A 72,089-nucleotide genomic window follows, 5' to 3' on the forward strand; every position below is an offset into this window, starting at 1 on the left:
ACACTATCAGAGGTTGAGAAATCAAGTCCATTTTCCACACAAAAATACAAGTTTTTTTGTTCATAATTAGTTATTTTTATGCACCTTAAGAGTCAATAAAAACAGAACAATAAGCTTTTAAATAAATTTGAATCAAGTTATGCTAGGAAATGTGAAATTTACTTTTATATTATTATAAAACTAGTCCCCACCGTGAATGCAATAATTAAAAGAATAATAATGGCTAAAAAAAACTTGAATAAAAATATATTTGTATTAAAGCGTTCTAGCGTAAAATGTCACGAAAACATGGAGGAAGAAAAATAAGAAGGAAAATGATGAATAAATTGCTGTTATTAATTCTTTAATGCTGTCTTAATCTTTACTTTTTCGTTTTCCTGATACATCATTAATTACATCACAATTTATTTTGGTTTATATTTATTTTTTCTAAGAAGAAATTAACTTAACTTCAGAGGTAGAACAAGAGTTTTTGGCTAAATCAGATTGATAAGGAAATAGTTTTTATTTTAAAGAGGTAAACGAACTATACAGATATTCATCATACACACCATAAGTGACCGTTGAGTAATTTTTCTTTATTACGATGACAGATTTTCTTATGAATTAATCGACCTATAGCTCTTTAATTTTAACTGAAACTTAAAAATAAATGAAATTCTTCCCCGTATTTTGCATTAAGAAATTCTATATAGATTAATCAAACATAGAAATTCAAATAAATTATTCAAATAGATTGTTCAAACAGGGTAAATGTTACAAAAATTTGGCAGGACCAGAAACTAAAATATATTATTAATCCACATAAACTTTCATTGGTTTGTTTACTTGTATCTCTATAAGTATTTTAAAAAAAGTTATGTGAACTTAAATAAAAAAATTACAATACAAACAATGAGCAATGTCATAATCATGAGGATTTATACTATTTTATAAAAAAAAAACTTCAAAAAAAAAACGTACCAGTCCTTTAAATCGATTGCTTGTCCTGTCGCGATTTTCCAATGCAGCGGCATGATGCGACTCGCTCTCCTGTTTGGCATTTTCTGATAAATTAATAAAGGTCTGTTTTTTTTTTAAAAAAATAATTAAAAAAAATGAATAAATATCAGGTTTTCTCAGGAATTAATAATCCATTTAAGCTGTTCAAAGTTATTTAAGTTTAATGTTTGTGTTTGTAAAATAAAGTTTTTTTAAAACGTTAAAGCTATCAAAATTGCCTGCTTAGAAAAAAATTATTTCTTAGGAAAACAATTCTTAAAAGCCTCTAAAAAAACCTTAAAATGACACTATTGAAATACTAATTTGCTTAACCATTTAAAACTGGTGTTCTTTATCCCTTTTGCTCTAATTACAAGTAAAAATATATTTCTGGTATTTTTTTAATTATAAAAAACAGTCTAATAGTAACTAAAACAATTTGTAAGATTATTGGAATCATATTTGTACTAAAATATAAAATTTAAAAAAAGGAAAATAGTTCGAAAAAAAAAATTTTTTTTTTCATATTCAAAACCTTTTTAAAAATTTATTTTTAAAATTAAATAAATTTCAATGATGAATAGTTGCTATTTTTAAATCTAAATTACTGCGATTATGTATAAACTTGTAAAATTATTATTTGGTAGCGAGTCGTGTTTGAAAGATTTAACCTTTAACGCAGAAAAAGACACCGGTGTTTCAAGTTGTATTTCATAACCATCAATTATTAAAATGCAAAATATAATATTTTCCACATATTTTGACCTAAATTATTACAAAATAATAATAAAAAAAATAAATTAATAACAAAAAAAATAATAATAGAAATTAAAAAAAGTATTAAAAATATGTCGAATAAAAATTCAAAGGGTTAAGTATTGGTCGTGAAGTCCCACAATATGCGCAATAAATTCAGATGATATTAATAAGATAAAGAAAACAAACATTAGTGTTAGAGCGCCATCTATAGGGGTTTTGAGAATGGGTTTTTGGAAGCGTTCTGTGAGGTCCTCCCTGTGAGTGTTGGTAAACGCTACTGGAAGAGCTCAAATAAAATGAGAGTTTTATAGCATCTATCGTGTAAATTATTTGAGTGAAGAATTTTATAGTGTGATATTACATCGAAAGGGCCAAACCATTGGTCCGTCGAGCCAGAGTCACACTATAAAATTCTTCACTCAAATAATATACATGCTAGAGGACTCTCAATTAGAAAGCGTTAAATAAATAAATTAAAGTTTGTTGAATTGAGAAGTTTTCTTATCTTTGTCTCCGGTTTCAAGAACACTAGTTAATGAGATGAAGTTGATGAGCAATCTGCTTTTTTCACAACCTAATCTCCGAGTATAATATCCTCCATAGCACTTCCAAAGTAAAATTGTAAAATAATGAAAATAAATGCTCTGTAATTGACAAACAATTTTTTTTTCTGGGATTGCCACAGAATTCTTTCTTTGAACTTCAGCTTTTAATGACTCTTAATTGTTTTTCTTAATATGCCTTTAAGGTCAAAGAATGAAAGGTTATTTCCCATGTTAGAGGCTGCAGTTTTTTAGTATCGAAGTTTTGATTGGTGTACAGTTTCTAGTGTTTTTATCTATCGTAAACTGATCGACAAATCTGTCTCTTTGGAATTTAATAATTCCTTCAGTATTTTCTAACCTGCCTGATATTACAATCCTTATTATAATCAGCCCATATATATTTAGGTTAATTAAAAAATTACTCAATTAGCCTCATTTGTTGCAATTATTGCAACGCTCTTTGTAAATTTATTATTCATAATTCATCCAATACAAAATAAATTATACGTATTGGCTCAGGGGTTAGAGCGCATGCCTCCCATTTATGTACCAAGGTTCGAATCCCAGCGGTGGTTGATTGATTAAAATTTTGCTCCCGGTTCGCATCGACCACGCTGCTGATGTAAAATATCCTCAGTGATAGACGGATCATGGGTTAGTGTCCCCTTGCTGTCGGGCTAATCGTGGGAAGTTTTCTTCTCCATGTAACGCAAATACGGGTTTGTGCCATCAAAAAAATCTCAAAATAAGTGGATACATTGTAATAAATCGAAAAATAGCCAGGCTGATTGAAGTCTTAGTTTAGGTTGTTTTTCATAATAAAATAAATGTTGTCAATGGCTTCATAATGTTTTTATGTATAGTGAAACGGGTGGCAAGGATAGCCAGGCTGGTAGGGTGTTGGATCCATGTCCGAGAGGTCGTGATATTGATTCCTTCATTTCGAGACCTCCCCGTGTACAAAATGGTGACTGGCGCAAGCTAAATCACAAGTACAAAGTACTCCAAGCGATCACAAAGTACTCCAAGTTCCCATAAGAAATCAAGACCTCTGGAGGTACTGGATCAGAGTTTGATCTCGCTCTGGTTCAGGTCAAAATTACAATCTGCGAATAGATGGATAGTGTGTGAATGTGTCCTCCCTGTAATACGAGATGTGGTTGTTGTCTGCAGATCATATTCAGGGATATTTCCCTGACCGTCGCCAATAGCCCATTGTGCGGCTGTAGTGGGACATAAATAAAATTACCGCACTGTACCGTATAGTGAAACGGATTTTTTATTTACTTATATATTTATTTTACTTTATTTATTTATTTATTTTTTGAAGTTACTAAGCAAGTCCCTTTAACATTTTTCTATTAAGTTCTTAATGATAGTCCAATGTAAATAGTCGTCTTGTGGTATATTTAGCCGTTCAAGGTAATATTTACGAACTATCGTCTCACGCATGCGCAATCGAATGAGGTCTTTCTCCCTTGCAGATCGGGGCAGGAACGCTGGGATGGAAAGTCACGGGAGGGCACTGTGACCTCCCAAAGATTTTGATTATTATAAATGATGATTTTTTGGAAGCCACGTCTTACGATTGTAAATAAGTATTTCGTCTCTCAATTTGCTTAAATTTCGAATTAGTTTTGAACTAATTAAATAATTTAGATGAACGATTTTACGGATTTTTCGAAAATTTAATCGTAGTGAAATAATAAATTTTTTTAGACATGATACGCTTATGAATAAAGATTTAGAAAAAAAAACACTTTTGATAATCTTATTTTAAATTTTCAATAAGTTTCGAAGATTAAATTTTTGAAATTAATTCTAAAATTCTGAAATTAATTTTGAAACTAGTAATTTTAAAATTTCTAGTATAATTCAAAAGATAGACAGACGTAGGTACTTTTTTCCGTCTTTTGTACGGAACAGAAACAAAATATTCTCCTTTTCTTTTTTTTAAAAAAAGGAAATATTTTAATTAAGGGACGCGATAATATTTATCTAAAGTAATATCGAGAATTCTGCCGACTGGCCTGTGTAGGGGTCAGGAAACTGCCCTTGCATCAGAAAATTTCTACGTTCGAATACCGGGCGAGGCATGGATGTTCTTTCCTTCTCTGTACAGTCTGTCCTTAGTGTGGGAGCAAAGTTGGCCCATCTAATATGGTGCCCCTGAAAGAGTGGCCAACAAATCTGCCCTTCAGGTGCCTGCATGACCTAGGTCAATATCCAGGTGGGCATTGAAAAAAAAATATCGAGAATTCTTTCATTCATTATTTGCCTTGCCTTACTTTGCCTTCATCGACGCGTCATGTTTGACGTCAGTCTACCTTTTACCTTCCTATTTTCGAAGTTTTTATTCGTTTTAAAAGAATTATCTTCCAATTTAAATCCTTATGAACATAATTTTTAAGCATATATGTTTCACTTAAAGTTTAATTTTCTTTCAGGTGGAATTTGATTATACAAGCTTATGATTATACAAGCTTGATTATACCACCGTGAATAAAATAAAAGAGTTTTTAAACGAGTCAATTTTCATTCTTTTGGCTTACAGGTGGCACAACAAGTGAACCAATTTCAGGGTATTTTGATTACTATTCAGTATTCGATTGCCTAATTATTTATTATTCGATTCATGGGATAGTGAAAAGTTTTTTTTTCTTGCTGCGAATAAATTTTTTTAATATTTATCAAATTATTCACTGTTTAATTCACTTTGAATAAAAGTAAAACATTCCCCCCAACAGCTCATCGTGAGCCAGGGAGCTCATTGAGGTTAAAATTTCATAATTTCATGACCTTAAATCAGAAATATATTTGGGGCAAAATTGAATATATTGTGAAAATATTAGCAACAAACTAATTAATTTTTTCATTCAAACAAATGAAATTCCCACTTATTTAAGATTCTGCCAAATTAGGAATTTCATTCGGCTAAAGGGGAATTTCTCCCTCCCAAAAATAAATTCGCGGATCCCCTGCCATGAGGGACGTACCTCTTTAAGATTCCTCATCAGCTACTGCTGAGTTAAGACATAACTTCTGTATTCTAAATTGAACTAAATGTTGTAAAATTATATATTGTGCATGTTAAAAATAAGAATGTCTGTTTGTAAAACAGCACGCAAGGGAACAGAACCACAAGTCACAAATTCATATTTACTTCATGAATGCAATACATTATGTGCAAACATGACAATGTCAACCATTTAGAATTAATATATTAAGTTAATAATAAATATAAATTTATTGTTTCTAATCAATAATTCGAGTTCAATAGATCGGGAAGAGGAAAAAAAAATGACTATTTTATAGAAAAACATTAATTATCTTTCTTTCTTTTATCTTTTAGTTACTTTTCTTTCTCTTATCTTTGAGTTACTTTTCTTATCTTTTATCTCATTTGTTAATCAATAATTTAATTAATTTGCCTTCTTTATTTGCTCCAAACTAATTTTGTTTATTTTCTAAAGCACTGGACGCGATAGTATTTTAAAGTTAATAAACTAAAAGAAACTTTGGAAAAGAAAAAAAAATATTATTTTTAAAGCACTAGACGTGATAGCAATTTTAAGCTAATAAACAAAAAAACTTACAAAAATATAATAAACAAAAATATAATTTTGAATCTAAGCGAAATGCATCAATGTTATTTGTAAAATAACTCTCGCTGCATTCCTATAGTATAATTAACGTTCTATGAGATCATCAATTATCATAAACATTAACAAAAGTTACAATAATTTTCTCTCTTTTTTTTCTTACGTGGACGTGATATGGATGCCAAATAAAATCGCCTACGCTCGATTCTTTGCATGATTTTTCCAGTTTTCCTCGCCTCGGGTTTCATTCGCGTTCGAACTTGTTCTTCCACAGGTGTGGTTGACTGATCATCATCTTAAATTCGCATCGTTTGGACTTCTCCATTATGTGGACCATGCCGTGTACAGTCTTTGACCGCTTGCCCAGTTCAACTCAGTCACTTATGGTTTTCCAAATATGTAGTTGCTAACTTCCAAGAAGAATTTTTTTTTTAAATTTAAGAAATAAATTAAGAAACTTAGGTAAAAATCCTTAGTTCTTGTAAGCCAGAAATATTGTTGTTATCTAACTAAAGATTAGCAATTGGTGGTAGTAGAACTTTTTTCTGACGCATGCGCTGTAGGTTTTGATTCCGGCAATAGCTGTTGTTAAATATCCAGTAGAGTCTAAGGATTTCGATAAAAATGTATGATAAAAGAATGATTGATTAGATTCGTGATAAACGAATTCCTCTTATATCGGAGTATAGAGAAAAATAATATTTTAATTTTATTTTATAACTGTTGATGAACTGTTTTTGAGTTTACGACTACCAATGTTCAACTCTATAGTCTTGTAATTTTGAACCCCATTCATAAGACAAGGTAACTCCTGGATCAAGTACTCAGAGAAATTTTCCTTCGTGGCTGACTTTTTGAAGGAACTAACCAGCAATTACAATGCATGAAGAAAAAAACCTCCCACAATTAGCTCAGCCGCAAAAGATTCAAATTCATGATCAATCTACCACTGACTTTAAGATATTTCATGCCAGATTGTCGTCAGTCCGGGAGCAGAATTCGTATCAATCAGCCACCACTGGGAATCGAACCTGGATAACCTCAATGGGAGGCGAACGTAGCCACCGCAGCCAAAAAATGATACTGAAAAAGCATTTACTAATATTGCCGGAAGTGACTGAGGAAAAAGTGAATGTGACACGCGATGACGAAACCCACCAGCGACAGCCAAAATTGCTCAAAGAAAGTCATTAGCCTCAATCAGTACTGAGAAATTGGGAACCACGTGGTTCCCAATTTTTTCCTTTTTTGGAGCCCTAAATTATCAACCTTTTTTCAACGGAACCCTGGCTTAACAAATAAAGTTTATCTAAAGCTACTGTAAAAGTATTAACCTTTAAAAGACTACTTTATTTAGGAAATATGTGGCTCAGGATATGAATAGACAGATCTTGGTTTAGAATCTCCTTGCTCTCTGTCTAACCGTAAGAGGTTTTCGTGTTTTTCCTCTCCATGTTGCGCCAATGCGAATTAATTCCTTAAAAAAGTCCTCCACGAAGGCTAGTTTGTCCCACTGTTTTATCCAGAAGTTTTCTTGTCTTCTAGATTGGGTTCACAAAATTAAGAGGCTACGGAGTTGAGCATTGATAAGTCGCAAACACAAAACTGGGTTGGCTTGTGCACACCCAAATATAAAATGAAATTAGAGGAATATAGATTTTTCAATAATAATTTCGGATTTGGTTTTATGTCTGACAATTAAATTTGCAATTCGGTAGCAGTATAGTTCAGTTATGAGTTTTTAGTTGCTATATACGTTAAAAATGGTAATTAGGAAGCCATGTTTCTTTATTAAAAAATTTAGTCATTTAATTTTGATTTAAATTTAGTTATTATAAGAATTTAGTTAGTTTATTTTGATTTTTTATTTAAAGATCGCGAATGGTAATACAATTAGGTGAAAGTGACTTATGCATTTTTTGTTTATCATATTTTGTTCAATATAGTGTTATTGCAATATTATATCTCTTTTAAAAAAAAGTACCATTTTTTTTTTCGCTGACATTCTGCTTTAAATAATTTCATAGCGACAACCGATAGATTAAATAAATTTTTGGTTGGATCTAAATATAATAAAGAGGTTTATAAAATCATCACTGGTTAAAGTCCTAACTCGCGGAACCCCTTAAACTCTTCCGCGGAATACTAATGGAAACTGGAATAAGGAATATTGGCAGCGGAATACCAATGGAAACTGAAATAAGGAATATTGGCATTTCGGTACTGGCACTGATTTGTATTCTACTATACTAGTGGATTCCTGTAGTCAATTACATAAAATATCTTCCGAAGAATTTCTTTAATTGCTCGAACCGTGGTGGCTCAGGGGATCGAGGTTCAAATCCCAAGGATGGCTGGTCGATACGAATTCCGCATCCGGCTTGCACCGTCCACAGAGCTGACGTGAAATATCCTCAGTGGTAGACGGATCATCGGGTAGAGACCCCTTGCCGTCAGGCTAATCTATGGAGGTTTTCGTCATTTTCCTCCCTATGTAACGCAAAAGCGGATTAGTTCCATCAAAAAGTCCTCACAAAGGCAAATTTCTTCCAATTCCCGGAGTTCACTTGTCTTCGGGATTGGGTTCAAAATTACAAGGCATTAGTAGTTGTAAACCCATCATAATTGGATCGGCTGTTCAACGACAGTTATAAAATAAATAACACATTGCATGAAATATTATTAGAAAATACTAAACTGATTAAAAGAAACTGTGGAAGGGAATCCTTGGTCGAGATAAGCGCAAGGATTATCAACATTTATCCGTAAAACACAGATTCGAATTCTGGCGATATCTGATGGAATCCTATATTCAGATACACTACAGCATATAATCTCTTCATGAGAATTTCTCTCATAATACAGCTGATATAAAATGGAATTACAAAAAAAGTTAATAAGTTAAGAGTGCCGACCGGCCTGCGTAGGGGGCAGGGAACCGTTCTTCCATCAGAAAAGTTCTGAGTTCAAATCCCGGGCAAGGCATGGATGTTCTTTCCTTCTCTGTACTATCTATCCTCATTGTGGGAGCGACGTTGAGCCACCTAATATGGTGCCCCTGAAAGAGAGGCTAATAAAATCGCCCTGTATATGCCTAAATTGACAAATGTTAACACAGGTGGGCATTGGAGAAAAAAAAATTATAAGAATTAAGAAAGAAAAAAAACTGTAAAAATAATAAACTAAGAAACTGTGGTAAGATATCCTTAAGCGGGGTGCCACAAGCATTATCATAAGTTTTGACTAATCTGATGCAGGTTCAAATTTCGGCACTATAATTGACAAAAACAACACTGAGACCACAGTTCCAGAATAAAAAATCACGAAAGAATTTTTCTTATAGCGGACAAGTCGCACTGTCTCAATTGATGAGCACTTGAATGAGCCAACTAGACGAACTGAGATTTCAGAACCTGTAAATTCGAACGAAAACGTCTCGAACGGAGTATATTTGATCACGTAATCTAGCGTAAAAGCTCCACAACCTGATATTTCTGTGCCTGTAAGCTAGACCGAAAGCGTTACAGACCTAGTACGCCTGATCACGTTATCTAGTGCAAAAGTTCCACGTCAGGAAAATACTGTACCTATAAACTAAAACTTTACGAACGTAGCATGCTCGTTCATAGTATGTAACAGCAGCTCCGAGGAACCCTGGAGTTCCGTGAGTTCGCAGAGCGTGAGGATCAGGGGGTTCTGAGAGTTTAATTTTCTTTAAATCAGTAATGTTTTTTTCTGAAACAAGTGATTATATTCATATCAAAATAAAAATAAAAATTATAGTTTCTTTGATAGTTTGGTTAGTTTTATGAAATTATTTAAGTAAAATGCCAGTAAAAAAAAAGAAATGGCAAAATTTATTTAAAAAAATTACATTGGTATTTCTCGTCGAACTTTTTAAAATAAAACGACTTAATTCAAGAATAACGTATAATGTTTCTCAGAAAATTATTCTCAATCTTCTTTGAGAGTTCTTTTTCGAAAAATATAATTCAGTTTATTTTATACAATTTTTAACTAATGTATTGCACCAAATACAAATTCAGAATTAGACTAAATAACTCTTTGACGCAAAACGTATTACTTTAAAAGTTTTATTGATAAAACAATTATTGGAAAAAATTTCATTCTTCACTTTAAATATTATCAAAATAATTGTAGTCTTTCTTTGGATAGTTTTAAATAACGCAGAACTCGTTACACATAATGTTCGTAAACTGAGTACGTTTAAAATTGTTAGATTAGAACTAAAAACTTACATGTTATAAGAAAATATAAATATTTAAAGTCAGACTATTTAGAGACGAAGAAATAACAGCCAAATAACAACTGTTCTTTCGAATGAGTTTATCTATTATCAAACATGACATTGATAACATCATAAACATTCTTATTATTATTTTGTTAAAATTGTAGGAGGCAGTGAATTTTTTTTAATTTTATTACCCAAGTGTTTTTAAACGCCTACGCAAAATGCGTAGGTTTATTCTTGACGGTTGTCGTCTGCACGAAATCCGGAAACTTAACCGTTCCTACTGGAGCAAGCGATCTGCGGTTTCGGCCTTGGGATAAGGCATTCCAACATGCTTCTATCTTTTGTTTCTTCAGCCGCGGTTTTCTTCGCAAAAAGAATAAATAAAAGTTGTTCCTCCACAGCCCACAATTGACGTCATCGATTAAACTGTGCTTTACATCCTTTCATTAACAAGGGCACACGATTTGTGACGAAATAAGCGAGAGCAGGAAGGTGAAGCCGAAAATAAATGAAGTGGATTAAGAACTTCACTAAGACTAAAGATTTAAAAAAAAAATTTAAAGGCAGTGGCATTGCTAAGTTTTTTTTAAATTTCATTTCATTGAATTTTTTTTTTTTTTTTTTTTTTTTTTTGTGGATAGATGCTGAGGGTTCCAAAAGTGTCAATTCCACATAAAAAATTCCCTCATCCTCCTTTAGGGGCCCTCCACAAATGATATGACTCTTATAGGGGAGAGGGTGATTGTGATAATTTGTGAAAAGGGAAGGAACTAGAAGTAGAACAATATATATTTTGGTCAGAATCGAAATATTTGAAGTCAGCAGAATAAATATTTCTATATCATTAGTTTTCATATTTTGTATCAAATTATAAATTTTATTATATCAAATTATGCATTTTATTATATCAAATTACACATATTTGTCATCAAAATAACTTCATACTTAATTATTATTATTGTTATACTCCCAAATAGCATTAAAAATACTACCTAAATGTTTACAAATAAAATTTGAACTATGGTCTAAAACATTATGATTTCGTTTATGAATTGTCAGTCTATATTTATGTAATTAAGCGTGGCGTATGATAAAGGTACAAGGGGTGGTGAAGTGTGAAACTTTGTGACCAAGGGGAGGGAGGGTCAAGAAAATTTTTTAAAAAAATGTGTGACCTCATTTATGAACTGCCTCTTAGCATATTTTTTCACTTGCAAAAATTTAACGAAGTGAAATTTCATTACTCAAGAAATAAATTTGCACTCAGAAAAATTATTGTTTTCTCATTTATTACTGTTTATTAAATATTTTATGCTACCTCATTTCCCCATACCGTGTGTTCTATTCTTATTTATGAGCCCAAGAAATGAGGTGCAGAGAGAAGGGCAAATGGCATGACATTTTACAGCATTTATACGGTAGAGCAACCGCCTGCAAGTGTATTAACTCAGGTTCGAATCCCGCTGTGTCTGGTTGATACGAATTCTGCTCCTGATTCGCACCAACCCAATCCTTTATGAAAATTTTATCTCGAGCCCTACCCTGCCCCAGGGGGGGGGATTACCCATTAGGCCCCCAGACTAGGCCATGGCCTGGGGCCCCCAATGATTAGGGGCCCCCTTAAAAAAAATTTTTTAAAATAAATTTAAAAAAATTAAATAAAACAATGATTTTTTAAAAAAAAATTTATTTCAGATATATATAAATAAAATACGATAATTTTTTTAGTTCTAATCTAACAAAGTAAAGTAAAATTTAATTTTATTATTATTTATTTTAATTTTAAATATGCTTTCTTAAATGAAAATATATATAAATATTTTTATATTTGAATAAATAAAAAATATACGAGAAAAAAATTTAATCTAAGGGCCCCAAAAATTTGAATGACCTAGAGCCCTGCGTGCGCTTTATCCGCCCCTGCCCTGCCCCAGTCTGAAATCATTTTCCCGTAAACAAGTCCGAGCACGCGTAAGGCCCTGTAGCGGACAGAATCCGTCTCATCTTTGTTGTCTTGCTTATAACGTTTCGAAAAATAAAGAAGCTCTTGCCGTTTTCATAAATGTATAAAACGATTTTATTATATCCCAATTCGGAAGCAAAGTCTTAAAATAAAGGAATTTGAAGCAGAGGAGAATTTCATAAATAAAACACTACAGAGTGGGTGGTTGAGGGGGGGGGTGTATTCTGAATGGAATCATTATTGATTCGAACCCGGAGCCTGTCTGCCCGCCGCCCTGATTAGAAAACAGCCTTAATTCGTTTTCATAGTTAGACGCTATGTCGCCCACGTTCCCGGACTTCCCTCCTTGGGTTAAAGTTTTGGGAGAGGGTCTCTCCTGAAAAAATAGTTATTGATCATTTAAGGGTGGCGTGATGTCCAGGCGGCCGGCAGTCTGTCCACCTGAGCTTTATAGACATCTAAAGAATTAATGATATCGTTTTAATTTTTTTTTTCCTATGAAATTAGAGTTCATGCTGTTTGTCGTGGACCTTTTTTCCCGATATTAAAGATATTACGTTATAGTAGATAAATTTTTTTAAAATTTGAAATTCGATTGATTGTTCTTTATTTTAGACTTTAAATTTATTTACGTTACAGCTGCAGTTAATGGTTAATGCTCTTTAAATTAGAAATGGATGTTTATTCTAGAATTTATATGTATTTTACGTAACAATCGCAACTGATCTAAATTATATTAAATTTTTGTAATATTTTTTTTCCAACTATATCTTATTACGTTACAGTTAAAAGTAATGTTTCATTTTGTTTAAATTTAAAATAAATCTTAGACTTTAAAAATATTTGTATTACAGTTGTAGTTAATGGGCATATTTTTAAACTTGTACTTACTTACTTACTTATCCTCTACGTGCCTTTGGACACTTAAGGCCTCCAGCATATCCCTCCAGCGCCTCCTGTCTCTAGCAATAGATCTTGCTTCCTCCCAGCCAGATATTCCACATTCTTTTAATTCGCCCAAAAACTTGCGCTGGATGGTAAGTCTGGTCTTCCTCTTGTTCTTTTACCATCTGGGGCCCATGGAAGCGCAACAGATGTAATTTTTTCTTTGGGCATTCTAAGGATATGTCCGAGCCAGCTCCATCTTCGTTTTTTAATTTCATCTTCTATTGTTTTTATTTTAGCTTTCTTTAATAGATTTTGACTTGATACTTTGTAAGGCCAGAAAGTTTTAAAAATAAATCTTAAACATTTGTTTTAAAAGGTTTCTAATCTTTGTATTTCGATCTTAGTCTATTTCCAGGTTTCTGCGCCATATAATAGTACTGCTCTAACAATAGCTTTGTAAACAACTATTTTTGTCTTTATTTCAATATTTGACTTTTAAACTTGAAATCGATATTTTTTCTTGACTCAAAAATCTTTAGGTTGCAGTTAAAGCTAATAATTCTATATATATTTTAAATTAAAGATAAGTGTGTCAGTGGTAATGTAAAATTTATATAAAAAAAAGTAAGAAGACACTTCAACTGAAAAATGATAACAGGTAAGAAAAAATTACATATTTCAACACCATCAAAATGTCACCTCCTTTAATGCGGTATAAAGAAAATTCTGGGTAAATTAAGAATTATTTCTATATTCATAATTCGATGTACGATAATCTTGAAGTTTGATGACTAAAATAAAAATGTTGAAAATTTTGTACTACTTAGTTAAATATTGTAGTATTAATCATATTTTTGCTTTAAAATTTGACTTAAGAATTAAAAAAAATTAATGTAAAATGTGACATAAAATAGGTTATAACGTATGATATTAAATAAAATTTGATATAAAATAAGACAATATGTTTCGCCTTAACTAAATCTCTAAAATATATTTGTAAGAGCGAGAATATATTTTTCCCCGTTGAACAGTAAAAATGTTGTGTGTGTGTGTATTTATTAAAAATGAACTTCCTTTCACTAGTTATCGTTCAAATAATTTTAGTTTCTTGAAAATAAGTAAAACGTGTTTTGTTAAAGAAGGTAAATGTTTTTTCCAGGAAAATATGTTTTAAATTGGTTTACGAAATGTCATCAGAATTTATCATTTAATTAAGGTTTTGCAGATGAGTATTTAATGAAAAATTTAATATCCTTTTATTATTTCAGTAGAAAAGTTGACTTCTCAACTATTATGTGACTCTGAAAACATAAAATCATTTGAGAAAATAATGAGGGTGGAATTTTATAAGTGGGTCACTGGCAATAGAACTAAAAAGAATTAACATTTTAAAGGAGTTTTCGTAATTCGTATTTGAATGTTTTATCTTGACAGAAGGAGACAACTAAACTCTAAAATAAATGTAGTTCATCGTCTTTGAAAAACTACTGAATTAATTTTCAAAACTTCTTAGTTTCGTCCCTATTGTCATGTGGCACAGTAAATCGCAATTTTTTAAAATTTTTTATTCATTCTTATTATAGTTATTATTGTTTTTCAAGAAGATTAAAAATTGATATCTATTTATATCTATCTATATGATTGAATCTTAGTTAACCATTTTAAAATTCGTTGGATTAGAATGTTTGCTCACTTTTCTCCAAGCTACGAATTTTAAAATACCAATGAATGCGAGGCAAAATTTGCCATGAAAAATTTCTCCCGCAGTACAATTCCAAAATGTCAAAATGCAAACAAATTGTGGCTAAATTATTTAGGATTACGCTGTATGGAAATAATTGAGCAGTAATTTGTTTGCATTTTGATATTTTGAAAACATTTTTTCAGCATTTGAAATTTCCTGGTTAACTCTAGGTTCACCTCAGCTCACTTTTCTCTAAACTACGAATTTTAGAATACCAATGGCTGAGAGGCAAAATTTGCCATGAAAAATTTCTCCTGCAGCTCCCTTGCTATCTTGGATTTTGGGTAAAAAATTTTTATGTTTGATCTTTTTTGATCTTTTGACACAATGATTTTTTCCCCCTCTTAAAAAAACTTTTGATCATAGAGTGTTATTCGGCAACACTATACCTTTAAAAAAAGGTAAAAAATAAGAATACTTAATTTAGATTTGGTAGGTACCGGTACCTTATTTACGTGTTACGTCGCACTAATAGCTATTGGCTACGGTCTGGGAAACATCCCTGAGGATGATCCGAAGACATGACATTGCAATTTTGTTCCTCTGCCGAGAACAGTTACGAATGTATTATACCCAGCTACTCCAACTTCGAAATCCGAGAAATTTCTCCATAATGATTATGCGTAGTGTTTAAAAAGCAAGGAAAAATTAGTATAAAATTTCTCCTTTACATGTTAAATATGGGTTGAACATTGAAAAAGCTCGTTTCGAGCTGCGTTCATTTCCTTAAACATCCATTTTGAAAAACCTCGCCGATGACAGTTGAATTCGGTCGAGAAAAAAGGGCCTCTTAAAAGTTTCATCTTAGAAAAAACCTTATTAACTTCACGCTCGGTTAAATTCTTTATCAAGATTTAAAATGAATCATGCAATCAAAGCCAATTTCAAATGGATTGGTAGCATTCGAGAATGTGAATCATTCTTTTGAAATTTTTCTATTATTCTCTTTTCATTTTGTTGATGATGGCTTTTCTTAATAGTATTGATATATTTTAAAATTATTGCATTAGAATTACATTTTAAACCTTAATAAGTTTAGAAACAATTGACTCGCTATGAAGATTCATAATATATTTATTTTCAATAAACAAATAAATAAAATTTTAAAAATGGTTGATTTGAAAATTATTATTTTGAAAATGTCCAATTTGTGAAGCGCCGATAAGAAAATTTATGTATACGTGATCAATTAAATAAATATATAATAAATCAACAAATATATAATAAATTAATAAATATAAAAAAAGGCAAAAGCTTAAAATCGTTGATGTGAAAATTATTGTAAAAATGTCCCATTTGTGAAACACCGATGAAAAAAGATCGACGTATATGTGAACGAATAAACATATGAATTAAAAGTAATAAATTAATAAATATAGAATAAAAAAATGAAAGAACTTTAAGATTGTTGACGAGGAAATTATTTTAAAATATCAAATGTCAATAAGAAAATTTTTGTGCTCGTGAGCAAATTAATAAATAAATGTACAATAAATCAATAAATATAAAAAGAAATGCAAGAGTTTAAAATTATTGACGTGAAAATTACTTTAAAATGTCTTATTTGTATAAAGTCGATAAGAAAATGTATGCATATGTGAGCAAATAAATAAATAAATATGTAATAAATCAAAAAACATTAAATAAAATGAAAAATAAGAATTTAAAATTGTTAACATGAAAAGTATTTTAAAATGTTCCATTTCTAAAATGTCAGTAAAAAAAAATTTATGTATATGTGAGCAAATAAATAATAAATATAATAAATCAATAAATATAAAATTTAAAAAAATTCAACAGTTTAAAATTGTTGACGTGAAAATCATAATAATTATATTTTTAAAATGTCCAATTTGTATAACACGAATAAGAAAAGTTATGTATATACCAGCAAGTAAATAAATAAATATGCAATAAATCAATAAATATAAAATCAAAAAATATAAGAGTTTAAAGTTGCAGGCGTGAACATTATTTTAAAATGTCCCTTTTGTTACACGCTTATACGAAAGTTTATGCAGAGTGAGCAAATAAATAAATATGCAATAAATCAATAAATATAAAATTAAAAAAATATAAGAGTTCAAAGTTGCAGGCGTGAACATTATTTTAAAATGTCCCTTTTGTTACACGCTTATACGAAAATTTATGCAGAGTGAGCAAATAAATAAATATGCAATAAATCAATAAATATAAAATTAAAAAAATATAAGAGTTTAAAGTTGCAGGCGTGAACATTATTTTAAAATGTCCCTTTTGTTACACGCTTATACGAAAGTTTATGCAGAGTGAGCAAATAAATAAATACGCAATAAATCAATAAATATAAAATTAAAAAAATATAAGAGTTTAAAGTTGCAGGCGTGAACATTATTTTAAAATGTCCCTTTTGTTACACGCTTATACGAAAATTTATGCAGAGTGAGCAAATAAATAAATATGCAATAAATCAATAAATATAAAATTAAAAAAATATAAGAGTTTAAAGTTGCAGGCGTGAACATTATTTTAAAATGTCCCTTTTGTTACACGCTTATACGAAAATTTATGCAGAGTGAGCAAATAAATAAATATGCAATAAATCAATAAATATAAAATTAAAAAAATATAAGAGTTTAAAGTTGCAGGCGTGAACATTATTTTAAAATGTCCCTTTTGTTACACGCTTATACGAAAATTTATGCAGAGTGAGCAAATAAAGAAATGTGTAATAAATCAATAAATATAAAATTAAAAAAATATAAAAATGTATAGACGTGAACATTATTTTAAAATGTCCCTTTTGTAACACCCTCATATGAAAATTTATGCAGAGTGAGCAAATAAATAAATATGTAATAAATCAATAAATATAAAATTAAAAAAATGTAAGAGTTTAAAATTACAGTCGTGAACATTATTTTAAAATGTCCCTTTTGTAACACGCTCCTACGAAAATTTATGCAGAGTGAGCAAATAAATAAATATATGATAAATCAATAAATATAAAATTAAAAAAATATAAGAGTTTAAAGTTGCAGATGTTAACATTATTTTAAAATGTCCCTTTTGTAACACCCTTATACGAAAGTTTATGCAGAGTGAGCAAATAAATAAATGTATAATAAATCAATAAATATAAAATTAAAAAAATATAAAAATTTACAGACGTGAACATTATTTGAAAATGTCCCTTTTGTAACACGTTTATACGAAAATTTATGCAGAATGAGCAAATAAATAAATCAATAAATATAAAATTAAAAAAATATAAGAGTTTAAAGTAGCAGACGTCAACATTATTTTAAAATGTCCCTTTTGTAACACGCTTATACGAAAATTTATGCAGAGTGAGCAAATAAATAAATCAATAAATATAAAATTAAAAAAATATAAGAGTTTAAAGTAGCAGACGTCAACATTATTTTAAAATGTCCCTTTTGTAACACGCTTATACGAAAATTTATGCAGAATGAGCAAATAAATAAATATGTATTAAAGCTAAAATAAAGAAAAATTGAAATAAAACATCAGGAAACAATTTTTTAAAAGTTCGATATTACTATTTGTATAGGAATATATAAATGTATTGTAAGCAAATATAATTAAAAGTCATCCTCATTGACTTTTGATCTAATCATTCGATTTTCGGGACTAAGATATAATCTTATGGCAGTTCCAGAGGCACACCTTAAAAATAAATTTGTTATGCTTAATAAAAGTTATAAAATCAGTAAGAAAATCATATTTTCGTTTAAAGCTGAGTTTGCTACGTTGGATTCAGTTAAATTCCCTACTCACTACTCCCTGTTTCTCAAAGCTCTGTCGCCAAGGAAAATAAAAATGCCATAGTTTAAGTGTCTTACGCTTGAAGCAATGCGATGATTTTAAACTATATTTATAATCTTGCAGTGAAGATTTATCTGTCCTTTAGAACGGGCAAATAACTTAAATAAGTTATTAAACTTTTTTTGAAAATTGCCAAATTGGCGGCATTTTTCCACCTAGATGAAAATTATCAAAATCACTGCCGTATTCTCTGTTCTGCAAATTTTTATAAGCCCAGGCAATACAGCATTGGAATATAAAAAAATTAGACTAAAATATTAAAAACTTAGATCACAAACGCATTTCATTTTCACAAAACTGTGGCTTTTGACGTTTAGTGCCATTTTTAATATAAGCGTAGGCTTTAGATAGGCTAAACTTGACCTAACAGTTATGAGTAACAGCACACAGCAGTTATGAAAATAGCATATTATTAGCAAAAAAGCATCATTTCATAATACCACAGAGTCTTCGAAAAACAGCCTTATGATCGCTAGCCTTGAATTATATTTTACAATTCTATTGGAATCCATTTTCGCGTCCTTAAATATAGACAATCTGACAGATTTTGTTTTAAAATTGAAATCTTTTTTTTTTCTTTTCCGACACACACTGTCATAACATAAAAATACTAGTTTTCCTACTCTTTAATGAAATAAAGAAGGAGCCAAAGAACATCTTTTCCAATCTCATAACAATTTTCTCATACACTAAAGTCCTAAATTCGTACATTTTGCTTGTGGTCAGTGGTCTCTCGTAGCATTTTTTACCAATGGCAGCTTTTTAAAACAATTGGTAACTCTTTTTTTACAAGAAATTTGAGAATTTTTAACTGCTAAAAAACTGTTCATATTAATAATGTAAGGCACTTCTTTTGAAGTATTTCTAAAAATGTGATAAACATTACATTTCTAAAAAAAAGAAAAGTTTTAAGAATCAACCGTGAAGTAAGGTTATTTTAAAATGATAAAATATTGATAATAATTCCATATTTATTAAAAAGAACGATGATATTCATTAAAAATAAAGATTGTAGTATCAAAGATAAAAAAGATAAAAGAAAAGATAAAAAAAGATAAAAGATAAGTGCATTTTTGAAGGAAAAAAAAGGTGATGAAATAGAGATTGGCAGGCAATTTTTAGATTTTTAGATTTAGTCCCCTTTTGACTGGTGGAGATGGTTAATTTCGCTTTATATGACACGCTAGATTTTTAAAAAAAAGTTCATTATACTAGAGCCATGTAGGGTTAGTTCAATAATTTGTTAGATAATTTATTAGCATTAATAACTTATTAGCATTACTAAGGAATTATTAATAATTATGAATGAAAAACAAAACTGGATGGGATATAGCCGAGTAAAAAGTTGGGCCCATGTCCAAGAGGTAGTGAGTTAGATTCTCGCTGGCGGAAGACTCCCCGTGTAGTAAATTGTGATTAGTACACGTCAAATCTGTCGGATCACAAAATCCTCCATATTCCCATAACAAATCCTACCTCTGGGGGTACTGACTTGGAGATTGATCATTCTCTCATTCAGGTCAAAATTACGATCTGTGGATGAATGAATGGATTTATGAATGGGTTCGCCTGATAAACGGATTGAGACGTATATGTGTGACAGAAGTCAAATTCTTGGTCATAGATGGCACATTTGGAAAACAAAAAGAAGCGCACCTTTGCCTTAATGACATGCCATAACAATACCAAACAAAACAAGGCTCTCTAAAATTTATCTTCAAAGTTTACAAAAATAAGTACTTTTTGTGTTAATAAAATTGATGCAAAACACAACAATATATATATATATATATATATATATATATATATATATATATATATATATATATATATATATATATATATATATATAGAGAGAGAGAGAGAGAGAGAGAGAGAGAGTCATTCACAAAGCTAAGCATGAGCTAAAATTTTAAATTTCTTATTACGTACTATTAAACAAACTGAAATGTTGAAAGAGAAAATATTGAAGATTACAGTTACAATAGTAAAACATAAAACCCTTATAAACATAATGTAGCATTGATAAGCATGATTACAACTATAAATAAATTATTATGCAATAGTATTAGAACTTAAACAAAGAAATTAAAATAATGCATACTGTTTCAATTTTAAAATTTTATCTACTGGAATGAATTCAGAAATCAAACTAATTCTGGGTGGCTGTGTGACCCGGTTCGATACCCGGCTCACGGTCCTGCAGTAAGTAAGCAGTAAGAAACGATCTTATAAAATCTTTTATTTTTCTAGCTAAATTTCAAAGCATAAGATTACCATTAATTCGAAAGGCATTGTCTCAATAGTAATTTCGATGCTACGTTTGAATATTTTAATAATTTTATGTCCCTTGGTCTCCGTCCACTAGGCCAGACTAGGCCATAGCCTGGGGCTCCCAATGGTTAGGGGCCCCCTAAAAATGGATTTTTTGAAAATGAATTTTAAAAAATTAAGAATAATAATTATTTTTAAAAGAAAATTTTTTTTCAGACATATATTAATAAAATACGATAATTTTTTTAATATAATCTATATTATATAAAACGCTAATACATACGTATGTATGTATGTAAGTATCAATAAAACCGATGATATTTCTTTTCTCGCTCTGGCAACAGTTTTCATTTTTAATTGATTGGATTCGGCGCGCAAGAGCACGTAGTGAGCAACCAGATAACAATAACCAGAGTGAGCATTATCAGGTTGTTCAATTCAGATTTATGCACTAAAAACATGACAATATTTAATTTAAACTCAATTAGGAATTAATTAATTAATTGAAGTGAGAATGCTTTAAAAGGCCGCTGTTGAATTGATATTTTTCTACTGGGAGCTACCTAAACGTCTAAAAAACGTTTTAAGTGTTTGTATTGAATGCATTGAATTTTTTTATATTTATTTATTACTTATTAAAATTTAGTTTATTATTATTTATTTTAATTTTAAATATGCTTACTTAAATGAAAAGATGTATAAATACTTTTATATTTGAATAAATAAAAAATATACGAGAAAAAAAATTTAATCTAAGGGCATCAAAATTTTGAATGGCCAATTTACGCTGAATCCGGCTCTGGTCTCCGTTGCCAAAACAAACAAATGAACATACAAATAATATCGCTTGATGTTTGCGTAAATTTAGTTTTTCAAAATTTATTTGCTCTTACTCCTCAATTTAGATAGTATTTACTATAAATATAGAAGGGATTTGAGAACTTAAAGGACATTTAATGTTTTACGTAAGCGTAAGACAATAAATATGTGTTCACTGCGGAATTAAATCAGTAAAAAATACCATGATTGAATGTTAATTACTCTTATATTATTTTAAATCTAAATTTTCTTTGAGATGTAATCAAATTTGGGCAAAAAAAAAAAAAAATGGTAGCTCATAAAAGAAATACTTATGTGAAATTGAAAAATCAAAATATATTTTTAGATGAAATTTTTTTAAAATTATTTTTAACTATCCGAATATCCGTTCTTCGTAACTGATGAATAGTAAAGGAAACTGATCAATAAATCAGTACTGTACAACATGCGAAATCGTGTACAAATCTGAAAGGCATATACCGACACTATTAAATAAAGCTAAAATAATTCTAATAATTTAATTAATTCCTAATTTATTATTTTATTGTTATTTGTCGCCCTTCCCATTGATTTGACGTAATTAAATTAAGCAAAATATGTTTCGATGATGTGACATGTTTTTGTTGCTGAACCTATCAAAATAAAGATTAACTATGTTCAGTATCACAAATCTATTTACTTTTTTTTAAATGTTGCAATTTTTAAAAATATAACTAGAATCTTACGTGGAAAAATATGAAACGTTAACCTTAACTTCATAAACATCATTATTACCTTAAAATTATATTAAAAATTATTGAAGGATGATTTCTAAAATTTTTATCTATTAAGTAATTGATAAATAAGAATTTATATTGTTTAATTAGATCATAAATTTTATTGTTTTGTATGTAAAATAATAAAAGTTAACTTCGTAGTTTAGTTTTAAATTTTGATTTGCCAAAGGAATGTCACTTTTATTTCAGATAAATTAAAAAATAAAAAGGAAAGAGAAATTTATTCCTATTTAATATTTATTATGAGTGTTTAATATTCAGCATCAATTTGTCAAATCAGTCAGGCACTACGAGCAGCACTGTGATTATTAAGCAATTTAGTCAATTCATCACATAAAGTTCCCTTCTACCCCTTTGGAATGCATACAAATTTGTGTTTTTCATTCTACGAAACACCTCTTCCACGTTTCTTGATTTGAGTCACTAGATTTCTAAGAATTTGAAAAGAGCTCTGAATTAGAAAAGGGGGGGGAAGTTAAGTACGTAAATCCATAACATGATAGACGGCAGCGACGTCACTCTGACGCTTTCTACACAGCCTATTACTGATTGGTTGAGACTTATTTCAGTGATGTCATTACCAACCAATGAAATTACTCACACATGATGTCACTATCGTCTCATTTTGGGTGAGTCAGCGTTATAAGCTCATATGATACAAATTTTGATGACTCATTTCACTACACGTTGTCCAGCCAAGAAAGCGTGTGTTTTCTTGCATCCAAACATCAAAACATTTGACCTAGTGTTACTACAATCTGAAACTGAACCCAGAACAGCAACAGTGAGTGTTTACGATTAGTTTTGCAGCTTTTAAAATCTTATTCTTTTTCAATGTGCGAAGTTGTGTTTATGTTTACTTGAGTTATGGAAACAACATTTTACGACGATTCAATGTCTCGACTTGGAAAAAATGATAATCAGGCTCTTAAGCGTCCCGTAACACTGAACCTGGAATCTCCGGGCAGTGCAGCGAAAAGGACTCGATTCGATCCTATATTGACGTCCCCTGATCTTAAGATGCTGCAACTTGCCTCTCCTGAACTGGAGCGATTGATAATCAGCAACTCCAACTTCTCTGCCTCTACACCAACTCCAACTTCATTCTTTTTCCCCAAGAATGTGACTGAGGAACAAGAACAGTATGCCAGAGGATTTATTGATGCGTTGAATCAGCTGCGTCAGCCTTCTTTAGAAATAAACAATAACTTTCTTCATAATTTTAGAACAGGTCTGACACCAGTTTCCTCTAATGCCCCTGATATTGTTATAACATCTACTACTGCACCAGTTTCCACTAGTGCAGGCAAACTGTACAACAGTGTACTGCCTTTCACTATCCAATCTGCGCCAATATCATCACCAACAAGTGTTATCAAATCTTTAGGAAATGCCAAAAGTATAGTAAATGCAGTGCGACCACCCTCTGTTGATAATTTTAGTAGCAACAGTTGCAGTAGCAGCAGTATGCCTGTGCCATTAGAAATAAACATCAAGGAAGAGTTACAAACTGTACCGAGTGACTATTCGAGCCCTCCTATGTCACCTCTATACAAAGCTCCCATAGACATGGAGGATCAGGAGCGCATCAAATTAGAGCGGAAACGCCAGCGAAACCGAGTAGCTGCCAGCAAATGCCGTAAGCGCAAGTTGGAGAGAATTTCGCAACTCGAACTAAAAGTTAAAGAGTTGAAAGGCGAGAACTCCAAGTTGGAAATGGTTGCGAAAAAATTACGAGGAGAAGTGTGTAATGTAAAGCAAATCATGATGGAACATGTTACGCATGGCTGCAGCATACAAGTTCCAAAATCTTATTTAAGTTAATTGCAGTGCCTTTCATCATTTTTCTTATTCAGTGCATTCGATAAATCAGTGACAATTAATGCTTCATTTCACGTTTTCGGACAATCAATATTTTGTCAACAATCATTCTGTAAGCGGCTCTGAATATCACTGCATTGTGTGCTCTATGGCAGCCTTTACCATCACATTGCATGCTTTGTGAAATTCAATGACTAGAAATTTTATTGTACTGTGTCTCCTGTTAAATTCAGTGACGCCAATTATCGTGGCATTCGTTGGCAATAAACTTCATTACATGTGGCGTTAAAGCACTGTAGACAATATAAACTGTTTCGTTTCTCACCATTTGCTTACATCTCTTTTTCTATCAAAAGTTGATCGTATCAATTCCATGTTTTTAGAACTTCTTTGTAAATAATGTGTTACTTATATAATATTAATAAGTTCTACATTATCTTATAAAAGAATAGTTAAAGCATCAATTATTAATGTTAAAGATTTACTAAATTTTTCATAGACAATATTTATTATCGTAATAATTTAAAATTAAAACGAGAAATTGTGTAAAAGCTGTTTAAAATTAAATGCTTTCACTAACTATTTATTACAAAGAGGAAAGTGTAATAAATAAAAAGTTTAAATTTATAGCTCTTAAAATCATGCATTAATGAAGGAACTTTTTAATATGATCAAGTAAAATAATGAAAAGTGATTTATTGAATTCATTATTTCATAAATTTTTATTTTATTATTTGTTACTAGATTCTGTTTGAAGTATGAATGAAAAAGTTACAGTAAACTTAAAACATTCAAATTTTTAATTGCCATTTTTTGCATTCTTGCTGGTTGAGAAATGTCCAAATTAAATTGTATATGTGGGCTATAAATTTATCGAAATGTTATGAAAAATATATGTGTTATTACATAATTGTTAAGTTTTTGCTCTAGGCAATCCAAACACAAAATTGTGCATAACGGAAACATGGCACGCTATTAAAACTTTGGTGTAACAAAAATTTATATCGCAATGTTAAAGAAAAGATACATAGATTTTGAGGTACTTATAGGTATTAGGAACTGTGTTTATGTTTGTAATTGCATTTTTAAGTTTTGGCCAACATAGGCATTGCTATGTATGTACAAACATTATATATATGTATGGTATATATATATACATACACACTGTATATATACACAATATGTATGTATATATATATATCTATATCTATATATATATATATATATATATATATATATATATATATATATATATATATGACTGCATAAGAAACTTTCCGTCATGGTTCCTATAACCTGTAATCACCAATTTAAATTTACCAGGTCAATTGTGTTACGTTAGTTGTCATTTTATAAAAGCCCTGAAGTTTCGGTATTTTAATATTATTTTGAAGGTCGTAAAAATTTTTTTGTTGTAAATAGTGAAAATTTTAGTTTATTGATATTTTAATTCATATTTTTAATAATATTTTTTGTTTAATTTTTCAATTTTATATCAATGTGACGAGATTTAATAAGTTATATGTTGTTACTATAGCGAAGTATTTAATTTTTCAAAAGTTAACTAGATATTAACTGTGATTCCTGAATTAAATAATTAATAAATTAAAGCTACAATGTTGAATTTGAGATATAATAGTTGAAATAAAGTGATTCATTAAGTTATCAATATTTTAAGACGCTAAAATATAAAGCACTATTAACATTAGTTTTATTCTACCTGAATGTACTTTCCGCTTAAGAGAAACATTTCTGTATCTGTTTGAACATTTTTATTTGCTTGAATACTTTTAACACTTACACTTAAATTTTATTAACAATTACACACTTATCATTCTATTAACGTTTTTAAAAATTTAGGCCACGTCTTTGAGCAGTGTTAAAAATAAACGAATATTGACAGTTATATTGAAATTTACAAATTTTTTGTTAGTGGCATCCTTTCTGCAACTATCTTCATTATTATTTTACTGCCATAATTTCATCATATTATTTTAAAGAATTTTTTTTTTTTGAAAAGTGATTAAAATTTCTGTAACAAGATATCTGTAATTTATTATTAACTTTTGTGTTAATTATATTTGATAATCAAATTTGAACATTTTTTTTTTAACAGTTCCATAAGCCTTAATAATCTTGAATAATCTTTTCAAATTTTACACATTTTATCATATTTCCTTTCAATGTAATTTATTGTTGTCTCATGATGGTAATAAAACGAAAGGAAGAAAAAGTATTTTTCTATAATTAATCTGTAATATTGAGTCTATAAATGGAGGATTTTGTATAAATTTGTAGAAGCTGTGATAATGCATTTGTTTTTATTAAAGGTAATTTTTCTAAGTTACCTTGCTAATCTTCTTTTACTGCTCAAATTTTTATAGATTATGTCATTTGTATTTACTTTTGTAAGCAGTGAGAAGTTAATGTATTATATTTTGTACAGTCTTAGATGCATCTTGTATATAATAAATGAAATTCTTTTAAGTACAAATTCCTTTTGTATTCTTTAATGGTTGGGTAATTACAAGTTAATAGTTACAATATAAAGCAGAGTGAGCAAGAGGATCATTATAGATTTTATAGAACTAAAAACAGTCACGTGGCAAGTCAACAAAAAGATGTGGCGACTTCAATTAAATAAACCAGCGGTTACTTTTTCCTGTTTTTTTTTTGTTAAAAATTGTTTAATAATAAAAGTATATCAATGTAGAAAGAGACTAAAAAGAAAAACAGTTTTCTCTAAAATGTCTAATGTTACCATTCAATATTTTGATTCTTCAAAATCCATTAATTTATGTTAGAAAGATTAATGTGAAAGTAAATTTCTTTAACAAGATGCATAGTGTTTTTAAAAAGTGCTTATTTTTGATTCACATTTTTTAAAAGCCCTTAAAAGTGCTTTTTTTCTTTGGGGTTTGTAAAAAGTGCTTAATTTTCTCTTTTCAAAAGTGATGTTTTCTTTGTCGAGTCGACAAAAAAGGCATTATTTTCATACTTTTCTCTGCAATATTCATCAGACACTAGTTATTTTATCATGATTATTTAAAGTTTTTAAAAATAATTTTGCCATTTTTTAATTTTATGTTTATGAATTAAGAACTTTAAACGATGGAAAAAAATAATTTTTATTCTTGCACAGATCCTAATTACGACTTCTCTTTTTGGAAAGTGAATAAAAATATTTTTTGAGTGCTTAAAAAGTACTTAAAAGGTGCTTATTTTTTGTTCAAAAATCTGGCTACACACTCTGTTTAACAATTCATTGCATATTGTAACATATACATTAAATGTATTTTACCTTCAAATATATTTATATGGGTCATTCTCACTGAAAGGTTTTATTATTAAAAATTTTAAAAACTACATAAATGCCTTTATTTATTTTTGCTATATGTCCTTATAATAAGTCAAGTTTTCTATTTTATTTTTTACAAGATTAAAAATATTTTAAATTCTGCCTTGTCCACGGAGGATATGTAATAGTCAACGGAGGAGACATTTTATGTTATAAAATATGAAATGTCAATGAAGACTAATTCATTAATTATTTATTGGGTACAACTGATATCAGTTTAACATTAATAAGTAAATAATAAAATATTTCATTATTAGAGATAGAGCTACATCCGATTAATCATGCTGCTATGAAAGGAAACATCCATTTTTAACCTAGGTGTACAATTTTTTAAGTAACTCTTACTGAATGTTAATAAATTTAAATATAAAGACTATTGAAATAAAAATTCAGACACCACATAAGAGTTGAGGGTATTCTTTTATGAACATTTTACGCAAGTTAAACATACTATCATCCAAATAACGTTTTTGTTTTTTCTCTTTTCTTCTTGTTATTGTTTCTTTTTTCCCTGGGCCCAAACGGCTTGCTCTATCAATTTCTAGAAATTTAAGTACATTTAATCACGATTTTTCTGTTAAATCTTTTTCTGATACAGATTTTAAAGTTTCTTGCTCTTTTTTTTTTTTTTTTTTTTTTTTTTTTTTTTTTTTTGCTTTCTTCAAACAATATAGGGTTTTCTTTTAATTTCTCTCTAGCTTGTCTCATACTAAGTTTTTTCTTGTTCCCTTCTCTTTTGCATTTGAATGCTTTCTTTTTTTACATTTTGGTTTTGCCATTTCTTTCTTAAAATTTGATTAAATATGATTTGATTAACTGGGAATGATTTGATTAACTGGGAATTAAAAAATATTAAGAAATCTGCTGTATTTCCTAATATTTATTACTAAGGGACTTAAAAAATCACCTTTTTGTGAGAATGACCCATATAAAGTTCTTTAAAGTCAACATATTTAACTAAATTTTGTTACATGTTTATGTTATTTTCATTGCTAAATTAACTTTTTGTTTCTAATATAATTTTTTTGAAAAAAATATATATATTTTAATCAAAGTAAATAAATAAAAAGTTTGCCAAAAGTGGCTATTAAATAAAAAAGGACATATCTATATCAATCACAGACTTATTAGGTTTTAGGCAAAAGTAGCTACTAAGATGACGATGGCTAACTGAAAATTTAAATTTTCAGGTCTGATAGATAATATTTTATTTAATTTTTTTTAACTATGATAAAATTGATAGTTTTATTTTTTATGTGTTTTAATTTGCAGCACTGTGATATATTTGCAGTATAGCCTCTTTTTATGTTTGAGGGACTTATAATCTTTTAGGAGTTACTCTGTTTTAATTTTCTAAATAGATGTAGCAATTTTAATCTATCCATAAGCAAAACTTATTTTTTTCTGTATATATGGATTACTACATTTTAAATATTATTTATTTTTCCTTTTTTATTTATTTTTCCATTTTTTTGTTTCTTTTACTGATAATTTAGTTTTGCTTTGCACAAATTTTTTGCTTGTCTTATCGATTTTTTTAAAATATACTTTAACTTTTTATATGTGAATAGGTTTTAGCATCAAATAACGACGTATGACACATTTGACTCTGCGCTTTACGAAAATTGTTATGAAACATCAAGTGAATCCTTTCTACATAGACTTTTACAAAGTTGATATCAAAGTTTACATCTCTTGGAGAGGAAAAAAATTTCGGTTAATTTTTCGCCATTTGTTAGCTAAAAATATTTTAAACACCTTATTTTGCAGTTCTTGTCAATTTGCATTTTATCTATTGTGGTTCAAAATTTTTTTACACATACTCCTCTATTTAAATTTTAATTAAAACTAATTTAATTAAAGTTTATTATTAAACACTGTCTGCATGACAAAATTTTGTCGTTTCTCAGTCAATCATCAGTATTGTCACCAGTACAGATGAAAAGAATTGTCATTCATATGTTGCAGTAAATGATTGTTTATAAAAAATCTTTCGGTCAATGATGGTAGTGATAATTTGGGACGATAAATTTTTTTAATTTTATGGACGAAAAATTGAAAATTTCTATAATTGAAAATTTTTGTTAAATGATGAAATAATCACATTAAAATTAGATGCTGCTAAAGAAAAATAAATAAGTCATAAAGTTATTTATAATTTTGACAACAAATATACATTAGAGTAAAATGGATGAAACTTCTATGCAGTGTTAAAACTCTACACAAAATTAATGAGAATGGCGAGTTACAGCTTGAAAATACATTAAAACATAACTTGCTTAAATGTACTCATAAAATTTATAATAAATACAAAATAAAATTCTAATACAAGATCTAATATAAATGTTCTAACTATTGAGTTTCAAAATGTAAGAAATTTTGCTTATCTCAAAACTAATGACTTTTAAAAATTCATAATTTGTTCATTATTTCGCGTTTTCTTTATGCATTTTAGATTAGATATAATAGATAAATGTATGGAATTTAAGAGTCCCGCAGTGGACTGATCATTAAGACACGGTTTCCAGCATATCACCGAAGTCAAGCATCACTGGCTGCGGTCAGTGTGCGGGTGGGTGACCACTTGGATCAGTCTGCGTAGGGACCGAGGGTGTTCGGTATTGGTTCTCGATAAACTGTGCTACCATAAAGTGCTCGACTTCGCGCGCAGGTCGTCGTGCTACCGAAGCGGGGGTGCCATCCCCTCCGCAGAGGATCAAAATTGTGATGGCATGTCTTCGGATCATCCTCCGGGATGTTTCCCAGACCGTCGCCAATAGCCCATTGTGCAGCTCTAGTGCGACGTAAATTAACAACAACAACAATGGAATTTAAGAGGCGATTTTATATTTTTGTAATTTTAAGTAAGTCAAAACTAAAAAAATTTTATATTTTAAAACTAATACAAAAATGTACATAATTCTTATATATTTATCTGAATTTTGTAAAAATAAGACAATGTTTCAAGATTATGGAAACTATATTTGTAAAGCTTAATTTGTAGGAGACTAAATATTGCAATAATTAAACTAATATAAAATTTATATGAGACTAATATAAAATTCCCAAATTTTGAAGTATGTTGGAAGACAGGCGCTATAATTATTCTAGCAATCAAGCTAAAAGATGCTCATGGTCCTGTATTAGGATAAATATAAAAATGCCAACTATAGGAACTGTCTGAATATCACTACCGATTAGACAGAGGTCCAATTTTCGAGGGGAACGAAATTAAAATACACAGTGACAGTAGCTCTTTAAGTTTCAAACCTGAAAACAAATTCTTATGTCTGCTAAATATTCGAAAAAATATCGATTATTTTTATCTCTTTCTTGTTTTTTACTTTGAGGAATTTAAATCAATGTGGATTCATAAATATTTTATTATTGCTCGGAAATAATGAGGTGGGTTTTTAGAGATTTCTAATTATTGATGGGGACTTATGTCCTATTTCATCCAACGACGCCCATGATGAATGGAAAAAAACATTTTCTGACTTGCATCATTTGTTCGATTGAATTTCAAATTTTGTAGTTTTAAGTAATTTTCAAAGTTCAAGTTTTAAAAACGTTTATTGCAACGTGAAATTTGGTAATTAAGTTTAATCGAAAACAAAAACAATTCTAAGATATTAATTAGTTACTTATAATAATTGTGTTAATGCAGTTCTTCTTAGAAATTGAGAATTGTAAATTCAGTACAATTTTTACTTTCTCTTTGCTATTGAGTATTGTAAATTTTATAGCCTTTATTTAATATTACATTTCAAGACATTCTGGTGACATTTCAAGAGTGTTCAAAAATTGCAAACTATTTTGGAGCTTTAGAAAATTTTAATTTGTAAGTCCCTTCAAATTTTATCTTTTAATTATTTATTACCTTACTAATAATTTTCTATTTATTTTCTAATTTTGCAAAAACTTTTAACTTAGTAACTTCAAACAAAATAACATCTTTTTTTATTTTTTATATTAAGAAATAGTTCTATATTTAATCTATGAATTTTAATCCATTGCTAAACATGTCCAAATCTTGTTTTCTTTTGATTTTAAAAAAATTTACTAGATGAATTTGTGTCGCTATCTGGCGGCGGTTTTTTAAAGTAAACTTTATTATATCATATTTAAAATAATTCATGTTAAGTAACTTAAAAGACGCTAACATAATTTATGACAATTAATTATGAGAAAACTCAGTTATTTTAGAAGATTAATTCGAATAATAAGTATATTTTCTTATTCAAAGGAAAAAACATTGAATTTAACTAATCCCGGTTCAATATATTTAAATTCTGCTTCATAAATTTGTATTTCCTGGATAAATTGAATTTTTAACTGAATATAAATGTGAAGATAATAATATATGAGGAAAAAACGAAAAGTACACGAAGATTTTTTCTCCAGATATTTTATTTTATTTAAATATTTCAATAATAAAAAATACGCACACTTATACAGTATTTAAATAATATTTTTTTACAATGCATATGACATTCTAACTAACAAAATACTGAAAAAAAGCAAATTTAGTGAAATATAAAAAAATTAGAATCGGGGGTTTAAAAATTTAATTTTGGAGAGTGTAAATATACAAAATAATACAAAACAAAACATAATACAAAATATTACTTTCGTATTAAATATGTGGTGGCGACATCTACAAGTGATCAAATGAACAAAAAGATTATGGAGATCAGATCAAATGGCTGACTTCGAAAACATTTGAGAAACATGACTGATATCGTAGTCTATCTTTCATTTAATTGGTATTATATAAATTACACGATATTTATTTGTACTTGAATATTAATCAATATTGAAACATTTTTTAATTTTATTTATTTTATTACTTTTTTAATGATATTGAGTACTTCAATATTTCATGATTTTTTTTTAATTTTAAATTCATTAAAAATGACATAAATTTAAGCTATTTATAATAGAGAAGGTTTCGAGTTTCATAGAAAGTTCTTTAGTTTATTCTATAGCACCATATTTATAGATTTTTAACGAAAAAAATTTCATTAGAAAGAAAACGTTTGACCTTAAAGGTTGCAAATGGTGCATGTATAGAAATCAGCTTTTGTTTTAGGACAACCGTAAAACGAAACTATTATATCAATGAAAAATAGCCTTTGAATTTTAAAGAAGCGCCGTTATTCAAGAGTGCCCACAGAATTTTTTTCAGAATGGTGCAATCAATAGAAATTTTTACTAAAATATTACAAATCATGCATGATTACTTTTTTTTATTTCTTAAAAATATTTTAACAAGAGGACAGTATAAGTTTTCTCAAGTAATTTCAATATTTTAAGTAAAGCAACTAAATTGACAATTTTTGACTAAACATTATTATTTTTTACTTTGAAATTTAAAAGTAAAGAATAGTTTGAAATTTTTTCAGAATAATGCAACGAAGAAAATTTTTTATTAAAATATTTCAAAAATCATGTGTGAATACTTGTTAAATTGGAGGACCAGTAAGTCGTTTCTAAGCATTTCAATGTTCGTTTGTCCCTTATAACCTCATCGGGTTCTCAAAGTAGTGTCAAAGACATTATTATTTTGAAGTGAAACCTTTACTCATAAATAAATTTATTTTTTTCAATTTTTGAGAAACCGGTAAAAAGGTCAGAAATAAAGTGCGAAAAATAACTGACCACCTTGTATAACTTTTAATCCTCTAATAATCGGATTTTCACGGTCTAGGACTCAATCTTAGTGGCTCTAGGGGGTGACCTCAAATATGCTAATTAATAAGTGCAGACGATATTTTAAATTACAAGATCAAACACAAAACGTACTTTCTCTAATTAAACAAACCTTATTTTCGACGAATTTAGATTTCTGAGCCCCAGATTATAGGGGGTAGCGGCAATCTAGGAAATATGGTCCCTATAGTTCGGTCTGAAGAGCTGACCCCTTAATGTTATCTTTACTTTCTGCGTATTTTGCTATATATCGAAAACTTTTAATGCAAATTGAAAAGTTTTTACACTCAATTATGAAATTTGATTACCCGAAGATAATTGCTTACAAAAAATAACTTTCAATAAATATTTATTATTTTATATTATTTTATTTAAGAATGGTCGAAAAAAATTTCAATTACATGCAAGTTTTTCAAAAAATTGTATGCAATCATTTTAAAGAATGTAATTTTATGTGGCAAAATAAAAAATCTGAGCAAAATCTGTTGAATAGATTCTGAGAAATCGAATTTCATAAAAGTCAGATAGTTAAAATGTAAACTTTTTATGTTATATTGATTATATATATATATATATATAGTGAGTAAATTACATATTTAAGTGGTAAATATATAAAAATTGACAATTAATGTTTTACATTAATTGTCAATTCATATCAATTTCCACTAATCGTCAGATAAATTCAATGTCACATCCATACATCCTTCAGATTTCTCATTATCTTTAATTTTTAATCCAAGCAGATTTATTTCTCTGACAAATTGACTTTCAACTCTTTCGGCCACACCGGGAAGTTCCGCAGTCCAAAACACCACTCTGACAGACACCCTTGTGCAAATTAATTGAAACAAACTTTTTTTTTCGTGTTTTTTAAAGAAGATGTTTTGGGGTTGTTTCGGTTACAATGGGGTTGGACCTTTGCAGCCTATTGACGGTATGATGCGTTCTGAGCAGTACATTACTATTCTGGGTAAAAAAGTTGTTCCAGAGTTGAAGAAACGATACCCTGATGGAACAGGGATTTTTCAACAGGATTTAGCTCCTTGCCATACGTCCAAAATTGTCAAGAAATTCATGTCTGAGAATCAAATTGAGACATTGGAATGGCCAGGGAACTCTCCGGATATCAACCCAATTGAGAATCTCTGGGCCATATGCAAGAATCGCCTATTAAATATGGACTGCACAACTATGGAGAAGCTAATCACGGCGTTAATTCATGTGTGGTACAAGGACACATATATTATATATGACTGTAAAAAATGAGTGGAATCCATGCCGAATCGTGTCCAAATGTTAATAAAGTGTCGCGGAGATCATATTATGTACTAAACATTTTTGAGTTTGTATAAATTTAAATAAAATAGCATTTTCTCTTAGTTTTCTGAATTTATTGAGTTTGTTTCAATTAATTTGCACAAGGGTGTATGTGTCCCGTCTAAAAAACCAGACAAAGAAACATATGTCCCAGCCCCTCAAGTGCCCAAATAGTTAAAAATATTTATTTTATTTTGGTAAAATATCGTTATTTTTACCTTATTTGATCTATTAAAATCATAATTTGTATTTTTATTGGAAAAGAATAAAACTTCTCTTGAAAGGGTTTTAATGCATTTAAATTGTCCCTTTGTGGTGAACCAACCATACATTTTTTAGCTCCCCGGTCTTAATAGTAAAAGTTTTTATAGTCTATGATTGAAATTTTCTTGGAGAATTTTTTTCTATAAAGTTTTCTAGATTACCTAGTACTTCATCTTGACTTCCTAACACGCAATTTCTCATCCACCTCTTGAGCTCAAATGCTTAATTTTTACAACGGTACAAAGTTTTATTTTATATAAATAGAATGACCAATTCTTATCAAAAGATAACATGTGCAAGCGTATCTGTAACGTATCATTTACCTATTCTATACAGATACAATCTTCTTATCTTTCTTGAATTTCATACAGTAGTTGATTTGAATCAACCTTATAAGTTAATCATTTATCTCTTACCTTATAACTCTTCATTAAAAATAATTTCTAATCGTGCAAACAACTTAAGGAAAAATTTTTTTTTAATAACTTGACAGAGTAGAATCGACTAATTCGTCATTAAAATTATTTTTCGCATAGTTCAAACAGCTTTAGTTGGAAAAAGTTTTTTCAAATAACTTGACCAATTCTTATTCACTGATAATGTGTGTAAGCATGTCTGTTAATAACATTTACATATTGTATACAGAGACATACTCCTTATCTTTCCAGGATTTCATATAATAGTAATTTGTATCAATCTTAGAAATTCATCATTTATCATACAACTCATCATTAAAAATATTTTCCAATAGTGAAAACAGCTTTAAATAATTTTTTTTTAATAACTTGACCGACTCTTATCGATAAATTCGTCATTAAAATTATTTTTCGAATAGTTCAAACAGCTTTAATTGGAAAAAGTTTTTTCAAATAACTTGACCAATTCTTATTCACTGATAATGTGTGTAAGCATATCTGTTACATAACATTTACATATTGTATACAGAGACAATCTTCTTATCTTTCCTGAATTTCATACAGTAGTGGCTTGTATCAACCTTTTAAGTTCATCATTTATCATACAACTCATCATTAAAAATATTTTCCAATAGTGAAAACAGCTTTAAATAAATTTTTTTAAAAATAACTTGACCGACTCTTATCGATAAATTCGTCATTAAAATTATTTTTCGAGTAGTTCAAACAGCTTTAATTGGAAAAAGTTTTTTTAAAATAACCTGACCAATTCTAATCAAATGATAATGTGTGTAAGCGTACCTGTAATATATCATTTACCTATTGTATACGGATGTAATCTTCTTACCTTTCCTGAATTTCATACAGTTGTGATTTGTATCAATCTTAATCATTTATCATACAACTCTTCATTAAAAATATTTTCCAACAGTTTTAATGACAAAAAGTTTTTTATTTTTCACAAAGCACATCTAAAACCTCAGGCTATAGTCCAACACAAGATTTTAAACATTTCGCTGAAATTGTCAAGATATATGAACAATACTCAAATTAGATGTAATCTGACATTTCAGAATAGTTTTTAAAATATTAAAAAAGCACAACGCAGCATTTTAGAAACGATTATTTAAAAACCATCACAATTTCCGAACCAAATAAAATAAATCAAACTAAACTGCCATAATGAATGTTTTTGTAAAGAAATAATTCTTCCTGAGAAAATAATCCCCAAACACCTAAGAAAATAGGGTCGTCTCCTAAGTTCTTGTACTTCAGTTGCCACAATAGCCTTTAAAAATAAGACAGAAATAGGGGAACAAACAAAGAGGTTGTTAGTAGCATTCACGAGAAACAACAAAAGCAAGAAATGGTGTTAGAATATCTCTTCTTGTTAGGGATTGCATTGTGAAACTTTTACATAATAATGATGTGCTGTTACCATGGTTTCGTATGACGAAAATTTTTACGACCCCTTTGCAATACAGGTGCAATGATCTTTCTTTTTTAAGATTATGAATGTAATTTTCTATTTGTCGTAGAAGCTTTCAATTCAAGTACACCCACGACGAGATATAAGAGGGGAAAATTTCGAAGGGTAAACTTTTGGATTTATGAAAATAAATAAAAAAAATTACTTTTTATAAATATAGAAGTTTAATATGAGTTAAACGAAAATTTGCTCGACTGAAAGAGCTGTAAAATCTAAAAGATTAAAGTTTGGGCAGTCAAAAAAGTAGTACATATGCGTGGTACTTCAAAAAGTGTCAATTTTAACGCAAATTGAATAGAAATTGGTAAAATTAAAAAAAGCTGTAAAAACAAAATTATAAAAGACTAGGTGGTTAAAAACAAATGTATGGTTGGCTCTCCAAAAAGTATCACTTTTAACAAAGTTGATCGGAAACTGGTGAAATTAAAAAATCTGTAAAATCGAAATGATGAAAGATTGGGTAATCAAAAAAAAAAAAAAAAAAAAAAAATTATGGATGGTTCCCCGAGAAGTGCTAATTTATGTGCAATTTCAGATGAAAAATATTCTTGATTTAAACAAAAAGTAGTATCTAAAAGTTGCGGTAGGTAAAAAAGTAGAACTAAGTGGTTCTCCAAAAATTGACAATTTTAACGAATTCAAAAAAAAATTGTTGACGTTGAAAAATCCAAAGGATTGAAAAAGTGCGAATTTTAACAATTAAAGCATCGATTTAAAAAAACATTATCCAAATGACTTGAAATTTGATAAGTTCACTACAAAGAGAATCCAATAATAAAAAAATAAAATAAAAAGAGTGAAAACAATTTTAAAGTGCATTTTTAACGTCGTTTAGCAGGAGCTTTTTTTATTGACTGTGGTTACGATTGCTTTTGCTGCGTTCAAGTATATATCTTTGGGCGGAATAGAATTGTCTCTCCATAGAATAAAAAAATGAAATTAAAAAAAACTTCTTTAGTAACAGTTTTAGAAATAACGTGGATTCGATCCTCGCCTGCCAAAGACTCCCCGTGGAGTAAATGGTGACTGATGCACGTTAAATCTGTCGAGCAGCTAAGTCCTCCATGTACCCATTATAGCATTAAGTCCTCCATTTCATGCATAATCTTTTGACGGAAATAGATGAAAATTTCAGCGAAAACTGATTTATGCAAACATCTGTTCAAATAAAAATAAAAACTGATCGTTACCATAGTTATAACTTGTTGTTGTTACTTTACGTCGCACTAGAGCTGCACAATGGGCTAGCCATAGTTATAAAAAATAAATAATAAATTAATCTAGCAAATACACTGAAAAATTCTAAAATGACCTCATATAAAACATTTAACAATCATCATCGACATTTAAATGACACATTTAAGGTGTGTGTAACATTTAAGTGTGCTATGTGAAACACTTAATATATTGTAGATACGTTTAACACATAATACATTCACAGAGGAACTAAATGTAGTAAAAAATATCAGAATATCGTAAAATTAACTGTGCTTTCTGACTCTATGGTAACACCAGAAAGTACGGTGATTTTTAGCGTAGCGCTTTGGTAGTAACTCTTGACAAAATTTGAAATAATGTATGATTTAACAATCATGCTATTTGGTAGTAAATTTGGAGTAATTAGATAGTTTTACCACAAAATATGATAATTTTAACACTTCTAGTATAACTTGAGATAACTCAAAAAGGTTATAACCTCTTTTTTTTATTTCGAGAACGCTGGTTAATTTTGTTTTTGATCGGTTAGTCCATTTTTCATTTCTATGTAAGCTATAAGCTAGCATCATATAATCTGTGAAAATCAAAAAATGTGCATATATATAAGCGTATACAACTGCCTCTACTAGATCATTAACTAAATTGCTATGTATTGAGCTGTATCCCGATATCCTAATACGGAAGCGTGGAAGTAGAGGGTTCGAATCCCACAGAATCCTTGAATGCATCTTTGTGGTTGTTTTTCTCTTAACTTGTACCATCTGTTTTTCAAGTTAGCAAGAACTTTTAAGCAGTACTTAGAAATGAGTAAACAAGCCGGTTTATGTGTAATATAAATAATATATGTATAATTATAAATAAACAAAGACTTTGAATAGTCATATTTATTTTTTATCATTTGTTTCGTATGAGCCTCCGTGGTTAAGCGGTGGTCTCGTTGGCGCCGTTCCGCTAAGCGCGCTGTACAATGGTGGTAGCGGGTTCGAATCCCACCCGCTACCCGTTATGTATATTATAAATGTATCTATTTATTTATTTAACAAAATGGTTTATTCTCTAAAAAACCGATTTTGTTTTACAGATTTAATTCCCGATTCCATCGAGATTAAATTTAAATAATTGAATAATTTTGTTCGATTATCATTGAAATTTTATCTTAAACGGTGCTTTTCAAATTTTAATTTGTCCCGCAGTGGACTGATCGTAAAGACACGGTTTCCAGTAGAACACCGAAGTAAAGCATCACTGGCTGCGGTTAGTAAGTGGGTGTGTGACCACTTTAATCAGCCTGCGTAGGGACCGAGAGTGCGCGGTATCGGTTCTCGTTAAACCGTTCTACCGTAAAGTGCTCGACTTCGCTTGCATGTCGTCGGGTTACCAAAGCATCGGTGCCATCCCCTCCGCGGAGAATCAAAATTGTGATGGCGTGTTTTCGGATCATCCTCAGGGATGTTTCTCAGACCGTCGCCAATAGCCTATTGTACGACGGTCCAGAGCCACGTAAATAAAGTATCTACATACGTAAATCTCTATTTAATTTTTGGTGATAATACATAAAATCTCGTTAAATGTTTCTTTTCTTCAATAGAGATTAATTAGTTGTTGTTGTTAATTTGCGTCGCACTAGAGCTGCACAATGGGCTATTGGCGACGGTCTGAGAAACATCATGGAGGATGATTCGAAGACATGCCATCACAATTTTGATTGTCTGTGAAGGGGATGGCACCCCCGCTTCGGTAGCCCGATGACCTGCGCGCGAAGTCGAGCACTTTACGTTAGCAAAGTTTAGCGAGGACCAATACCGCACACACTCGGTCCCTACGCAGACTGATCCAAGTGGTCACCCACCCGCACACTGACCGTAGCCAATGATACTTGACTTCGGTGATCTGCTGGGAACAGTGTCTTAACGATCAGTCCACTGCGGGACTGAGAGATTAATTAGTAATTGCGCCAAAATTTAATTCCCATTGTTTTACAATTTTGTATTCATTGTTTTAATTTCAAATGTTGAGAGGTCATAGTAAAATGCAACGCTTAAAGTCAAAATAAACAGAATTTATTTGCTGTATAAAAATTGTAGAAAGGTTTATAATAAAGATTATAAGTATAGATACCTATTTAAACATGCTTATCATATAATCCTAAGTAGTAAGGTTGTATAATGGAATTATTTTTTATTAAAAAACACACACTCTTGCTTTAACCCTATAATTTGGAATAATAACGTAAATCGAAAATGTAATAACAGTAAAGAATAAATACTAAGAAAGGATGATAAATAAACTTTTTAATTAGGAATAAATAAATATTTCATGCAAACAATAGTCTTATAACTTTTATTATTTTAATCTGCTGACAATCAAAGAAATATGAATTTTCATGAGTTTCAGGAATTTTCATTTACTATTTGAGTAAAATTTCTCAGAAAAATAATAATTAAAAGTACTGGCGCGTAGGGTGTCAAACTTTTTTACTGTTAAGTTTTAAACCGTAAGTTTTACAGTAATATTTTTTCTGAGAATTACAAAGATTCAGCAACTATTACTGATAAAATTACAATGTATCAGAATTTTTTGTTCCGTTAAACTTTACGGTAAAAAGTACTCCCCCACTGAGTGCCGGGTAACTGTTACCGTTATTTTTTTAGACATTTTGTATAGTGTAGATCATATCATGTGATTGTTTGGCCCTAAGTATATATCTACATTATAGCTAAGCTGTTTTTTGTTATTGCGTTTTTATTTTTTTTTGGAGATTTTAAGCATCGTTATAAACATTGTTATGAATTTGAGAATAACTGCAAAGTTATACTTTTTGTAAATCGGCTTATTATATTGTTCCAAAACTTTTCAAATTTTCTTTTTTTTTTTCAAAAATGTGTGCCATTTTTGAGGTGTAAAAAATTTGTAGAATAAACAGATTAAAATGTATTAAAAATTTTAATGGATAAGCATCGTAAAATTTTAGTCTTAAAACGATATTATTTCTTTACTCAACTAAACATGGAGAATGAGGCTAAATCTCCAAAATCAAACTCAGGAGAAAAATATTTGTTATTTACATTACCCGGGAGTAACTCGGAAAAAATATTCCAAGAATTTAAGAAAAATCTTCCATAGCCAAATTGATTCTGAACACAGTGTGGGTGTAAATAGAATTTATATTGGTTCTGAATTTCATTAAATAAGGGATAGTGTCATACGAGTAGTAAAAAAGAAATAGGAAGACAAAAAGTAGTTCTTACTATTAAGTTGCTTTTTTTAACCACAATCTATTATTTACAGAAATAATCAACATAAAGTAGCAGTCGCAAATGAGTTTGCAATAATAAATGCATGACCGATATCAATGCGATAAAGCACTTATTACAGCGCATTGTTGGACTCTTGGGCATAACTTCGATTCCGATAATACCAAAATTTTTTTCTTACGTGTCACATCAGCTCATTTTGATGATCTACAATGTTGTTTCATTCATATGAATGTCAATTTCCTTGTTAACGACATGAGTTCCTCAGCATCTCTCCATAGCTCGTGGAAATGCATTTTGCCCTGATTTGCCTCACTCGGATAGTGTGTTTTTTTTTTCAAATTTTTTTTCACCTCCATTATTTTCTTTCTCGGCTACCGTGGTTTTCGTGATTTTCACCTTTGCTTTTCTTTTTCGTTGGCAACTATGCGTTTTCTGTTTCTAACCAATTTTTTCCCCTCATTCATGTTTGGTAAATCTTGAGATAAATGGAAAAGTGTATAGTAAATTCGAAATTTATGTGAATCGGTAGATGAATATTTAGTAAAATATAAGTATTATTTTCGAAAGTATAATTTTTATTTTCGCTGGCTCCACACTAACATTTATACGCGAACATTTATATAACATTTATAACTCCAAATAAATAAAAACCAGTTTGAAACCTATACATTAATTGATATTTTAAATTCGGGTATTATTTAAGCCTTTTCAAACAAAGAGCTAGGTAAAAAAGAGCTCTGGTATCCTTTGGCCAAGATTTAAACAATAACTCCTAAAGAAGACCAATGCTTGAAAAGACAATACCAAAGTAATATTAATTAATTAATTAAGTAGCAATATTTTGGTGCCTACAAACGACAAGAAAATTAAGCTAAATTTTATTCTGATCTATAAATCGGTGCAGGCGGAGGGGTTTTAAAAAAAGAAATTGAAATAAGAATACTTTTTAATTTTAATTTTTATTGAATATCTTATTTTTTTCTAGAATATTCTATGAGCCCGTTATCGTTTTGGGAAAAACTCTTTTTTATCTTAAAAAAATACCGTCCGTAGATATGGGAAGTGTAAGATTAGCTTAAAAATCTAATTTGAAACTTATTTGACCTCTTGTAAAGAGCGACAGTCGAAGTGATGAAAAGATTATTGAACGTTAACTGCTTCTTTGCATTTTCTTCTCAAGGGAAAATAAAGTGTTTTTCTTTTAGTCATAACTCCGAAGTCCTCAAAATATAATTATCTGAAGTTATTTATAGAAAATTTGTAATAATCTTTAGTCTTGCTCTGCACTGACTCAATTTAGATAAAAGAATACGTGTCCTGAAAACCGGACATAAAATTTCAGTATAATTGATTGCTAAAACAGTGTAATAGATCTAAATATTCTACACAGAAGTTTGATTTTAAGAAAGAAGTAAAAGTATATGAAACTAAGATAACCAGATTTATAAACCACGATTTGAGGACAAATCAGCTGAGCGTTTTCGAAAAGATTTTGCGATTTGAATCAAATTTTATGTAATTGCTTGTTATAACAATGTAATGGAGCTAAACATTCTATTCACCCCTTCCTTCTCGCTCCCGTGAAAATGACGGGGTGAGGTTTAGCCTGCTATTTCTCGCTCCCGTGATATTGACGGGCTGGAGTGTTCAGTAGTAACGCGCCAATAAGAATAAAACTAATTAATTTCTTTTGCCCGGAAAAAAATTTATTTCTCATTTTACACACCAGATGGCAGTACTAGGATATTTTTATGGTAATTGTAGATAGTTAATTTATTTTAAACTAGCTGCAGCACTAATCAAATACGTAATACAAATACAAAAGCCAAAAAAATAGGCACTTTTATGACCGTTTTCTTGAAAATAAACCGATCGTTAAGGGGCAAAAATGTTTGACTTTAAAAAAAGATTTTCAAATAAAAAATATGATGATGAGAATTATTTTAACCTAATGAGATCAGATTTATAAACCATTATCTAAGGACAAATCAGGTGAGCGTCCTCGAAAAATTTTAATATTTGAGAACGTCCATATACTATTTATGGAAAATATAAATTTATGTGTGCAAATTTTTTTTTAAATTGATAACTAATTCAGGTGCAAATTATCTTTGCCAAACTTGATTTAATTAGTAAGCATATTTGAAATATCATATAATATTCTGCATTTGTATACACATATAAAATGAATGAGTACATGATTATTAAAATTTGTGTTTTTTATTGACAGTATTTTTAGACGAATATCGCTTTCATCTCTTAAGTTTTACCATGGTGTTTATTTGCTTCTTGTTTTTATTCTCGGAAAGATAAAATTATCTTGTTTAAAAAAACGTGCGCATTTCTGATTTTTTTGATATCTCAATGCATATAAAAATGATTATATGTTCTCAGAGAAATTCGAGGCCATTTGAGGACCCATGAGAAGATTTGCGAATTGATGACATATACAAATTTTATGTAATTGTTTGTTATAACAATGTAATGGAGTTAAATACTATTAAAAAGTTTGACTTTAAATAAAGGGTGTAAAATAAAAAATGATGATGAGGAGGATTATTTTAACTTAATGTGACCAGATTTATAATCCATGATTTGAAAACAAATCATCAGAGCTTGCTCGAAAATTTTGTGATTTGAGGACATCCATATATTTATGGAAAATATTAATTTATACGTGTAGCGAAGATTTTTTTAAAAATTGATAACTAATATCAGGTGCAAAATATTTTTACGAAACTTGATTTGATTATTAAGCAGATATGAAATATATAACATTTTGCATTTGTACACATGTGAAATGAGAGAGTACATGATTATTAAAAGTTGTTTGTCTTTTTTTTTGTTCAAATTATTTTAAGACGAGTATAGCGTTTTTATCTATTAATTTTAAAATGGTGTTTATTTGCTTCTTCCTTTTTGTTCTCGGATAGATAAAATTATCATGTTTAAAAAAAACATGCGCATTTCTGATTTGATATTTCAATGCATATAAAAATTATTATACATTCTCAGAGAAATTCGAGGATATTTGTGACCACATGTTGAAATTCTTTGACATTTTCTAGTCATTCTAGTTTTATTGTTTCTAGTTTTATTGCTCCATAAGATACAGGAGGGATATGTTTGTAGAGTCAAGGCAACACCTCCTAGAAGAAGGAAGGCTAATGCTCGGGTTACCATAAACAAGAAATTTGTTCCCTTAGTAGTCCAAACTTAATGGTGATACTTGGTAATAACCCTTACTGAGCAGCTTAGTAGCCAGATCGTAGTGACATCTTTCTTATCTCTTCTCCACTGCGCAGTTTACGTTCGTTACGTCCGACTAGTAGATTGGTTCGTACTCAGGCCTTCTCTCTTCTAGGATGCGTTGGTCAATGTCAAAGAAAATAGAAAGGATAAGAAGTTCAGCTCTTCGAATACGTAACTAATAAGGGGAAATGCTCTGTTCGGTAAGCCATACCAAAAAAAAAATATATATATAGGATGAGTAACATAGTCAGATTTATCAGAGCGTCATTTGAACAAAGATCCAGCGCATGCGCATAAGAAGCAAAGTGACAGTCAGGAGATATGTCACCCATGAACTGGTTGTTGGACAACTTTGTATGCACGATCTGGTACGCTGCTTCCTGCCAATCGCCATTTTATTCCTTCTTTCTATGTCAATACGTGTTAGCAGATTTAATTTACATGAATAATGTATTCTCAAAGAAATATATTAATTAATAGTACAGTACTATTTACTAATAGCGTAAAAATACAGAACAAACCAACGATAAAAAAAAAGAAAACTTTTTTTCTTCACTCCAACGTTTCCCCAACCTCAGTATTGGTTAAAAGGAAAAGTGGGTGTAAACCCGTTTCAAGAATCTCTGATGTTGTGCTCCCCAATATTGTTTTTTTCCATTACACATAGGGACAGCACCTAATCTTGGGGGACTGGTTTACTCAATGGAAGCTAGACTTCTTCTCCTGTGTATATTCTTTGGTCAAGGCACCCTTTCGTCCTATGAATCAGCCATTTCAATTCCATGGATTTCACATTCCCGCAAGCTAATTATAGGGAATTTACGATGGACAAAATTCTGAGTTGGATCGTCATACTAGTGTTGTTGTTGTTTCTAATGGCACTTGCCACACTGACAAGCCTGCTTGGTGAAACCGAGCAAATTTAAGGCAGAGTGTACGTTTCTTGTTTCTCAGTGGTGCCATCCATGGCCAAGAATTCGACTTCTGCCACACCATACGTCGCACCCGTTTATAGGGCGGACCCATTCATACATCCATTCATCCACAAATCGTAATTTTGACTTGAATCAGAGAACGATCGATCTCCAATCCAGTACCCCCAGAGGTTTGATTTGTTACTGGAACAAGGAGGACTTTTGCCAGTCGACAGATTTAACGTGCATCAGTCGCAGTCTTCAGCCGGCGGAGTTCGAACCCACAAGCTCTCGGACATGGTCTCAGTACCCTACCGACCAGGCTATCCCGGCTTGTCATACTAGTACTCAGGGTTTACGGGGGTTCAGAATAGAAGTGTCCCGCAGTGGACTGATCGTTAAGACACGGTTCCCAGCAGATCACCGAAGTCAAGCATCACTGGCTACGGTCAGTGTGCGGGTGGGTGACCACTTGGATCAGTCTGCGTAGGGACCGAGGTTGTGCTGTATTGGTCCTCGTTAAACTGTGCTACCGTAAAGTGCTCGACTTCGCGCGCAGGTCGTCGGGCTACCGAAGCGGGAGTGCCATCCCCTCCGCAGAGGATCAAAATTGTGATGGCATGTCTTCGGATCATCCTCCGGGATGTTTTCCCAGACCGTCGCCAATAGCCAATTGTGAAGCTCTAGTGCGACGTAAATGAACAGCAACAACAACATCAGAACAGAAGTTAAATGCTAACTCTAATTATTCTTTTCTACAAATAAAATTAATTTACTGCTTCGATTTTAAACTAAGAAAATATAACACTAAAATTTCTAAAATACAAAATAAAGGTTTTTAGATTATTAAATATTTAGACATCTGATGATCTTCATCAAGATAAATCCTTTCCAGTAAACGGAATCTTGCTTATCTGTGATCTGATCAAAAATTAATCTTCTTTCTGATCAGAAAAAAAATTTCGTCTTATCGATGAGATCTTAAAAAATAGACTCTCGAAAAAAAAGAAACATTACTGAAAGTGAAATGTAGCTTTAATATTTCTACTACACCAGATTAGAACAAGGAAGGACTTTTTCGATTTTATATCTGAATTCGATAATGATGCCTGATTAAAATAGTTGCTGCTGATATATTTTATTAGCAATCTTATAAGTGAATCTGCATCGTATGCCTCATTTTTTTTTTGGTAATGCTTTGACTTTCGAAAGAAAAGAGGATTTTCTAGCAGAAGTATATTAGAAAGTTTTGAATTAATTTTGACGCGATTTATCGCTATTTAATTTTTGATTTACCTCCTTTAATTTTTGATTTTGATTTTTGCAAATTTATTAGTTGGTTTCATTCTGTTTCGAATAATCAAAGTTTGCATTAAAAGCGCTTGAGGCAGTACCTTTTAATGAAATAACGCTATTTAGTGAAAATATGCTGTTTTCATAACAGTTTGAAATTTGTTTAAAATATTCATTCTTTGTTAGATTAAGTCTCCTGAGAGTTTCGGCATTTTCTTTTATGTTAGTTGTTAAAAGGGCTCATAATTTCAGCTTGAGGAAAAACCATAGTTTTGAATAAAATCAAGAGAAATTGTGGTCTAAATTTTTAATATTGAAAAGGTTATTCCACTCTCTATTATACATAGTTGTAACAATTTGCAAAAATTCCAGAACCAACCATTGAGTTTAATTTTGATTTAGGAGGAAAATTCTTGCCAAATTGGAAATGTTTTAAAAAAATTTGATGTATTTTAAAATATATCAGTTATTTATCTGTTCTTAATGCCCTGGTAATGTTTTACTACAGGGTGAAAAAGAGACAAAACGCAAAATAAAGTAGAGATTAACCAAGAAAGTCAAGAAAAATAATGAGTTTTATTTACTGCCCTTAAGCTGCAAGTACATAGAACTCATAAAATCTAAACAAACTGTAGCATTTTTATTTTCCTTGGCGAAAGAAATTCGAAAGATTTTTCTAACTTCTCAAAATAGTTGTGTCGGAAATTCGCAAATATCCCTAACGGAACGTTTGTAGATGATATCACACTTTTTTTTTCTTTTTTAAAAATATACTATTTTGCCTTGTCCCATATTGCCACACTTCATTACAAACCCGAACTCATTTGCCAAATGTCAAGCTATATTATGTCAGCATGTGCTAGCTGTTCAAGAACAAAACACATGCAATCTATCCAAAAAGGACTCTATATACTTTGCGTTATTATACTATTATATTATTTTTCAATACTAAAGTTAACAAAAAACGTGAACAAAGTAAAAATGAAAATACAGAAATATAAATACTGTAGCTTCGGTTCTATAAACAAGGATCTTCCTCAGTGTCTGAATACCAAATAATGGCAAAAAAAGAAGAAAAAAAAACATGTTTAGTGATTTAACTAATAGAAACAGAGGAACAAGTGTGAACAAGATAATAAAAAAGAAAATAAGAAACAGGTAAGAGGTGATTTGGCGGGGATTGCAACAGATTAAATTAGAATAGTCTACGAAATATTCGAAAATCGTGGGTTATCAGAAAGGTTAGTAACTAAACTATAAGAATTTTTCGTTCTATGGAATGAATCCTAAAAATTAAGCTCGGTAAATGAAGGGCTGTATTGAATGATTTCAGCTGTAGAAAACTCAAACCTGTGATTAAAATTCCAATTATTAGAGCAATGGAAGATCTGTTAATGTCCTGATTTTAGACATATCTTCGCTCGTTCTTCCTATCTTTCTTTCTTCACATGCCTTTCTTTCTTGTAGAAATGTAAGGGTACGCTATCCGCTTTTTATTCCCAACCACTCATATTCTACTTAATGGTTACAAGTACTATGTATTGGCGACTACTTTTTCGAATTGTCACCAATACACAAACATTTACACCTATGACTAATAAGTTCCAATTTTAATATCACGTTGTATTTTATCAAAATATACCACTATATTTTCCCAATTAATATAACTTCTAAATTAGGGTCAATGGCCCAAATAAACCTTCGCAATTATGTCACATTCAATAATTATCGCTTTGTATTATTCATGATATTCTCATATTCGATGCAATGCGCATTATCGTTAATCGACGACCTGTGCAAATAAGAACCTGGTGTTGTTAAATTTGTTTACGAACTTGACTCTATAGTATAGTTTATCTACAGAAAGAACTCTTGAGTTCATAGTTTTTAAATATTATTATGATAATGGTAGTGTTTTAATACTTTATGAGGAGATTTTTGAAAGAAATTTTTATTTATATAAAAGTATTATCATTAGAGGTGGTGATAATTCGATGCATATCTGCAATTTTTAAACATTGTTATGATAAAGGAGTATTGCAAAGTATTTTTACAATAAATCGTTAGATCACGTTTTACGATATATTTCGAATATGCAACGATTATTAACAACGAATATTTGCTAATCATTGGCTAAAACGATTATAATGCAATAATATTTTGAATATGATAAATATCGATAATTGTCATCAACGATATAGTGTTGTGAGTGTTGACAAATTGTAAATGATATACAAAAATATTAAATAATTAAAAATTCAAACCATTGAAATGTATCTAAATTTGAAAGATATCGTGATATATCGTAAAATATCGATAATATTTCTTGATAATATATTGTGATATTAAAATTCCCCTGACAGCAATCATTATCCATGTTTGAAAAATCTTTACTAAAATGGCCGTCTTTTGGAAAATAGTCCTTGACATTGACGTAATCGTTTCCTAGTCCTTGAAGATTATCGCTCTTAATAGCATATCGATGACAGATTTGTAATTGAATATGTTTTCTTACAAGTTAATCCATCATGAAAACTTGTCTTCTTTAGCACTTATAAAAGAAACGTCATGTATCAGGAAGAAAATAGAATACTTTTATGTTCTTTTATGAGTTTTATGAAGAAAAAAAATTTAATTGGGAGTTTAATGAAAACCTTGCATTCCGTTCTAATGTAGACTTATATATCAATTTCGTTTAAGGGTATTTGTAGATATTAATAACATATCTAATTCATTAGAATTCATAAAACTTTTACCGTTGCGTAAATATTGTTCATTTTTAGGCATAGACATTATTAAATTTGTGCATAAAAGTAGTAATTAAAATTATCCCACAAAAATTTTATTAAATACTCTTTGTTGTGTTTATTTTCCGTTGTGTAGATATTTTTCATTTTTATGTTATGATATTATTTTAATTTTTGCATAAAATGAATAACTAATATATTTCTTATGAAAAGTTTTCACAAAATATTCTTTGTTGTGTCAATTGTCTGCTGTGTAGATAATTTTAAAATACTACTAAAATTTTATAAAATACTCTTTGTGTTTATTTTCTCGTTGTGTAGATATTTTTCATTTTTATGCATAGATATTAATTTAATTTCTGCATAAAATGAATAACTAAAATATATCTTATGAAAAGTTTTCACAAAATATTCTTTGTTGTGTGAATTGTCTGCTGCGTAGACATTTTTCATTCTTATACATAGATATTATTTAAATTTATGCATAAAAGTAACAATTAAAATGTATCACAAGAAACATTTTCCTGTAATATTCTCTGTTGTGTTGGTTTTCCGTTATGTAATTATTTTTCATTCTTATACCTACACATTATTTAAAGTTTTGCATAAAATGAATAATAAAAATTTATCGTAGGAAAAGTTTTAATAAAATATTCGTTGTTTTATTGGTTGTCTGTTGGGTAGATATTTCTCTTTCTTATGCATAGACACTATTAAATTATATAAATGTAATAAGTAAAATGCTTATTAAAAGTTTTAATAAAATATTTTTTTTTTTTTTTGGTTGTCTGTTGTGTAAATATTTCTCTTTCTTATGCATAGACATATTAAATTATATAAATGTAATAAGTAAAATGCTTATTAAAAGTTTTAATAAAATATTCTTTGTTTTATTGGTTGTCTGTTGTGTAGATATTTCTCTTTCTTATGCATAGACACTATTAAATTATATAAATGTAATAAGTAAAATGCTTATTAAAAGTTTTAATAAAATATTCTTTGTTTTATTGGTTGTCTGTTGTGTAGATATTTCTCTTTCGTATGCATAGACACTATTAAATTATATAAATGTAATAAGTAAAATGCTTATTAAAAGTTTTAATAAAATATTCGTTGTTTTATTGGTTATCTGTTGTGTAGATATTTCTCCTTCTTGTGCATGGACACTATTAGATTATATAAATGTAATAAGTAAAATGCTTATTAAAAGTTTTAATAAAATATTCGTTGTTTTATTGGTTGTCTGTTGTGTAGATATTTCTCTTTCTTATGCATAGACACTATTAAATTATATAAATGTAATAAGTAAAATGCTTATTAAAAGTTTTAATAAAATATTCTTTGTTTTATTGGTTGTCTGTTGTGTAGATATTTCTCTTTCTTATGCATAGACACTATTAAATTATATAAATGTAATAAGTAAAATGCTTATTAAAAAATTTAATAAAATAGTCTTTGTTGTGGTGCTTCCCTTCTGTGTAGATATTTTAATTTTCATGCACAAATATTTAAATTTATGCATACAAGCAATAATTAAAATGTATTGTAAGGAAAAGTTTTATGTAATATTCGTTGTTGTGTTAGTTTTCAGCTAAGGAGATATTTTACATTCTTATCCATCGACATTGTTTAAATTTATGCATAGAATAATTAAAATTTATCTTATGAAAAATTTTCATGAAATATTCGTTATTCAGTTGGTTGTCTGTTGTATAGACATTTTTTATCTTTATACAGAAGGCTTCATCTTCATATACGGCGTCAAAACTTACAGGACGTTTTTTTTCTTCTCTTAAACGAACAGTTTTTACGTTTCTCTTAAACGAATTTGTACCATTGCTTCATTGATTTTGATCAATTTATTTTTAATTTTCATTGATCAATCATTATAATTTCTCAAATTCTTTTGTTTTTTAGTATATAACTTATTTTTTTGATTCAATTAATAGCTAATGCCAAATTTATTTAAGCATCAATGGTTATAGTAATAGTTTGGCTACTTTTTGCGTTTCTCATAAATAAAAAAGAATTACGTTGATATTAATTTGGGTTTTAGTACAATTAGCTTATTCTTTTTATTTCAATAAGTAAGTTGAAGTCAAAATACTTTTTCCTAAGCGAAATAGTACCATTTCTTCATTAATTTTACCATTAAGTACATAGCTGATTCCTATTTTTTTATTTCAAGTATCTCCTATCACCAAAATCAATCAAGTATCATTGGCGTCAATAATTATATGTCAATTCTACATTTCTCTTAAAAGAATTAGAACTATTTCTCCAATAATTTTGCTTTTCAGAACATTTTTTTAAAAAAAATTTCAATTACCATTGATATTAAATTTTTTAGGTTTATTGAAACACATTTTAAATGCATAACTATAAATGTGATTGGTTTTTGAACTACTAATTTGGTAACGTAGTTTGTCTATGCTACTATGTTTCTGTTGATCATTGAGTTTTCCCGTCATAACGAAAGGTAGGTAGGTACTTTATTTACGCGGCACTAAAGTTGCACAATGGGCTATTGGCGACGGTCTGGGAAATATTCCTGAAAAAGATCCAGTAACATAACGAAAAAATAATAATTAAATATTAAAAAATATAATTAAATATTAAATAATAATTAAATATTAAAAAATAATCTTCTGAGAGATTTAAGTTAGCAAACGTCACTGTTATTATCTTAAAAAAAACATAGTCGTACGCAGTTTAATTTTTATCAATGGCGATTTCTAAGCCAATGAAGAATTTTTATTCTTCAAACATCAATCCAGCTTGAAATGTTCTTTTTAGAATGTTTTGACGTCAACAGTGACAATCCAGTGCTTCGAGCTGTCAGTATGTACAGTATCCTCTAAGTATCGCTATACAGTATCTACAGTAAGTATCGCTCTGCAACATGTAATTTTATCACTTTAGAACGGATGGTATAAGAATCTATAAAGGACAGAAAGACATTTGTTTTTATATATGTAAATTTATTTGTATACATAAAAGTGATATTTAAAAAGTACCATATCAACCATTTTCTTAAAATGTGTTTTGGACTAGTGCTGTTTTTAATTCTTATACATGACATGCATAAGAATGTTACTGTAAATAAAGGTGAAACTGGTTAAAGTTAATATTTTTTTTTTCGCACCCGAAGAAGGCTAAGCAGCAAAAATTACTGTAAAAAGCAACGGCATTCAGGGTGCCGTACATTTGCCGGTAAAATCTTTTTTTACTGGAATATGTTACGAAACATAAAATTTGATTCACCGTAATTTTTACAGAAATATTTGCTGTAATTTTTACAGTAATATAAACCGTAAAATCACTAAATCACTCTAATTAAATAAATATTACTGTTGCGGTAATTTTTACAGTAATATTTACAGTAAAATCACTAAATCATTCTAATTAAATAAATACTACCGTAAAAATTACGGTATAATATTTAACTGTAAATAGGATTTTACGAATGATGCGTCAAAAGTGCCGGTACTTTGTACAGTGATATGATCCGGAATTTTTTGAAGTGTGTGTTATTTTAATTCCCTTTTTATGTGAAAGCTTCACCCATAATAACAAATTTCATCAGTGGTTTTAAAGACTTGCATTTAACACAATGAACTCTAAAAATTTATCTTAATTTAGTCTTATTGAGTAAATATTATATTTGGTATACAGTTATTTAGTAGAGACTTCCTAATTTATTATTTAAAGAAAAAGAATAAGTATAATTCTCATTACATTTAATTGGAGATTTCGAGAAAAGTACTTTCTACCATTTTATATTCATTAAAAAAACTTCATTTTTAGGAATATTGTTAAATTCTTAATGCTCATTATTATATTCATAAATTAAAACTGTTTCAAAATTCCTCAGAATTATTTTCAGATTAATGTATAGAAAATTAGTAACGGGATTTATTTAATAGTTCAAATTCTGTAAAAGGTATAAAGCAGCTTTTAAACCGAAATATTAAATGGTTCCTTATAGCCGCATGTAAGCATGCGTTAATTTATTTTTGGCACTATTAACCAGTAATTATCACAAATCCAAGTTAATTTTGCTTTAAACTTCAATAAAAGTTTTCCTTGAAATTAACCCGAATATAGTCAAACGGTTTCATTTTAAGATCATTAATTAACAAAATACTTTCCTTGTTTTCGACAATTCAATTTCATATTCTGAAAAATCCTCATTCTCTTAATATTAATTAACATAACTAATTATGACCTTCAGTTAGAAAATTAGGGAATTAGGGAACTTTAATTCGAACTCAGCCCTTGCTGGGTCCAAATTCCAGAGAGGGCTGGTCGCTACGAACTTCGCACCCGGCTTATACCGATCACAGTGCTGACGTGAAATATCCTCAGTGGTAGACGGATCATGGGTTAGAGCTCCCTTGCCGTCAGGCTAACAGTGGGAGGTTTTCGCAACGCAAATGCTGGTAAGTTCCATCAAAAAGTCCCCCACGAAGGCAAATTTCTCCCAATAATTGATTCAGGAGTTCCCTTGTCTTCTGGATTGGGTTAAAAATTGCAAGGCTACGAAGTTGAACATTGGTAGTCATCAACCCAAAATTGGGACGTTTATAAAATTAAAATTAAAAATCAGAAATTGAACTTGTAAATATTTAATCACAAATATTCTTACATAATTTCTACGTTTAAAAAGAAAGGAGCTTAGATCTCAAAAAATATTTCAGTTTATTTCTGTCTGCGTTTTTAGAAAAATCATAAGATCGAACGAATAGATTTTTTTTTGTTGATAAAAATCACATTAAGATCTTAAATTGAAACACAAAAAGGTTTAAGTTTAATCTTTTTTCAAAGGTTATATATATTTGAAGTTGTTTTAACTTATTTATTCATTCAACAAAAGGTTTTATTGACCAGCGATTCGGTTCGCAGGTCGATGAGGGTAGACTTTTTGTCTACGTTTAAAATTTTAAAACAAATGTATAAAATTGCAGGAATTCTAGGTACTAAAACAGAATGAAACTCAGGAATACTCCTTCACAGACATCAATAAATTTCAGACTTTATTTTCGATTTAAATAAAGTTTTCAGACTTAAAATGTAGGCAAAATCGGAAAAGTGAATAATGATGGATTTTTAGGCAGTTGTTTTGGGAACATGTTAGGAATTTAAGAAAGAAAATTTTACAAAAATATATATTTTGTTTCTAAGTTTTGAAACAATGATTTTGCTTTGAAAAAAATGTATAAACATTTTAGAATATTTTTTTCTCCATTTTTTACTTAAAATTTTAGTAGTTATTTGCCGTTAAAACCATTATTCAACTGATAACAACTAATAAAGAAAATAAATAAATCAATTAAAGTTCACAAACTTATCTTTTGTCGAATCAAATGTTTTAAAAAACGATACCTTAATCGCAATCGCCATAGTTAATAAAAAGTAATACATTTTCATATTAATTAAGCTCGAATAAAATATTTAGGCTATTTTTTGTTCGATTTTCTATTATAATCAGAGGAAATATATAACTTATGAAACACACTCATTACCCAACCATGTCTAAGCACCATTTTGTAGCACCATTTTAAGCTATCATTTTATAGCCAAGATGTGATTGCCACGTAAGTTTGGTCCCGCAGTGGACTGATCTTTAAGACACGTTTCCCAGCAGATCACCGAAGTCAAGCATCACTGGCTGCGGTCAGTGTGCGGGTGGGTGACCACTTGGATCAGTCTGCGTAGGGACCAAGGGTGTGCGGTATTGGTCCTCGTCAAACTGTTCTACGGTAAAGTGCTCGACTTCACGTGCAGGTAGTTGGGCTACCAAAGCGGGGGTGCCATCCCCTCTGCAGAGGATCAAAATTGTGATGGCTTGTCTTCGGATCATCCTTAGGGATGTTTCCCAGACCGTCGCCAATAGCCCATTGTGCAGCTCTAGTGCGACGTAAATTAACTACTACTACTACTACTGCCACGTAATTTTGACCTTGGTATGACAACGTGCTTCAGCTGGCACCCCTATCACCAAACTTCCGTACCATAAATTCAGCTTTGAATTGATTTGAAATGCTGTTAGTTTACAGACTACCATGATCGAACTCATGATTCACAATTCTCCAACAACGAGGGAAAAAACGCCTCAACCAACGGCTCCACAAGAATGAAGCTCTGATTACAATTATTAGCAATTGTTGTTATTTTACCATATTCAAGCAGAACAGTCAAATAACAATAAATACGATGGTATTCCAACTGTTAACTGTGAGAAAAACCGTTTATTAACTGCTTATACCTAACATGGTTAAACAACCAGAATTTAATCGCACCATCTAAGCCCACCTAATGAAATCATTTAGTTTCTTGCCCCTGAGTGCATATTATAATCGAGATGGCTAATCTGTCGGTCTCATGAGCCACAGAACGGGGTTCGAGTCCCTGCGTGACACCACATTATTTCCTCCACTTCCTTCTACACATGAAGCTTTTCCTGTCTCCTACACTCTCCAATGCCCGTTACATGGCTAATTCCAATGTCCAGTTAAATTCTTTTTCACGTTTCTGAAACTATGCTAGTTATAAATGGTTAAAAAATAAACGTGTAGTTTTGTACTCATGGTTTTTTAACCATACTTGTTGTAAACATTTTCAAAACCGTGAAGGTGAAAAAATGATTTTTACCGAAGTTGTTACAGTTAATTGAATAGATAGACTGCAACCGGTTATTTTATTATAATTTTGAAATGAAAATTGTAACAGTGTACACTGAACAATGATAAAAATGTAAGAAAGGTGAATCAAACATACAAAATTGATATAAACAAAGTTCTTATTCAATTCCACATTTCCCCTCTTAACTTATAAAAGACTAGAGATATAGTTATAAAGGTGGTGTTTAGGTACTGCAAAATGTATATGTCTTACAAGATGGTCACGTAGAACACCTAGAAGCCCTAGAACACCTAAGTCAAGCATCACTGGCTGCTATCAGTGTGTGGGTGGTTGACCACTTTGATCAGCATGCAAAGGGGCCGAGGGTGTGAGGTATCGGTCCTCGTTAAACTGTTCTACAATGAAGTGCTCGACTCCACACGCAGATCATTGGTCTACCGAAGCAGAGGAACCCTCAACAAAGGATCAAAATTGCGATGGTATGTCTTTGGATCATCCTCAGGGATGTTTCCCAGACCGTCTCCAATATCTCATTGAGCAGTTCAAGTGAGGCGTAAACCAAACAACAATAACAAGATCGTAGTGTCAAGAGAGGTTGTCGTAGTTGACATTTGCGTAGTACTAGAGCTGCACAATGGGCTATTGGCGACGATCTGGGAAATAATCCTGACGATGATCATAGTGTCAAGAGCGTCATCATTGAGATAACTGAGAACTAGTAAACGAAACGAGATCATCAGAGAAAAAAGTGATTAAACAAAAAAATGAAACAACAAAATTTAAAGAAAGTCCGATGAGTGTGTCTGTGTCTTAAAATAAAAATTATTTTTCTTTTCTCAAGATTTATTCAACTATTTCCGTTCAAATTTCGGCAACTGTAAAAACTACTCAGTTTAATATTATTTAAACATTTGAGTGCCATGCAATTTAAAACTTTTGCGACCATTACTAAATTGTATAGTAAAAAACAATAATAGAATTTTTTTACATTGGCTTTACATCTTACATTACATCTTTTCCTAAAAGAGATTTACAAATGTGTTATAATTATCTTAAAAGTCTTGAAAAAGTTTTAGATTAAGGAAGCCCCGGTGACTCAGAGCATAGAGCACTCGCCTACCAATGAGGCGACACTGGTTCGATATAAATTCTGCTCCTAAATCCCACCAACCACAGTGATAACAGAAAAATGTCCTCAGTGAGAATGTTCTCAGTTGGCGCTTGCTGTCGGGGTAACCGTGAGAGGTTTTCATGCAATGCAAATGCGGACTGGTTCCACAAAGGCAAGTTTACCTTAATGCTTGATCCAGTAATTCCCTGTCTTCGGGGTTGGGTTCAAAACTACGAAGTTATGGATTTGAACATTATTAGACAAAAATGTTTCAGCCCTTCAACGCCGATAGTTAAATAAAATAAAGAAACTAACATTAAGGTGCCTAAACTTTCGACCGCTCTTCTGTATAAGTTATATAGAGGAGAGGGATCGAAATAATTTTCAGATTACGTTATAAATTTCAGGAGGGCGCTAACTTTCTAAATTTTTAGATTGCGTCTATCCATCCCTTATATTTTGGGATTAAGAGTACAAATTCGTTGAAAAGAAACGGTATTTTATTCAGATTTTAAACCTTAAAATATCTTTCACGTAAGAAAAATAACATATTTGAGATTTGCCTCCTCAACCCTTAAGATGCCTTTCCTTTCCAAATCCAACTCAGCTGATGAAGGTTTGGTGACAGGGAGAGAAAAATTCTAAATATGCTTTTAATCCTAGTTCTTTAATTTTTAAAAATAAACAGATGATGGATATGTAGGGGAGAGTGGGGTCAATTATAACATTTTTTACTTTACTATTTTTAACTAACAAATTATCCAATATATTATTAGTATTAATTGACAGTCGAGTAAAGTAGACTATCCTCAACTAGAAAAAAAACAAACCTTATTTTAAATGTTATCATATTAGTTATTAACAATTTTTGACAGTCGTGCACTTGTTACAATTGTCCCCACTTACGGGGTCAATTGTTACAGTTCATAAATTCAACTAAAACGTAGTTAATTATAGATATTATCATAGTTGTGATATATTTTTTATTGATCAAAATAGCAGTGATATTTTAGGAATAAAAATAATAATGAGCAGAGACCTAAAGGGTTAAACTTTTAACTTTAAGGGGTTAAAAATTTTAATTTATGCTGTGAAGGGTGACAAATAAAATAATGCACATGCAACATTATATAAATGATATAAGAAATTATTTATGGTTCTTAAAGAGTTAAGTAATGGTTTGTAAACATAAGATTATTTATTTTCAGCTGTTACAATCGTCCCTTTACTTATTGTTACAATCGTCCCCAAGACGCCATTTCAGCTTTATTTGTTAAAAACAATGCTAGTTAATTAACAAAACTAATCTTTTTTTTTTCAAATGTTAATTAAGGTGTCCACTTACACATTCAGTTAATAATTTTTATTCGTTTAAACAAAATTACTTTGTTACAATACAATATTCTAATACCAAAAAAGTACTTATGCAGCGTGAAAATATCTTTTGTGATGTAACTCTTTCAAAAGTACATAAAAATAGTTGCCAACAGGGGTGTACATGTAGATTTATTAAATACACCTTGTGCGCCACCTAGGAACCAAATCTAGAATCCGACACTCGAAATTTTTGTTCTGTTACAATCGTACCCTGTTACAATTAACCCCACTCTCCCCTACTTTATTTGGTAGTATCTTTCGATACATGTAAAATACAAGACCTTCCCCCAATCACAATTTGAAATATAAAAATTGCGGTGTTTTTGATTCTTTATTATAATTTTTTTCCTCGCACAATTATGCCAATACAATTCTGAAATGAACAGTTTTTGATAGGTAATTAAACAGTATACAGTTGTCTGTTTTTAGATGCTTGAGAAATATCTGTGTTTTTATCTAAACAAAGCGTCATCTAAATCGGGTTTCATCACCTTGAACTGTAATAAATTTGTATTTTAAAAAATATTAAAACTGACAAAAGTGCAGTTTAAAATTACCAACTAAAAACCAATATTAAGAATTCACAAATTAAAAATTTAACCTAAAATCCACGATAACAAGGATAGAGGCTTCTATCCTTGTATTAAAAGATATTGAGATGTTCTGCTTTTTTTTTAATTTCATGCTTTGTGCAATATGTTTTAAAAATAAATTTTAAGTTTAGCTTTATATTTTGAAAAAGAGCAAGGATAAGCAAAGTTCGATGTTTTTTCAGTGTGAAAGTAAACTTGTTTTCCTTCTGTTATTATTCAGCGATTTGAGAAATATGCCAAGATATTGAGTTTGAGTCTGTTTCTTACTTGAAAATTTTATTTTTTCAAACTCAGCTAAAAATATTACTCACCTAAGCAGGGTGACGTGTAAAAGTATTTTAACATTTAACATTCTTTTTATTTACCAAAAATTATTTTTAAACCGTCTTATTTATGAAAGCTTAATTTAGTATTAGAAACTATACGTTACTCCGAGCATAAAATTGTATAAATTAATAAAGATCTTTAAAAAAATTCACTCAAGATTTTGCTCAATTTTTCTCATGATTAAACTCAGCTAAAAATATTACTCATCTTAGCAGGAAGACGTGCTAAAATATTTTACTTTTTAACATCTTTCTTACTTACCTAACATTATTCTTATTAGAACTTAATTATTAGAACAAATACGTAATTCCTGAAATAACATTAAAGATTATTATAAATTTCGTACAAGTTTTTGCTTGATTCCTTCTCAAAATGAAACTAAGATTAAAATGAAGTTACTGTTTATCAAAGTTATTTAAAAAAATATTCGAAAATTTCCAATTGAATGTTTAATTAGATATTTCACTTATGTTATTAACTAATTAAGTTTCATTTTCCTTATGTATGATGTGTTAGATCAGTAAATCCTAAATTGTGATCCGCGGAGCCCTAGGGTTCCGTGAAAGGGGTTCCCAGACTTCAAAAACAATTTTACGTCTCAATATACTTTAATTGTCTTATTAATTGTCTCAATATACTTTATAATTTATAGAGTCTGAGTATACTCCGGAATATTTATATACTGTGAAAAAAGTTGAATCCCTCAGGGTGAGATGTTTCCTAGCAATGAAGTGACCCGGGTTCTAATCGCAGAGAATTCCGCATGATCGATACGTATTCCGCATCCGGCGCGCACCAACCACAGTGCTGGCTTAAAATATCCTCTGTGGTAGACGGATCATGGGTTATAGTCCCCCTGACATCAGACTAACCGTGTAAAGTTTTCGTGGTTTTCCTCACCATGCAACGAAAATTCGGATTACATCCGTGAAAAAGTAATTCTCAAAGGCTAGTTTATCCTAATACTTGATCCAAGAATTCCCTTGTCTTCTGGGTTAGATTCGAAATTATAAGGCTATGGAGTTGAACATTAATAATCGTAAACTCAGAGTTGGGTTGGCTGTTCAATTGGTTATAAAACAAACAAAAAGACTTCTAAGTAATGAAATTTTCTCAATAGCGAATGTTTCAATAAGAACCAATCGATTTTGTTTTTGAAAAACTCCCCTGAATTCCACATTAGTATCAATCAATTAAAAAATTAAATTAAATTGTCATAAAAAAACAGTGATACGATCAACGACTTTTTACAATGATTAAATGAATTAAATCAATGCAATTTTATCCGACTGTCATAGTTTCAGTGGGTAGTTAAGATAATAATATTGAATATAAATGATTGCGATCTCTATAGAATTTACATATAATATGGGCGAATTTCATTATACTATTAAGATTACATTTCAAATAGTGAAGCAGTTATAGATATTAAAGCAATCTGATGAAGTGAAATATAGTCAATTAGTGAACAACTGCTGTTTGATTATGCGATTGTATTTCACGTGGTAACGATATTCGTGAACTTGAACTTGAGAGAACTTGGTTAAATTTTAGATGGCAAATAACACAACTCACTCGACTATACTAAAACAGTTCACCCATTACTACTAATTAAAAAACTATTTTGAAAGTTTAGTTGTAAAAATATTTTTATATTTGATATTAGTAATAATATTATTATTTTTTATATTCATTTTTATATTATTAATATTATGAATTTGATGAATATCTGCGTTTTTTTTTTAAAGCTGTATTCAGAATCAGTTTTGTAAGAAACTTTCCAAAGAAGATGAACAAAAGGTTTTTAACTTGGTTAAATTTTAGATGGCAAATAACACAATTCACTCGATTATACTAAAACAGTTCACCTATTACTACTAGTTAAGAAACTATTTTGAAAGTTTAGTTGTAAAAATATTTTTATATTTGATATTAGCAATGATATTATTTTTTACATTCATTTTTATATTATTAATATTATGAATTTGATGAATATCTGCGTTATTTTTTTTTACAAATCTGTATTCGGAATCGATTTTGTAAGAGACTTTCAAAAGAAGATAAACAAAAGGTTTTTAACTTGGTTAACTTTTAGATGGCAAATAACACAACTCACTCGATTATACTGAAACAGTTCCCCTATTACTACTAGTTAAGAAACTATTTTGAAAGTTTATTTACCTAAATATTTTTATATTTAATATTAATAATAATATTATTATTTTTTATATTTATTTTTATATTATTAATATTATAAATTTGATGAGTATCTGTGTTATTTTTTTACAAAGCTGTATTCGGAATCGGTTTTGTAAATGACTTTCAAAAGAAGATAAACGAAAGGTTTTTAACTTGATTAAAGGTTTTTAACTAGATGGCAAATAACATAACTCACTCGATTATACTAAAACAGTTCACCAATTGCTACTAGTTAAGAAACTATTTTGAAAGTTTAGTTGTAAGAATATTTTTATAATTAATTTTAATAATAATGTTATTATTTTTTAATATTTATTTTTATATTATTAATATTATGAATTTGATTAGTATCTGTGTTATTTTTTTACAAAGCTGTATTCGGAATCGGTTTTGTAAGAGACTTTCAAAAGAGGATAAACAAAAGGTTTTTAATAAATAACCCCAAGAAACTGATGCGGTAAGATATTACCTGATAAACTACCTGATAACTTCGCTGCTAGGAGACTGTTATTCCCTATTTGTATATTTTGAAGCGAATGAAGTTTTTACTAAGCAAAAGGTTTATTCGTTTTTTGTTTCTGTGTGTTTTTTCTTGTTCTAGGAAACTTGTTTTTTTTCTTCTATTTGTCCTTTTTTATATTGTTATATAAAACTAAGCAATAGTCTTATATGAAAATGTGTAAACTAATTTGTATGAATATGTTTGTAAAGGAAAAAAGAGGTAAAAAATTTAGTTCTAATATCAAAATTTGACGAAATATTGTTCAATGGACCTATATATATGCCGGATTTAGACGAAGGCTAGTTTCAAATTAAAGTTTGTCAGAAGATTTTCGTCCCACATATAAAATATTTTGGCTGTTATTTATCATGATAATAGATCGTCAGATTTTAATAACGTTTTTTTTCCTCACCTAAAATTTTGAGCTCAACCCAGCAGACAAAAGGACTCCTGGATCAAGTATTGGGTCAAAATAGCCTTCGTGGAGGACATTTTGATGGAACTAACCTGTATTTGCGTTACATGGAAGGGAAGACAGCCCACGGTTAGCCCGACGGCAAGGGAATTCTAACCCATAATCCGTCAATCACTGAGGATATTTTAAAGCCAGCACTGCTGTCATTTCGATCCTGGAGAAGAATACATATCAGCTGGAATTCAAACCTGGGTCATCTCATTGAGAGGCAAGTACACTATCCCCTGAGCCACCACAGTTCTACATTCTTAATTTTCTTATTCTTAATATTTCGTTGAACAGCCGACCCAATTTTGCGTTTACGACTACTAATGTTCAACTCCGTAGCCTTGTAGTTTTGAACCCAATCCAGAAGACAAGGAACTCTAGTATCATTTGCCTTCGTGGAGGGCTTTTGATGGAACTAGCCTGCATTTGAGGAAAACCTCCCACACGAAAACCTTCCCAAGGTGACTCTTACCCATGATCCGTCTACCACTGAGAATGTTTTTCTAGTTTGCACTGTGGTCGGTACGAGCCAGGAATTTATAGCGACCAGCCATCGCTGGGATTTGAAGCCCGTTCTCATCATTGGAAAGCGAACGCTCTATCCCCTGAGCCACCGTGACTTAGTATGAGGGGTTTATCATTAACAGAGTCTTAAAATCTTCAAAAGACTAGTTTATTATTTGTATGCACCTTAAAAGAGGGTTTTAATGATAAGCGAAGGCCTTAAAATCTTCTACCCACTAAAGGAGGGATTCGACTTATCCTTGTTTTTGATTGTTTGAATTCTTCCTTTGCTCTTTTTTACCTCGGTTAAGATTCACCGGACTTTCATACCAATCCCCCCTTTCAGCTACAATGTGAGACTTATAATGCATAGACTTTTAATAGTTTTTGACATTGAGTTTGAAAATATCTATTAAGTTCAAAATACATTCATAAATAGTCAATTAATTGAGAATTTAATTGAGGGCAGAGAAATGATAAGCCAAATTTTCAAATTATTCAGGAAAGTGCTTTTGGTGATAAGAGCAACAATTAGACAATGTTTCTGGGGATTGCGCCACTGAAAATTTTGTAAACCTAAAAAGCACCTATCTGGAAATAATATTAAGAAACAGTTTGATGTAAAAACGCCACTAATATGATTTATAACTATGTTCCAAGATAGATATTTTAAGAGCGTTTGAGCAATTCTGCTACTGTTGCCCTTCAATTACTGAAGAATGCTGGAAAAACAATTTTAAGGACTAATTTAAACAGATTTCTTCCTGGAACTCATTTTACTTATTTATTTTCTTTGCAACTTTGTATTGGAAAACATCATCCACAATCATTAATTGCATTTATTTCGAATCTGAACCATTTTGTACTTATTTAATGTAAAAACGAAAGAGAAAATTAAGCTTTATTATCATCATCATCTCTTTTCATGCTCAGTAACTCATTTCTGGAAATGAATATATTTATATATATATACTCTAAATTGCATACTTCTTTCAAACAAATCTTTATACTTAAATGCTTAAAGCCAAGAAGTAAACAAACCTCAAGTAAGCGGTATCCATTTATTAAGAACAATTTGCTTCATCAACGTTTTTCTTAAAAATTTTTAATGCCTGCCTATTGTGGGAGTTTCAAGAAACAGAGATTTGTTTTTGTATTTTTATTTTTATCACAGACAAGTAAATATTTTGATTAACTAAAACCAATGCGAAAATCAATGACGCAAAAAAGCAAATTGACATTGACTTGCAAAATTACTTAAATTTAATTAGATAGAGCAAGCTTCAAATTTAAATAACTAGTTAGATAAATATTAATTTAAAAAAATATTACCTAGCATTTCGCATTGAATGAATAATCCCAAGAAACTGAAGCGAAAAGTATATAAGAAATATAACGTTTGCTTTATAATTTATAAAGCGGAGAAAAAGTTGACTTTTTCCGAGTACTTAAATACAGAAACCCATTCTCATGACCAGAGCGTAAATGAGCAAAGCAAAACAAATTTGAAACAGAAATTATAAAGTTGCTAGTAAAAAAATTTAAAATATAAAGGCAAAACAAAAATACCTGCGGCAGTCGAGAGAGACAAATCAGGACATAATGAATTTCCAAGAGCTTTCGACGGTCCTTTTTATTGCAACTATATTTATGTCCAGCATTAAAAACTAGTTACACTATAAGTTTTAACACAACGTTAGAACCTTGGGCATAAGTTTAATTTTGATAACGCCATAAGTCTTTCCATCCCTCTTCTCATCAACTCATCTTAATGCTCCGATTTTTGGTTAACAACAAGAGATCCTCAATCGATCTTCATTGTGCTTGGAAATGCAGCTTGTACAGATTTGCCTCTCTCGCAATGGTTTTTTAACAATGTTTTTCACTTTTATTTATTTTTCTTACATGTTCGGCGAGTTTTGGGAATGGATGACTATTTTTGATCGCTTGTAACATGTCGACTTTCTTCACTTTTCATAATTTTTGAAGTAAATGAAGTTTTTTTAGTTGTCAAGTTTAATATTTTGAGTTCTTCATAATTAATCATTGATTAAATTTATTCATGAAGTTTTCAATTGCATTCAAATTGCTTAAGTTTAAACATCTGCATTTTTGTACATTTGAACGTAAAGAATGTTTAGTGCTGTATAATAAAATTGTTGCAAATTAAAAGAAAAAAAAATAGTAACTAAACAAATTTGTTATAAGTACGTGGCTCTGAGTATTATTGAAATCAAATATGAAATTATTCAAAACTAGCAATTGCTTCAAAAATGAATACAGCCAATTGCGGTTACTTTTATCACTGGGATATTTTTGCCCATTCTATAAAAAAATATTTGGGTGGTAAAAAAGAAAAAAAAACTCATTAGCCATTAAAAGTTGTATAAAAACAGCACTTTTGTTTTTATTGTTGGCAAGATTCGCACAGAAGTGCTTTTATTTAATGATAGTTTATCAGTGTGAAAGTAATTATTTTGTTAAGTGACTGCTCAGCAAGCAGTTTAATTACCTTACAATTTACGAGTACGAGTAACAGTTGAAAGAATACCATATAAGATATGAAAAGCAATTATCAAATCTAAATTTAAATATATTTTTCAGACAATTTCACGATTTATCGTTACTGTTTTAGTCAGCTTATTTTTATAACCACCGTTTGAGCAACCGACTCAATTCGGAGTTTATGACTGCCAATGTTCAACTCTGTAGCCTTGTAATTTTGTACCCGATTCAGAAGACAAGGGAACTCCTGGATCAAGTTTTGGGAAGAATCCGCCTTCCTCGAAGGACTTTTTGATGGAACTAATCTGCGTTAGCATTACGTGGAGATGAGAACCACGAAAACATCTCACGATTTGCCTGATGGCAAGGGAGATTCTTCCACCTCCGACAGCTCTGTGGTCGGTGCGAGCCAGGTATAGAATTCGTATACGAGATTCGAACCCACGTCATCTTATTGAAATGCAAGGACTCTATTCCCTGAGCCACTACAGCTCTTATTCAGCTATTTTCAGTGGTGCGACAGCTTGCGATGGGCCAAGGCCTACTGTACCCATCCCAGTTTTCTTGGTCTTGAGTTCCGATTCGCAGGAGCAGATGTTCCGGTTGGGTAGCCAGACGAACGCGAACAGCCAGAACGCGAACAGTCCCCAGCATGCTCGATACTCATTTAAGCTATAAACTGAAGAGATGAGTCAACTTTACCCGGTCCGAGGATAGAACTCCAGACCTGTAGCACGAGAGCAAGAAGCGCTACTACCCTGCTCACTGGGCATATCCGCTATTAAAACGTCATCTTAAAAGCACTGGTAAGATGAGGAGTTATGCAAGAGCTTTTGGAATTTATTAGTCTAAAGATAAAATTTTTATTCCGGTTATGAAATTGAGCTTTTTAAAATCCACGATTAAAGTTTCTGTTTAAGATGAACAAATATTCAATTAGAGCAACGGGGACGTGCAGACCTTGGTAACTTATTTAAGGTAAAAATTTAAGTTTTTAATAACTTATAACTTGATAATTATTTCAAAAACTACAAAATAATTTTATTTTATTATTTACAAAACTAAAAAATGATTTTTAAAAAAACAATCAACTCAATTGGCCAACAACTTACAGCTTGATAATTATTTCGAAAATGGCCAATATAAATTTTATAGATTATTTACTAAAGTAAAGAATGATTTATAAAAATACATTCATCCCATTAGGACAATAATTTATAGCTTGATAATTACTTCGAAATTGACAAAATAAATTTTATATACTGTTTAATAAACTAAAAAATGATTTATCAGAAAACATTCAGCCATATTATCAAATGATATTTCGGATACTTTACTTGTAATTCTGATCAAGTTTTTCCACTTGTATATGCAAGAATGTAAAATATTGAATAAATGTGAAAATCTCCCAGTCAGGTGTAATTGATTGTTTAAAATAATATTACTTTATTAAAAATGCTTATTTTTTAAATGGGATTCTTTAATCATCTTATATATTATTACATAAAACTGTTACAATATTATGCATATTATTATAAAATATTTTTAAAACTTATTATATATTAGAATAAATTCGACATTTTTAGTTTTAATTCAAGAAATATTTTTAAGGTAATAGCCTTGCATTGATAAAAAATATTTACGAAAAATTATTTTTCGTTGAAATTGTCCTTTCATTTAATATTTTTACAGTATTTTGATTTTCAAATTGATTTCATGGTGTAGACCTCTAAAATAAAATGAGACTCAACATTATTTCATAAGAAACATGCAAGATAACTGTATACCGCATTTAAATTACATATACAGTTTCCTTAAAACAATACTCAATACATTTTACACAAAAAAAATTTATAATGCGCTTCGTTATTTCTTGATAAAATGTTGTCATTGAGATATTTTTTTTAAAGTGGCACAAATTTGAAGACAATTTCATTAAATTACAGTGCTTTTTTAATGCATTTCACGCACAACTACATACGTTTCTTTAATTCTTGACGCAATTTCCAAAAACTAAAGACATTTATCCCTGCGTGACACTAATCAGCAAGCTTACATATGGTTTAACACTCATTTAATTAATTCCCCTTGTGTTTCTGCATTTTTCAACCAAATTTTTGTAAACATATATCTATCAGTGTGATTTATAGTTTAAAAACGCATACAAACGTTTCCTTATTTATCGACACACTTTCCGTAAACTAAAGACATTTATCCAGACATGACACTAATCAACAAGCTTACATACGGTTTAGCACTCATTTAATTCATACCACACGTGTTTTTGTTCATTTCTAGACCAAATTTCTGTAAACATATAGACATTTCTTTCAGTGTGGTTTATAGTTCAAAAACGCATACATACGTTTCTTTATTTATCGACACAATTTCCGTAAACTAAAGACATTTATCCAGACATGACACTAATCAACAAGCTTACATACGGTTTAGCACTCATTTAATTCATACCACGCGTGTTTTTGTTCATTTCTAGACCAAATTTCTGTAAACATATAGACATTTCTTTCAGTGTGGTTTATAGTTCAAAAACGCATACATACGTTTCTTTATTTATCGACACAATTTCCGTAAACTAAAGACATTTATCCAGACATGACACTAATCAACAAGCTTACATACGGTTTAGCACTCATTTAATTCGTACCACGCGTGTTTTTGTTCATTTCTAGATTAAATTTCTGTAAACATATAGACATTTCTTTCAGTGTGGTTTATAGTTCAAAAGCGCATACATACGTTTCTTTATTTATCTACACAATTTCCGTAAACTAAAGACATTTATCCAGACATGACACTAATCAACAAGCTTACATACGGTTTAGCACTCATTTAATTCATACCACGCTTGTTTTTGTTCATTTCTAGACCAAATTTCTGTAAACATATAGACATTTCTTTCAGTGTGGTTTATAATTCAAAAACGCATACATACGTTTCTTTATTTATCGACACAATTTCCGTAAACTAAAGACATTTATCCAGACATGACACTAATCAACAAGCTTACATACGGTTTAGCACTCATTTAATTCATACCACGCGTGTTTTTGTTCATTTCTAGTACAAATTTCTGTAAACATATAGACATTTCTTTCAGTGTGGTTTATAGTTCAAAAACGCATACATCCGTTTCTTTATTTATCGACACAATTTCCGTAAACTAAAGACATTTATCCAGACATGACACTAATCAACAAGCTTACATACGGTTTAGCACTCATTTAATTCATACCACGCGTGTTTTTGTTCATTTCTAGAACAAATTTCTGTAAACATATAGACATTTCTTTCAGTGTGGTTTATACTTCAAAAACGCATACATACGTTTCTTTATTTATCGACACAATTTCCGTAAACTAAAGACATTTATCCAGACATGACACTAATCAACAAGCTTACAGACGGTTTAGCACTCATTTAATTCATACCACGCGTGTTTTTGTTCATTTCTAGAACAAATTTCTGTAAACATATAGACATTTCTTTCAGTGTGGTTTATAGTTCAAAAACGCATACATACGTTTCTTTATTTATCGACACAATTTCCGTAAACTAAAGACATTTATCCAGACATGACACTAATCAACAAGCTTACATACGGTTTAGCACTCATTTAATTCATACCACGCGTGTTTTTGTTCATTTCTAGAACAAATTTCTGTAAACATATAGACATTTCTTTCAGTGTGGTTTATAGTTCAAAAACGCATACATACGTTTCTTTATTTATCGACACAATTTCCGTAAACTAAAGACATTTATCCAGACATGACACTAATCAACAAGCTTACATACGGTTTAGCACTCATTTAATTCATACCACGCGTGTTTTTGTTCATTTCTAGAACAAATTTCTGTAAACATATAGACATTCTTTCAGTGTGGTTTATAGTTCAAAAACGCATACATACGTTTCTTTATTTATCGACACAATTTCCGTAAACTAAAGACATTTATCCAGACATGACACTAATCAACAAGCTTACATACGGTTTAGCACTCATTTAATTCATACCACGCGTGTTTTTGTTCATTTCTAGAACAAATTTCTGTAAACATATAGACATTTCTTTCAGTGTGGTTTATAGTTCAAAAACGCATACATACGTTTCTTTATTTATCGACACAATTTCCGTAAACTAAAGACATTTATCCAGACATGACACTAATCAACAAGCTTACATACGGTTTAGCACTCATTTAATTCATACCACGCGTGTTTTTGTTCATTTCTAGAACAAATTTCTGTAAACATATAGACATTTCTTTCAGTGTGGTTTATAGTTCAAAAACGCATACATACGTTTCTTTATTTATCGACACAATTTCCGTAAACTAAAGACATTTATCCAGACATGACACTAATCAACAAGCTTACAGACGGTTTAGCACTCATTTAATTCATACCACGCGTGTTTTTGTTCATTTCTAGAACAAATTTCTGTAAACATATAGACATTTCTTTCAGTGTGGTTTATAGTTCAAAAACGCATACATACGTTTCTTTATTTATCGACACAATTTCCGTAAACTAAAGACATTTATCCAGACATGACACTAATCAACAAGCTTACATACGGTTTAGCACTCATTTAATTCATACCACGCGTGTTTTTGTTCATTTCTAGAACAAATTTCTGTAAACATATAGACATTTCTTTCAGTGTGGTTTATAGTTCAAAAACGCATACATACGTTTCTTTATTTATCGACACAATTTCCGTAAACTAAAGACATTTATCCAGACATGACACTAATCAACAAGCTTACATACGGTTTAGCACTCATTTAATTCATACCACGCGTGTTTTTGTTCATTTCTAGAACAAATTTCTTAAAACATATAGACATTTCTTTCAGTGTGGTTTATAGTTCAAAAACGCATACATACGTTTCTTTATTTATCGACACAATTTCCGTAAACTAAAGACATTTATCCAGACATGACACTAATCAACAAGCTTACATACGGTTTAGCACTCATTTAATTCATACCACGCGTGTTTTTGTTCATTTCTAGAACAAATTTCTGTAAACATATAGACATTTCTTTCAGTGTGGTTTATAGTTCAAAAACGCATACATACGTTTCTTTATTTATCGACACAATTTCCGTAAACTAAAGACATTTATCCAGACATGACACTAATCAACAATCTTACATACGGTTTAGCACTCATTTAATTCATACCACGCGTGTTTTTGTTCATTTCTAGACCAAATTTCTGTAAACATATAGACATTTCTTTCAGTGTGGTTTATAGTTCAAAAACGCATACATACGTTTCTTTATTTATCGACACAATTTCCGTAAACTAAAGACATTTATCCAGACATGACACTAATCAACAAGCTTACATACGGTTTAGCACTCATTTAATTCATACCACGCGTGTTTTTGTTCATTTCTAGACCAAATTTCTGTAAACATATAGACATTTCTTTCAGTGTGGTTTATAGTTCAAAAACGCATACATACGTTTCTTTATTTATCGACACAATTTCCGTAAACTAAAGACATTTATCCAGACATGACACTAATCAACAAGCTTACATACGGTTTAGCACTCATTTAATTCATACCACGCGTGTTTTTGTTCATTTCTAGACCAAATTTCTGTAGACATATAGACATCTCTTTCAGTGTGGTTTATAGTTCAAAAACGCATACATACGTTTCTTTATTTATCGACACAATTTCCGTAAAATTAAGATATTTATTTCAGCTTGACACTAATCATGAAGTTTACATATGGTTCAGCACTCATTTAATACGTTCCATAGATAGCTAAATATGTTTCTTCATTTCGTGACTCGATTTCTGTAGACATATGAACATTTCTTACAGCGAAATTTATCGAAATTTCATACATAGTTTATACTTATGTAATAAATTCCACAAACAATTACAAGTGTTTTTTTATCTATTAACACTGACGAAACACTAATTTAAAATGTCATATATGGTTTTGTTCTTATTTAGCACATTACGCAGACGGTAACACATGTAACTACATTTATTGATATGCACTTTCTGTATACACGCAGACATTTATTGTAGCATAACACTAATGTAAAATCTATACATAGTGTTTTGAGCTTATTTAGCACACTGCATCTAACCTCCACAGTTGGAAAAATTCCTAACGCTCTGTTGCTCTTGCATAGAATTACAGAGAAGATTTCTGTAGTTTAAATTCAATTAGTAATTTCTCCAACCTGAACTAAGACTAGTCCATAAGTAATAAGCACACCTGTTACCGTCACTATTAATGACTTTTGAATAACAAAAGCATCACCACCAGTCAAACGAACTGTATTGTTTCGTACCACTTTGGATAAAGACCTAA

The 72,089-nt window shown here is 30.0% G+C and overlaps 1 protein-coding gene across 1 annotated transcript; it reads left to right on the plus strand.

Moving 5' to 3' along the window:
• The first annotated feature begins 23,064 nt into the window (after positions 1–23,064).
• Positions 23,065–26,749, plus strand: LOC107448970 (transcription factor Jun). The gene has a single exon (XM_016064351.5). It carries the CDS (start codon positions 23,302–23,304, stop codon positions 24,256–24,258), a length of 957 nt encoding a protein of 318 aa, XP_015919837.2. The 5' UTR covers positions 23,065–23,301; the 3' UTR covers positions 24,259–26,749.
• The last annotated feature ends 45,340 nt before the right edge of the window (positions 26,750–72,089 follow it).

This window comes from Parasteatoda tepidariorum, chromosome 9 (assembly GCF_982258835.1).
Source record: "Parasteatoda tepidariorum strain Cologne lab strain chromosome 9, Ptep-v5.0, whole genome shotgun sequence".
NCBI classification, from domain to species: Eukaryota; Metazoa; Arthropoda; class Arachnida; order Araneae; family Theridiidae; genus Parasteatoda; species Parasteatoda tepidariorum.

Excerpts from the sequence above, each read along its gene's own strand:
- LOC107448970 (XM_016064351.5), top strand. The coding sequence starts at position 23,302 with ATGGAAACAACATTTTACGACGATTCAATGTCTCGACTTGGAAAAAAT.